The sequence below is a fragment of the Electrona antarctica genome (genome assembly GCF_951216825.1).
Source record: "Electrona antarctica genome assembly, chromosome: 19".
Lineage (NCBI taxonomy): Eukaryota > Metazoa > Chordata > Actinopteri > Myctophiformes > Myctophidae > Electrona > Electrona antarctica.
The window spans coordinates 27,083,855-27,155,943 of record NC_136800.1 but is presented as its reverse complement, the minus strand read 5'-3'; the positions used below and the strand labels follow the sequence as shown (position 1 = coordinate 27,155,943).

The 72,089-nt window shown below is 42.4% G+C and overlaps 5 protein-coding genes and 2 pseudogenes across 7 annotated transcripts in view; 1 reads left to right on the top strand and 6 right to left on the bottom strand.

Moving 5' to 3' along the window:
- Nucleotides 1-1,472, bottom strand: part of LOC306912460 (uncharacterized protein) — a 2,618-nt gene extending 1,146 nt beyond the window's left edge. The window contains exon 1 of the mRNA XM_079488705.1: nt 1-1,472. This exon is cut by the window's left edge and continues 1,146 nt beyond it. Within this exon, the coding sequence (XP_079344831.1) occupies nt 1-1,107 (1,107 nt within the window). The 5' untranslated portion in view covers nt 1,108-1,472.
- Nucleotides 1,473-24,011: 22,539 nt separating this feature from the next.
- Nucleotides 24,012-26,601, bottom strand: LOC306912461 (uncharacterized protein). The gene has a single exon (XM_079488706.1). It carries the CDS (start codon nt 26,289-26,291, stop codon nt 24,459-24,461), a length of 1,833 nt encoding a protein of 610 aa, XP_079344832.1. The 5' UTR covers nt 26,292-26,601; the 3' UTR covers nt 24,012-24,458.
- A 9,486-nt stretch (nt 26,602-36,087) lies between these two features.
- Nucleotides 36,088-38,046, bottom strand: LOC306912458 (tripartite motif-containing protein 16-like; annotated as a pseudogene). Its single transcript has one exon. The product of its transcript is annotated as a tripartite motif-containing protein 16-like (transcript).
- A 630-nt stretch (nt 38,047-38,676) lies between these two features.
- Nucleotides 38,677-40,162, bottom strand: LOC306943082 (tripartite motif-containing protein 16-like; the record flags this gene model as incomplete). Its single annotated transcript, XM_079529285.1, has 2 exons — nt 39,105-40,162; nt 38,677-38,727 (listed from the first exon to the last, which is right to left on the bottom strand). Exons 1-2 carry the CDS (start codon nt 40,062-40,064, stop codon nt 38,677-38,679), a joined length of 1,011 nt encoding a protein of 336 aa, XP_079385411.1. The 5' UTR covers nt 40,065-40,162.
- A 10,020-nt stretch (nt 40,163-50,182) lies between these two features.
- LOC306943081 (tripartite motif-containing protein 16-like) lies at nt 50,183-57,110 on the top strand (annotated as a pseudogene). Its single transcript has 5 exons — nt 50,183-50,437; nt 50,772-50,995; nt 51,728-51,988; nt 52,340-52,504; nt 57,083-57,110. The product of its transcript is annotated as a tripartite motif-containing protein 16-like (transcript).
- A 142-nt stretch (nt 57,111-57,252) lies between these two features.
- On the bottom strand, nt 57,253-59,486 carry LOC306912463 (E3 ubiquitin/ISG15 ligase TRIM25-like). Its single transcript, XM_079488708.1, has one exon. The coding sequence runs from the start codon at nt 59,471-59,473 to the stop codon at nt 57,947-57,949; it is 1,527 nt and encodes a 508-aa protein (XP_079344834.1). The 5' UTR covers nt 59,474-59,486; the 3' UTR covers nt 57,253-57,946.
- Nucleotides 59,487-63,099: 3,613 nt separating this feature from the next.
- On the bottom strand, nt 63,100-69,225 carry LOC306943080 (extracellular calcium-sensing receptor-like; the record flags this gene model as incomplete). Its single annotated transcript, XM_079529284.1, has 9 exons — nt 63,100-64,013; nt 65,079-65,202; nt 65,298-65,525; nt 65,917-66,192; nt 66,267-66,473; nt 66,806-67,075; nt 67,353-67,439; nt 68,674-68,947; nt 69,116-69,225. The coding sequence occupies 9 exons, from the start codon at nt 69,223-69,225 to the stop codon at nt 63,100-63,102; spliced, it is 2,490 nt and encodes an 829-aa protein (XP_079385410.1).
- Between the last annotated feature and the right edge of the window lie 2,864 nt (nt 69,226-72,089).

The window sequence follows — 72,089 nt, the reverse complement described above, 5'->3', positions numbered from 1 at the left end:
TGACAGTAAAACATCCACTCTATTCACTGACTCTGAGATATTTGTCCCACCCTCTTTAAAAAGGTCCTCTAGTTTGTCCCTCATATTTGACACAGCCACAGGCACATCTTCAAAGTATCTCAGAGGACGGATATTGCTGCTGACTCGGTGTGTAGATTCACTGATCATTGAGAGGGAGGTAGAACTGTTTAGAAAATGGATGTGATCCTTTGTGTGTGAGAGCTGCTGTAGCTCAGCATGTCTCCTCCTCAGTTCAGTAACCTCCTGCTCCACACACTTCCTCTGTTCTTCAGCACGACTCACTTCACGTTTCTGCTGGTCTCTGATCAACTTTCTCACCTCAGATCGTCTTCCCTTAATGGAAGTGGTGAGCTCAGTAAAGATGGTGTCACTGTCCTCCACTGCTCTATCAGCAGAGTGATTGATGGACTTTAACTCCTGGTGAATCACCTTCACCTCTTTCTCTCTCTCCTGGATTGTCTGCTGGATGTTCTGCTGACTTGTATCAAGCTCTTTCTGTCTCTCAATCCTTTTTGCTGCAGCTGAGATTATATTGTGATCTTTGTGTTCTTCCACAGAGCACAGATAACAGATACACTGCTGATCGGTACAACAGAAAAGCTTCTTCATCTCGTCGTGGCGAGAGCAGATGCTCTCCTTAAGCCTGGTGGATGTGTTGACCAGCTTGTGTTTCTTAAAGGCAGGAGATTGATAGTGAGGCTGGAGGTGAGTGTCACAGTAAGAGACCAGACACTGAAGACAAGTCTTCACAGCTTTCAGTTTTCTCCCAGTGCAGAAATCACAGGCCACATCTCCAGGTCCAGCATAGCAGTGCTCAGGAACAACAACTGGGACTTGTGTCTTCTTTAGTATATCCATCATTTCAACCATCATTATGTTTTTCTTTAGATCCGGTCTTTGGATGAACGTCTCTCTGCATTGTGGACAGCTGAATTTCCCCCTTTGATTACGCTGATTCCAGTGTCTCTCAATACACTTACTGCAGTAGTTGTGTCCACAGGGAACACTCACTGGATCTTTCAGTAAATCTAAACAGATAGAACAGCAGAACTTGTCCTCGTCAAGTTGAACTTCTTGCTGTGCCATTTTAGCTGAATGTCTCAAAAACAGTTGTTGTGGTTCCTTTAAAACTGGAGTGGTTTGGTCCCTCAGACCTGCATGTGGTAGGCTACTCACTCAGGTCTTTGTTGGTTTGAGTATCTGTTTAGTTACTCAAGCAGTCCTTGGTTTTGTGTTTTCCGGTAAAGTATTAACTCAGATTTTTTCTGGTGAATGGTGAAAAGTTGTTTTCTTGGTCCTTGTAAAAAGTGTAAAAAACTATCCAACAAGTTCAAGTCTTCAGGAGAGCAGCTCAACAACAGACAGTGACACAACCTCCTCTAGACTGTTGAACACAACTGCGTCTGCTACTGCTGCTCACTCACCTGGTGTCCTCTAGACCTCCACTTGCACCTTAGCCCCGCCCCCAGCGAGGAGGAGGAGGGGATCGCAGATGTGAGGACGGAGGCGGAGCTCCCGTTTCTCCGCCTAAAAACGACCATAGCCATCGTCACAAAAATGTGAGGTCATCCCATTTGAGCAAGTGGCTATGGCCGAATTTAGCCCAAGGAGTGTTTTTCGTGTTTTGAAATTTGAAAATGTTGCCTTATAGGTTTGTAATGGTATACCCCAACTTTCAACCCCTGAATTTACCATGATTCATAATTTATATAATACTTTTATTACTGTTATTTGGATGACCCTAAGGATCATAAATGATTTCGCAATTTCTTTTTGGGTCAAATCTTAGATTGACTGGCATATTCTGACTACACAATCACATCAGTGGTGGAAATAGTACTCAATTGTTTTACTTAAGTAAAACAAAAGTAACAATACTGCAATGTAGTAACTACTACGTTAATACGTAAGTAAATTAAAGTCCGGAAATCAAAATGTACTTGAGTAAAAGTACCAAACTATTGGCATCAAAATGTACCAAAAGTAGAAATTACTCTGTATGCAGAATTTCCCATTTCAAGATTTAAAATGTATACAAATATTTTGAAAATATCAGATCTACAAGCTACAATGCTTCGCGATGTGACGCATTGTAAGCTTCTAGATCTGCTATTTTCAAATGGCTGAAATGTATATAGAGTTGAAGTGTTTAATGTATGTTTTGTACGATTAATCAAAGTAACTATAGTAACTAAAGTTTTAAATGAAAGTAGTGGAGTAAAAGTGGAAATACCCAATAAAGTAGTAAATACCTCAAAATTGTACAAGTACAGTACTTAACTAAATGTACTTAGCTACTTTCCACCACTGCTACACATACATCATGTCATAGATAGAATGAGCGAATAGGGGAAGGGGATCAACATCATGTGATTCTTTGTTTGACCCCACAAAAACTCTGGATCAAACACATATTATGATTATTGGCAGAATCGCGGAAAGTTTACCAACATTGCAGCTGTATGAAAAGCTTGAATTATCTGTGTTTGTTTCATAAAATCCACCGTAGACATGTTATGAGTTATTATTGACATCCATGCAGGTATAGTCTGGTGACCATCCGAGAGATGGTTGGCAGCCGGAATGTAGACGGCACCCGGGAGCAGTATGGGTTGGCGCCCCAGACTGTGCCCAACAGCCCACAGTAAGGCCTTTAGGAGGGCCATTCAAGCTGCAAGCGGAGCCTGCAGCACCACCGTTTCCCTGCCGGTGGAGCCTGCGGAACCATTGCGGCTCAATAGTCCGCCACTCCTGAATGAAGTGTCTGGTGCTGGGTGCAACGCACAGGTCCTGCGCTGCACCTGGTGAGAGCAGGAGTAGACCTGGTGAGATGTAGGGGCCCGGACAGGAGTCAACCCACAGAGCCTATAGTCCTTCCACACGCCAGACCTCCCAGTCCCGGCAGAGTAGTTCGGGAGCGGGGGACTGTGCATCCATGCAATGTTTTTTAGTTATATGAGCTACTTTCTGTCAAGAAATTCCTTGCAGGTGATTTATTACCTGTTGCAGGTGATTTATTACCTGTTTCTCACTGGCCTTGGAACGTCTTGGGATCCCCCAGGAGGAAGTCACTAATGTTGCTCTGGAGAGGGAAGTCTGGAGCTCTCTGGTGGAGCTGTTGATCCCGCGACCCAACTACGGATAAGCGGTTGAGGATGGATGGATAGACATAATGCAGGATCGAGGCAGCAGGACGTTGCTTTACTGAAAAAACACAGCCCCTCACGCACTAGGCTAAAATGGAGTTGAAATAAAAATGCATTGGAAGGGGGCGTGTCTGATTAAATGAATAGCAAATACTAAATACAACTTAAAAACTGTCTGGGGTGAAACTAGCGTGAAACTAGCCCTAGAATGTCTGTGATCTTACATACATTTCATGTATTCCAATATACACAGTTATAGATCGGTCCCCTCCACTCGCGGTTAGCAGCAGGACTTACACAGCATAAATCTGCTCATGCTGTGTCACCCAATAAATAATTCAATAAAGTCAGATATTGTCCTCTTTCATATCTATTTGAAAGTTCTGGCCGGAAATGTGTTTAGTCAAATATATCCACTTTTCCACAAGTTGCACACGATGACACGGACGACATTCTGTCAGCTAGGGTGAGGAGCCCTGAATGATCGCAGGACTGAACACAAGCACAAACGTATGGGGCACACAATTGGCGGGTGGTGTGATTAATTACCCTGCACCGATCGCAACGCACATGTCAACTGTGTGCCCCATACATTTGTGCTTCAGTGGTCAATTTGTGATGATGTTTGGGGTGATCAGAGGGCCCCACTCGGAGTGAAGAGTGGAGATATTTGACTAAATCAGAATGGTGACCTTCAGAGAGAGATTGAGAGAAAATGAATATTGTTCTGGAGTCATGACAAACAATTATGACAACACCAAAGTATTTATCTACTTGAGAGGTGACACAATTCAGCACTGTCTTCATCATCAAACCAAAACCCAAATCCAGCATACGGGCTGGGTGTGTAGGCTAGTGGAGGGAGGTGTGAAGTTGTTCATCTGTATAGTAGGCTATAGGGCTATAGATCTATTGCTTGTAGCCTATTTTTCCATGCTGTTCTCTCTGGTGGCATGTGGCTGAGGTGTAAGAAATAGCACCTTGGCCTGAAGGCCTGTCTTGATTCAATCAACCTTTTGATCAAGCTTTTATGTACAAGTCCATGTCACACACTATAGACTAGGGTATGAGCATGCATAAAGTGAATGGCAGATCGAGTGGCAAAGTGAGTGACAAAGTGAATGTAATGTTGTTTAAAGCCATTTATGCAATCAAATAGGACTTTTCTGTTTGGATGTATGGTCTGTCAAGGCCAGACAGTAGTTTTTTTGCCACTCAGCATTCCCGCATAACTTCTGGGTATGATGTCACGCCCATGCCCTCTATTGTTTGTCATGGGACCCCGTCACCCCGCTGGCCTTGGAAGAGAGAGCTAAGCTGGGCGGAGACAGCCAGGCCGTCTGAGTTGTATTGTTCTCAATATGTAGATCTGTGGTCCTCTTTGTGTTGTTCTCATTATGTAGATCTGTGGTCCTCCTTCTGGAGTATTAGGGCAGACAGAGGTTCTCAATCTGTTGGCCACGATCCCTCTGGGGGTCGCCAGATTATTTGGGGGGGTCGCTAGATTATTTTCTGAATGTGTAAAAAAGAATATAAAAAAGTAATGTTTCACTCGGTTAAATAGGCCTGGGGTCGCCAAATTATCTGGGGGGTCGCCAGATTATTTTCTGAATGTGTAAAAAAGTGATGTTTTACTCTGTTAAATAGGCCTAATTCATAGAAGCACAATATATCTTTTTTTCCCCTTCATAATATACTTACTGACTCATATTTAAACAGGGTGAATAGACACTGCCTCTTTAAACATATTCCTCCTGCTTGTACAGTCAGTGTGGATGTTTTAGGCCTCGATTACACCTATACAACACTCAACACGCGAGCACCTGAGACACACGCAAGACACACTTGTGTCCTGTGTGTCGTGGCCGCCTCAATGCAGTTCCAATGGGAGTCACATGGTTTGAAGACCTTGTTGCATAGAAACAATCAAACTAGAGGATAATTGAAGAAGAAGTTATTTGTAGTGATCCTTTTCTTTGTAATTATGTTGACACATTAGTAGAAGCAGTGTTCAGCCCCAGTGGACACCCAGTGAGCCGTTATGGGTTCGTTGTCTTTTTCAGGGACACCAGAAAACAAATACTGGTTGGCTTGGGTCCTGGTGGTCAGAACCACCAGAACCCAAGACCAGAACTGAATTCTTACAGTATTCATGTCCAATCACACTGGATCCAAACACAGCATACCAATGCCTGTCTCTGTCTGAAGGGAACAGAAAAGCAACATTGACTGAACCAAAATCCTATTCCTTTTAATCCAGAGAGAAGCATTCAGGTTCTGAGTAGAGAGGGTCTGACTGGACGCTGTAAATAAGGAGGTAGAGTGGAGTGGACACAGTGTTGGTATAATAGTCGCATATAAAGATGACAATATAATTCATGATGAATATAAATCTTATAGGCTTGTCGTGTTGTGTAAGCATGACATAAAAGTATGTACGGTTTACACAGGTCATGTGTCCTCCAGGGTAGGAGTGTACCTGGATCACAGTGCATGTACTCTGTCCTTCTACTGTGTCTTACTCTTTGACACCATGACTCTTCTCCACACAGTTCAGACCACATTTGCCCTGAAAAACACCTATCCTTGATTTACTTTTTATCTTGATGGAGGAGACACTATTGAGTTGTATGACTTCATGTAGAACAGACTTTGAGTTTATCTCTCATGACATTAATTCATATATTTTTTTAATTCTCAGAATTCAACAAGTAAATTATTCTGTTGATTTGTTTGGCCTCAGAAACCAGTAATGTTGTTCCTAAGCTTTGTCACACAAATCATTTTATTATGTTTTCTGCTGTCTTTCTTACAAATAATTTGTTAATTATTATCTTTTGACATTTTTGACATTTTTTGACAATTTGTTCCCCTCTTTATCATATTTTTGTTGTTGTTGTTATTATCTATTCTACAAAATAAGTATTACTCTTATTATTATTATTTTTAAGATATTTGTTGGGGGCTTTTTGCCTTTACTGATAGATGACAGTAGATTAACAGGAAACAGGGAGAGAGATGGGGGGGAAGACATGCAGCAAATGTCGTCGCGATCGGGACTCGAACCCGCAAATCGCTGTCAGGATCGCTGTCAGGATCGCTGACAGGATAGGTGCCGGGACCGCTAGGCCAGCCCAGGCCACGTTTTACTCTCATGTACATGTACACAAGATGTAACAATAAAGTACAATCTTGAACCTTGAACCTCTAGTATTCATAATTCATGTCATGGGGAAATTTGGATGTTCAGAGTATTTATCTGTAGGCTGCCAATAATATGCGTGTTGCTGTTATGAAGCAATAATTTTGGGTGTGTTTTGTAATTTATGTGAAATAATATTCAAGTGTGGGTGCACTGACACGAGTCTCGAGGAATCCACTGGGAACTGAATTCTGTGTTACCATTCATATATTATTGTGATGCCATGTGAAGCATGACAACAGTGTGTGAAGCATGACCAAAAGCTTCACTTTTCTACTTTGCAAAAGTTAACAAAAAAGCAGGGTCGTAACGTTTTGTGTATTAATTCACGTACAGTATAATAAGTGACCCCAGTGCCCCCCAACCCAGTGACCGGAACTACTTAATATTTCTCCAAAACCGGAACAGAACTCCCACCACGGGACTCAGGCAATCAATTAATACAGTTGCAACCACTATTAATGGCAAGTATTTCATACAGCTTAATTCTGAACTATCCCTTTAAAACATTATCCTTGCCCTCTACAACTAAAATAAAAAAATAAAAACACCTGAAATATTGTATTTCTTTCATAAATAGAGAATCTTTCACTCAATTGGAACTGCTCCTGTTGCAAGTTGATGTCATATGACCATAATGGTCTAGCCCTATGGAATGTATGGAATGCATATGCTAATGAAAAACAACTTAATACTTCCTAAGGTTAATATGAGCATCAAATACATATTTTAAATGCTTTTTAGTGTATAGTCTACTGCAGCGGTCCCCAAACTGTATTGGCCGTGCACCCCCGGTTACCTCCTGAACTAGCTGACGCACCCCCCAGTGCCAAGTCTCGTTTCTTTTTTAATATGATTATGGTTGTAGGAGAAAACTATCGCACACCTAGCAATCAGGCGTATGCACAGGTGCGTAGGCCAGTGGACATCAAAGGAAGCAATAAGGTACACCCGCACACTGTGTATCTGCTCGGCACAAGAATATTGTCTTATTTAATGAAGCAACGTTTCGGTCACTAGGGACCTTCCTCAGGCATAACACATCATTTTGACAGAGTTACTTATATACAAACATTTTAAAAAGAATCAACCAATCACAATAGACAGAGTCTAATTAGAGGAAGAGGTACAGCTTGTGATGATCCTCAATTTGCTGACATCATTTAAAGGCACAAGGACCCCAAATAACTTTTACATAATTTCAGTTACATTCTAAAAATCATTATACGAGAAAAGATGTAAAGACTAATGGTTGTACAAATACATTAGGAAATCAACATAGTCAACAATAAGAGACAAAAAGTCACTAGGTCCTGCTCTCATGACATACAGACAATGAGAGTGGAAAAATACATAGAATATATATATACATACACAAACCAAATTCACTCAACGAGGGAAGAAGTTCTGAATTAAAGTGCTTATATATTTGACATTAGTAAATAGCGTTGGGGGGGGGGGGGGGGGGGGGGTCTTGTAGAGCCAAATAGGGCCCTTAAGGGTGATGAGACACTCAACTATAGAGTACTGAAAAACATGCAAACTTATAACATGACGTTTAGTAACAGTTCATCATTAAGCCCCTTTGGGTGAAGGGTTTGAAGGGTATGGATCCAATATGCTTTACGTTGTTTGAGTAACAGGTCATGGTTACCGCCTCTGTTGGGCAGGCGGACTTGTTCTATACCCATAAAACGAAAAGAAGAAATATCATGTTTAGAGTCATTAAAATGGACAGCAATAGGGTAATCACGGTCGTTTCTCCGAATGGAGCTCTTATGTTCACTAATTCGTTGCTTGAGGCCTTGAGCTGTCTAGTGGTTTTGCCCACATAGGCCAATCCATGGCCAATCCACAGACAATATTCTTGTGCCGAGCAGATACACAGTGTGCGGGTGTACCTTATTGCTTTCTTTAATATGATTATGGCAAATAATAACAGAATGTCACTGCACTGGGAGACATGCAGTTGCTGTTTACTCCCGCAGCTGCTCTATACATTTGCCGTTTGCGCTGTAACAGCATAAAACCGTCATTACCATTTTCATGTCACGCACCCTTCGCGCACCAGAAGGGGTGCACGCACCACAGTTGGAAACCCCTGGTCTAATGTAAAATAACCATGATGATCAGTAGTAATCATTGCTATATAGCAAGCCACAAGCCCCCAAAAAAGTGAGGGGTGCTAATATATTAAAGTCTAACTCATGTTGATTAGGTGATGTAATGGTGATGTAAAACAAACAGTGCCAACACAAACATTAAATGCCATTAACAATAAAGAGACAATATGACGTAATGAGTTACAAAATGATGTAAGTTTTCCCTTCATTGTCAATGGCGTTTATTAAACAAACATTGAACTAAAGACGACCATTAAACCTGTATATAGGAGGGGCTCATAGGAGGCCTTAGCTATGTTTCACCAGTTTCAATTGAAACGGGCCTCCACCCTCAGGGGGGCCTCCAAGCTCCAACTGAACGTCAGGCGTCAGTCAACCCCCACCACTCTCTCTATCTCGCTCACTCACTGCCTTGCTCTCTCCCACAATGTTAAGTTACACCTATTTTAGGTTAATAACCTGGGTAAAATGTGCAGCATTGGGAGGTAAAGGGGAGACACTTTAATTGTGAAGGGACGACAGGATGAGGAGGTGTTGTTGTTGCTAATTGTCGAAAATGGCTGCGTGTGATATTGAACAGTCAAACTATTTGTATCAATACGGCTGTATCAACAAAATAATTATGACATAGATATATGGGGGCCTCATATTTGGTCTTGAAACGGGCCTCCAGATTCCTAAGGCCGCCCCTGGAGGGGCTAGCACCGCTCAAAAATAAATAATAATCATATTTGACTTGGATCCACAGATAGCCACAGGTTGAGATGAGAATCACTGCTATAGAGCGTCGCAGTCCCGCCTCCTACCCTGGACCAGGAAATTAAACCCAATGCATTATTCTCATAGACATTTCTTAAAGTATTTATTTAAAGACGGTTACGCCGCGGACAAAGCCAACTCGAGTCGTGACAACTCATGACAACACAAACAATATTTTGGACCAAACAAATAATTACAAAGAAGAAAAACAACAAAAAAAGTGTTGTAACCTGCCGTTCTTTTCTTCTTTCTAATTATTTGTTTGGTCCAAAATATTGTTTGTGTTGTCATGAGTTGTCACGACTCGAGTTGGCTTTGTCCGCGGCGTAACCGTCTTTAAATAAATACTTTAAGAAATGTCTATGAGAATAATGCATTGGGTTTCATTTCCTGGTCCAGGGTAGGAGGCGGGACTGCGGCGCTCTATAGTGCATCAAAATTAGAGTAATATTTCACATCACAGGTGTAAAGAAGTGGGTGATAATTTTCAGGAACTCCAAATACCAAGTGGCTTGATGAATTGAAAACATAGGACCACAATAGAAACAAGCCCTTATGACTTTTGTTTTGTTATCCTTTTATCATCATTGTATAGTTGTACCACTACTATTTTGCAAACTGTTAATAAAGTATATTCAGTCAATCAATAACACTACCCCTAAAATGATAGTTCTGTAGAAGTTTATTACTAACCGTATATTAGATTTTTTTTTTCAAGCGTAGAAAGGTTGACAAATCCTTTATCCATGATGACACACAGGGAGGGTTGGGGCTCTTAAAGTGGAGCAATAAAAAAGCAAAAGCAACTGTGTCAGCCTGGAGCCTATTAAATCTTCCTCCTACAGGAGACACACCGAAGATGTCTATTAGTGGACAGGCAGGCGTTCTTGCCAGAACCAAACTGATTGTGTCGAAAAAATATTTCCATAAGCTTTGAGTAGAAAGTGTGTCTATGTGTGTGTGTGTGTGTGTGTGTGTGTGTGTGTGTGTGTGTGTGTGTGTGTGTGTGTGCGCGTGCGTGCGTGCATGGTTTCGGGGATTGGAGGCACCTGTTACATGAGTCGTTTGTTTCTGGAAATAATCGTTTATTGTAATGAATGCTATGAACCACTTTCATTTGAATAAGGCACGAGCACAGGCACAAGAGTAGACTTTGATCCTAGACAGCACATCAGTCCAATATTCCTCACTCAGCTCAGTCTCAAGTTCCTCCCAATGATGTGACCCTCAACCCGAGGAGAGAAGTTGTTCTTCATTAGGCTATAGATTTTAAACATGGAATCTGCTGCGGACATTATGGTCTCCAATAGGTTTTCCCCAGGTAGACTGGGGATGGGTTTGAAATGGGTGCTTGCAAAATTGCATATTTGAAAAAATCTGAAGAAACTAATGTTTTGATTATTCAGTTTGGTGGTGAGACCTCAGAGAAAACTAAATAGCCTGTCACTGTATAGAAGATCCCTAAAAGAGACAAGCTGGCCCTTCACGTTCCACTTATTGTCTCCACCAGGCCGAAGGCATGGGGAGAGAGTATGTTTTGCACTCTGTCCGTGTGTGTGTCCGTGTGTGTGTGTGTGTGTGTGTGTGTGTGTGTCCGTCCGTCCTTCCGTCCGTCTGTTACCAGCTAATCTCCGGCACCGTTAACCCGGTCGATGCCAAACTTTGCACACACACTCCCTGGATGCCAACGATGAACCTCTGCCCCACATTTTCCAGAACGGCCTGTTATAGCGCCACCATGAGGCAGCTTTTCACATGTTTTACCTAAAACTGCACCGATCTGCATGAAACGTTGCATGCACACTCCCTAGAGGCCAAGGACAAACCTTTGACCTGCATTTTCCGCATCTGCCTTTTATAGCGCCACCAGGAGTCCGACTTTTGTAAAAAAGAAAATGTGATATTACTCCTCCAGATTCTGTCCAAAAATCTCACAAATCGTTACACAGTATCTCTATGGTCATGTGCTCAAGTCGGATCTGTCCGATATTTCATATTCCATCCTAATTGGCTATAATTGGCTTTAACAGTTTGCAAGATTGCCCCGTTTTGAACAAAAGCCTCAAATCATGAACGCAGCGTGCAATTTACGTGAAATCTTTCACACCTTTTCTTACTAGGCTGAGGAATATATCCCACCCTTTTCACATTGGCCTGTTATAGCGCCACCAACAGGTTGATTTTTGCAAAACACATTTTTACAATTTACAATTTACAATTTAGGCATTTAGCAGACGCTCTTAATCCAGAGCAGTAGTAATAAGGCACCCGATAATGGTCAAAAAGGGCCAAATTCCTGCATAATTGACTGAGGCACCCTGTGGGCGTGGCTAGCGGCCATTTTGATGACGTCACCAGAGTGGGAGTGTTTGAGGGGTGGGGGGTGGGGGGGCGTGTTTGGGCCTGTTTGGGCTTATCTATGACCCCCTACCTGTGTGGGCTGAAGGGGGGGTGGGGAGACGGGTTAATTATATAATTGGATATTGTAGGAGGGGGTCCCCCCACAGCTGGAGATAAAGAGATTATAGTTCTTAGCTCAAATGATTACCAGCATCTGTCATCTTCAGGCACATTCTAAACTAAACCGTCCCCATCCTGTATGTCTGGAGACAATGGTGTTATTTGAATGTGTATTCCAGTGTTAGTCAATCTGAGCAGAGCAGTTGATTACAGACAAAACTCAATTAGGACAGTGACATAGCGTCTGTGACATCATTGTTCGTATTTGTTTGATTATATTGGTTCGGTCTGAGGGCCCCGACTTGTTTGTTTTTTTAACATTTGTAAGCCTGGTGACAGAAGTTAGGCCAATGTAGACAACACTCAATAAAGCTTCTCGTAGTTAATACGTTTATAAAATTTCCATTCAAACAGACTGCCGTAGCTAAGTGTGAAGACTCACAGATTCCCATATAATAGCTCTGAGTTCAAGGGGGGGTCAGGCAAGAATACAGATTACATTATTGGAAGTAGGGGTGGGGGCTCTCACCTTGACGTGCTGTGTAGACTCACGGTTGCACATGGGTGTAAATAGAGTTGCTTGTAAATAGTTGGGGGGAAGCACTGCTGCATTGTGGGTAATTGGGGGAGCGATTGGGGGAGCCCAGCTTTGACGTGCTGTGTTGACTCGCGGTTGTAAAGTGCTTGTAAAGTAGGTGCATTGGAAGTAACCATTGCATGCTGGGTAATTGGGGGGGGGGGGGGGAACACCGTAGTGGGAGTCAGGATTGGCACACCCCCTTCTTTCAGTCAGAGATCTTATTTTATTTAGTAAATATTCTACATTATAGTGTGACAAAATATGATATAGATATAATGTGGTACCGGTTATAATTAGTTACACGTATACTTTTAAACTGATAGGCCTACAAAATAGCTACATTCTCACAATGTATCACTCATTCATTAGTTAAGTTAGTTAGTTTGGTCTCCTATTTTTGTATTGCTTGATTGGGGATAAAATATGTGCATGTTAAAACAAGCACGCAGATATTTTTATTGAAAAATACTCTCACTCTCACTTAGTGGTTACATCATGTGAACTAATTTGTGAATAAACCTTTCCCCATAACTTACATAATATTACACATAAAACTCTGGGATAATATAAATCTACAATAGGATAGATAGAAAATAACGTTAAATTATTTTTTGTTTTAGGCAAAAATGATAATAGTACTTTTCATGAGTACTTAAAGACATTTTACACTTTAGATGTTGTGTTGGAGGTATACACTAAACCAAATGTTGGGAGCCCAGCTTTGACGTGCTGTGTAGACTCACGGTTGCACATGGGTGTAAATAGAGTTGCTTGTAAATAGTTGGGGGGAAGCACTGCTGCATTGTGGGTAATTGGGGGAGCGATTGGGGGAGCCCAGCTTTGACGTGCTGTGTTGACTCGCGGTTGTAAAGTGCTTGTAAAGTAGGTGCATTGGAAGTAACCATTGCATGCTGGGTAATTGGGGGGGGGGAACACCGTAGTGTGAGTCAGGATTGGCACACCCCCTTCTTTCAGTCAGAGATCTTATTTTATTTAGTAATTATATAGCAAGATGTTGAACAATACATGAGTAGCAACATGTTTATGATAAAGATGCTTGCCTGAAAATACATACGTTGTACTAGTCAAGACATCGGTAGAGAACATTTTTTTTTAAATTTTATTTATATGTCACTTTCAGTTAGTTGTCAGTTGTCAGTTTTTGCTACCAACTCACGGCATTTGTCGATGTGCAAATAATTCCAGTAACTGGAGGCTTGCTAACATACATACATACATACATACATACATACATACATACATACATACATACATACATACATACATACAGTACATGTATACATACATACATGCAGACAGTACATGCATACATACATACATACAAACATACAATACAGTAAATGCACAACACGAAACGAAAAAAACATGCAAACAAGTACATGCGTACATACAAGCAGTACATACCTACATACATACATACATACACACATACATACATACATACATACATACATACATACATCACAATGCAAAACATGAAACGAAAAAACATGCACAACACGAAACGAAAAAACATGCACAACATGAAAACAAAACACTACCTAATAACAAGAAACAGCTAGTACCCAATGTATGGTCTAGCGTTTAAGGGTTCCTGGTTTTCATCGGGGAGGCCCAGGGTTCGAATCCCTGTACGGGAATATCATATGTTTATGTTCTGATGAATTGAAAATGATGATCAGTGTTGTTAACAAGTGTAATGGTTTATCATTGATCGGCCGCAAGTAACACTTTGTATCTGTGTGTATATTTGGTTATCATAAAAGTTACAATTCATTTCTGACACAGTGAAGCTGTTCGTAAACTACGCTCACGTAAGTACCGGTATGTGTTTAGTAATTACTAACTAGCTACAGGAGCCATTGAGCAATAATACAGTTTGGGGGTGGGGTTAAGCATCATTTTGTAGGGGTTAGCCTCTTACTTCATACTTCATGAATAGAGTATAGATGAAAATAGATTTGACATATTAATGGCTCAATGTATAACATTTTATTTACATCATACACAACATTGGTTATGACAAACGGGGGATAGGGATGACCTTGAGGTACAGTGACTGTCCATATAATATACCACTGTTGTGGGCAGTTTAGAACTCCTAATTATGAATGTTTAAACTACTGGTTATGTGGTATGTTGGGGGTTGACGTTAGATCTAGTATTATGTTCAAAGTATTTTAACATCTCGTGTCAGAGTTGATATTTTAATATCGTCGTTTCTCTTCGGTGATGGAGACTAACCAACTTAAAATGTTCGAATCCTTATCATGAAAAGTATGGGTTCATTGTGTTAACATAAGATGCGGCTGTACTACATAGGGTATGCTATAATCATGTTTGTGACCTCAAAACCAACTGTTACTAATATGCTACGGGAAAACAAGATGAATCTTTATGAAATCATAAGAAAACATATCGATTTTCTAATTGAGATTGTTTGTAATGCAAAATTAATTACAAAGCGTGATGAATATAGCCTTTTATTCTTGGATGACCCTACAATCACACTACTGGACATTTTAATCCATAAAAATAGTGAACAGTGTTCTCATGCTTTCGCGAATATCCTTAAATCTGACGAAGTAACAGCAACAATACCATTTCTTAAAACATTGATCAGTAGTGAAATAGAACGCTACAATGCAGCAATTTCTAAATATTTGTGTGATGAGTGATGTATTGGGTTCAGTGGTCTATCTCGCTGAAAAGAAAACCTGTGTATGGATTACCAAGCGTGCCCTAGCAGTGTTATAGGGATACTCATTCTCGTTATAAACCCCCACTGAGTATCAATTCCGCAACATAGGCTGACATGATACACTAATCTCAAACCCATATAACTAGCTAGAAAACCGAAGGGCTGCTAGATGCACCCACTATACACTCCCCCCCCTCATCTAGAATACCGAAGGACCACTAGTTGCAATTAGTTACAAAAGCATAGTATACTACCCTGTAATTATGGAGGACTATACTTTATCAAGGGGGGAAACCATCGCAAGTGGAGGAGACAACCCGTGCTGGAGGACACCTGAGAGCCTGAGGGCCCTGGATGAGGAACCATGGATGTACACCAATCCACCCCGGTTCATGGCTGGGCGATGACGATGATGGATATGATGAGATGTCATTCTGGAGCTCACCTCCATCATCACCTATGTATTCCTATGATACGCGTGACTCACCCTACGTTTGGCCATCTCCCATACATTCACCTGAGTCCCACGACAATGATGACACTTCAACTGCAAGGCCTTCACCACCACCATCCATAGTGAATTTACCCCTGAACCATACTGATGGGGTGATCAGTACAAAACTTATAGATATTATCACAGTATGTGTTGTTAAACTACTCCAAAATGCTATAACTGAACAGATGAGAGAAAGTTGCAACGGTTGTCAGATAGACCATTGTAGTCAATCCGTTATGCATATAGTGAAACAATTGTATAGTTGCATATATTGCAGACAGTTTTCTGACCTCGTATTATTACATTGCACATACTGTACATTGTATGTACTGTATTGAGAAAAATATTGGGGTGATAATGTGTACCATCTACAGTGACTACGATGATTATTCCTAAATATGCAATCATTATAAAATATGTAATCATAAAAAATGTGTATATTTTGTTATCATTTTGCTAGCTGCAATTAATTTCTACAACATTGTATGTGTTTAACATCAGTATCTGTTTTATTAATTCGCTTTGATAGCTTGGGTTGGCTTAGGGGTAAGTCTCTTTTGAGGGTCTAGCCTCTCACTTCATACTTTATGTATAGAGTATAGACAAAAAATAGGTGAATTTTGTGATAAAAATAATGAGTGGGTCTAGTCAGAAGGTGGGTTATATGATGTCATATTAATGACTCAATGTATAATATTTTTATTTACACCGTGAACAACATAGTTTATGACAACTGAGGGGGTAGCTATAGTATAGTGACTGTGTCCACATGACATACCCCCGTGATGGGGAGTAATTTTGTTTTGAAATTGTGACCCCTACCCAAACATAAACAACTTGAAGGTAGAATTTTCAAGTTTAATGTGCCAACTTGTTGACTCTTTTGAGAACTTCCCCAGAAAACCCTGATAGAATTCATACAATGATCGTATTCATCACCCCTAACGCTAAAAAGTTTTGTGTAAAGATACGGAGACAAACAGATTCTGTACATATTTGGTATATCTTTATTGACCCAGTTGTGGACAGAGAGTTCCCAAGTCAGATATCAGGCTGTCAATAGTCACAAATATGGTGTCTATCATTAAAACAACCACCCCTTAGTGTGCAATAAGTGGTATATGGGTCTATATTATGGTTGGCTTTAACAGTTAATACAATATCTTCAGGTCTCTTTAGGTCTTTATAAACCGAAAATGCTATATATTTACCACCCCAATGTATCCCTTACACTGTATTTTACTAGGCCCCTGACATAAATAATAGCTCTGTCAGATGTCACAGCATTTGTTGTGAAGTTTCACAGCTACTCTGGGTGAGCAAATGATCTAGTGACCCATTGGCCTACTACCCTCAGCCATGGTTGAGAACTATTATGATGATTTAGCCTAAGATGTTAAGATACGATGTTCACATTAGCCTATTATTTTGGCTAATATGTTAAGATACGATGTTACACATCAGATTTCATTCCCTAGGTGTGTGTTTTTTTCCCGTACAATACCCCCTAGGGATCAATTTAGTGAGATAATAGGGGGAAAACCATGTTTTAACCAGAATGTAATGGTAAATGAGTGTTGGATATGTCACTGAGGTTGATTTGTGTATGTACTCAGAATACCCCAATACTCAAAAATGTTGCTGTCCTGTATCTCTGATAGACCATATGGACCAATGACTGGTGAAATCAGATGGAGGATGCTGTTAGGATGCTGTTAGGGCGCTGTTGGCTCTGTAATTATCTACCCACCAGGGGGGGAATGGTGAAGTATGGGGGTCTTTTACCACTACAGAGGTTTGCATAGTTACAAAATGGATAGAGAACATGTCTGAAAAATGATAAAATAGCTGAAATTAACAATTATTCCAAATTTTGTTGCAAAATAGTTATTAGTTAATAGTTATTGGTATTGGTATTGGTTGAATAATGTACTAGTCATAATATAATGGGAGAGAACAGCTGAGTGAATGAGTCAAAAGTGGTGTATGTCATGCATTTTTTATTAGTAACGTATCATTGTCTTTACTATAGACTAGTACATAGTACACATGACCACACAATTAATTCCCAAATGTCTCACTCATTCAATAATGATATGATTCGCATTCATGGCAATTGCCTTTTGTTATAAATACACCCTATAAATAAATTGGCTAGCTAATCTACATGTGTGTAGTAAGTGTATGTTACGGGGGGGGGGGGGGGGGCAGTCCTTAAAACACATAGCCTACGGTATAATAGGCGAACAAATATAAAATTAGCCGACTTGGCAAAAATCTAGTTTCGAGAAAATGTCCACCACAAGATGACATGGTGGTGACCCCTGGTCCTTACATTGAACAGCATAGGCCTGTTATTAATAGTAGCTGTTTTCAATCAATCATACCGGTACCTGAAAAAAACAGATGATCAGTTCTCAAACTTCTCATATCATGCCTTAAAAAACCTTAAATCACATCTTTGCATGGGTAAAAACGATAACAACATATAGGTTCGTCAAATACGTTATTTATTTTTTATTATGATTACATAATCAGCAATACGTGTGGGGCACCCAATGTCATTGTAATATTTTTTCTCAATACATCACATTTCTTCTCAAATAATTTGGACTCTCTTAGAAAGGAATTGATCCATCCAGACTTCCAAAGTCTGTTCTTTCTGTACGCCGTGAGGAAAGGCAGGACAACCAGGAGATATGTACCACGGCAGCGTCTTCAGAGCAGGAAACCGTTCTGATAGATGTGGCTCCCGCTCCTGTATGTCCATAGACATGAATACCCTGCAAGTTGTTTCGCCCTTGTCCAATATTATGACCACGAGATCAGTGACAGGATCAGAATAGCCGGAGTATGTACGCGTCAGGTTCCGGTGTTCTCTCTCCGTGATTAAGTGTCCTTCGCAGAGTAGACTGAGGGTATAATCACTGTGTCTACATAGTCTACTTTGACCCGTCGGTCCCTAATCCGTGATATGATTTATGAATTTCAGGACGATTATCCATTGAGAACAATGTTGCACCAGCCGGTTTGGGTATATTTATGTTGCGAGGTTTATTCAGATCTACACGCCATGGCTTCTTTGCAAAGGGATAGTCCAATGACAATACATGATTGACCCTTGTAAGGCGTCCCTCCAACAGTACGGCCTTTCTACACTCTTTTGCTCTGACGAAAAAATTATTGATTAATTTCAACACGTCTTGTAACAACCATAAATCTCCTGCATGGAACGCTATACGGATCGGGAAGTATTTCTCTTTATCCATCATAGTTTTAGGATTTTCAGGAGGGCCCTGGTGAGACTGTGATCTCACCAACAGCCACAAATTTGATCTTGAGCAGTCGACAAGGAGCTTAGACCTAGAAGCGACTGAATCATCTACTTCCACCATTACAGGAGGTTTGATGTAATCATTGCTAGCCCATCTCTCCCAGAGCAAGTAATTGATGAAATCCATAAGAGCCATGTTCAATCTTTCAAATTCAGACGCATAAACTCTCAAATGAGGCATGCCTGTCTCAAACAGTATTTCGCCATCTTCCATTGTATATAGATCAACATACGAGAAACAGGCAGCCGGTGAAAAACAGCACCGCAATTTACGCCCATTACATAACTGGTATATCTGCTCGTCTTCGTCATGGTAAATCATGTGAGGTGAATACATCTGTCGTCTTCGCTGGTTACGTCTCAATACTTACTTACTCTTCGGTTTCTCTACATTTAAAGAACAGGCCCATGAGAGGCGGAGCTTTCTAACTCGGCTTATACAATAACCGGGTAGTTAATTCATCACCAATCATCGTAAAATGCCCAATCACTCATTTACCATTACATTCTGGTTAAAACATGGTTTTCCCCCTATTATCTCACTAAATTGATCCCTAGGGGGTATTGTACGGGAAAAAAACACACACCTAGGGAATGAAATCTGATGTGTAACATCGTATCTTAACATATTAGCCAAAATAATAGGCTAATGTGAACATCGTATCTTAACATCTTAGGCTAAATCATCATAATAGTTCTCAACCATGGCTGAGGGTAGTAGGCCAATGGGTCACTAGATCATTTGCTCACCCAGAGTAGCTGTGAAACTTCACAACAAATGCTGTGACATCTGACAGAGCTATTATTTATGTCAGGGGCCTAGTAAAATACAGTGTAAGGGATACATTGGGGTGGTAAATATATAGCATTTTCGGTTTATAAAGACCTAAAGAGACCTGAAGATATTGTATTAACTGTTAAAGCCAACCATAATATAGACCCATATACCACTTATTGCACACTAAGGGGTGGTTGTTTTAATGATAGACACCATATTTGTGACTATTGACAGCCTGATATCTGACTTGGGAACTCTCTGTCCACAACTGGGTCAATAAAGATATACCAAATATGTACAGAATCTGTTTGTCTCCGTATCTTTACACAAAACTTTTTAGCGTTAGGGGTGATGAATACGATCATTGTATGAATTCTATCAGGGTTTTCTGGGGAAGTTCTCAAAAGAGTCAACAAGTTGGCACATTAAACTTGAAAATTCTACCTTCAAGTTGTTTATGTTTGGGTAGGGGTCACAATTTCAAAACAAAATTACTCCCCATCACGGGGGTATGTCATGTGGACACAGTCACTATACTATAGCTACCCCCTCAGTTGTCATAAACTATGTTGTTCACGGTGTAAATAAAAATATTATACATTGAGTCATTAATATGACATCATATAACCCACCTTCTGACTAGACCCACTCATTATTTTTATCACAAAATTCACCTATTTTTTGTCTATACTCTATACATAAAGTATGAAGTGAGAGGCTAGACCCTCAAAAGAGACTTACCCCTAAGCCAACCCAAGCTATCAAAGCGAATTAATAAAACAGATACTGATGTTAAACACATACAATGTTGTAGAAATTAATTGCAGCTAGCAAAATGATAACAAAATATACACATTTTTTATGATTACATATTTTATAATGATTGCATATTTAGGAATAATCATCGTAGTCACTGTAGATGGTACACATTATCACCCCAATATTTTTCTCAATACAGTACATACAATGTACAGTATGTGCAATGTAATAATACGAGGTCAGAAAACTGTCTGCAATATATGCAACTATACAATTGTTTCACTATATGCATAACGGATTGACTACAATGGTCTATCTGACAACCGTTGCAACTTTCTCTCATCTGTTCAGTTATAGCATTTTGGAGTAGTTTAACAACACATACTGTGATAATATCTATAAGTTTTGTACTGATCACCCCATCAGTATGGTTCAGGGGTAAATTCACTATGGATGGTGGTGGTGAAGGCCTTGCAGTTGAAGTGTCATCATTGTCGTGGGACTCAGGTGAATGTATGGGAGATGGCCAAACGTAGGGTGAGTCACGCGTATCATAGGAATACATAGGTGATGATGGAGGTGAGCTCCAGAATGACATCTCATCATATCCATCATCGTCATCGCCCAGCCATGAACCGGGGTGGATTGGTGTACATCCATGGTTCCTCATCCAGGGCCCTCAGGCTCTCAGGTGTCCTCCAGCACGGGTTGTCTCCTCCACTTGCGATGGTTTCCCCCCTTGATAAAGTATAGTCCTCCATAATTACAGGGTAGTATACTATGCTTTTGTAACTAATTGCAACTAGTGGTCCTTCGGTAACCGATGTCTTGACTAGTACAACGTATGTATTTTCAGGCAAGCATCTTTATCATAAACATGTTGCTACTCATGTATTGTTCAACATCTTGCTATATAATTACTAAATAAAATAAGATCTCTGACTGAAAGAAGGGGGTGTGCCAATCCTGACTCACACTACGGTGTTCCCCCCCCCAATTACCCAGCATGCAATGGTTACTTCCAATGCACCTACTTTACAAGCACTTTACAACCGCGAGTCAACACAGCACGTCAAAGCTGGGCTCCCCCAATCGCTCCCCCAATTACCCACAATGCAGCAGTGCTTCCCCCCAACTATTTACAAGCAACTCTATTTACACCCATGTGCAACCGTGAGTCTACACAGCACGTCAAAGCTGGGCTTTGACGTGCTGTGCCTAAAACAAAAAATAATTTAACGTTATTTTCTATCTATCCTATTGTAGATTTATATTATCCCAGAGTTTTATGTGTAATATTATGTAAGTTATGGGGAAAGGTTTATTCACAAATTAGTTCACATGATGTAACCACTAAGTGAGAGTGAGAGTATTTTTCAATAAAAATATCTGCGTGCTTGTTTTAACATGCACATATTTTATCCCCAATCAAGCAATACAAAAATAGGAGACCAAACTAACTAACTTAACTAATGAATGAGTGATACATTGTGAGAATGTAGCTATTTTGTAGGCCTATCAGTTTAAAAGTATACGTGTAACTAATTATAACCGGTACCACATTATATCTATATCATATTTTGTCACACTATAATGTAGAATATTTACTAAATAAAATAAGATCTCTGACTGAAAGAAGGGGGTGTGCCAATCCTGACTCCCACTACGGTGTTCCCCCCCCCCCACCCAGCATGCAATGGTTACTTCCAATGCACCTACTTTACAAGCACTTTACAACCGCGAGTCAACACAGCACGTCAAAGCTGGGCTCCCCCAATCGCTCCCCCAATTACCCACAATGCAGCAGTGCTTCCCCCCAACTATTTACAAGCAACTCTATTTACACCCATGTGCAACCGTGAGTCTACACAGCACGTCAAGGTGAGAGCCCCCACCCCTACTTCCAATAATGTAATCTGTATTCTTGCCTGACCCCCCCTTGAACTCAGAGCTATTATATGGGAATCTGTGAGTCTTCACACTTAGCTACGGCAGTCTGTTTGAATGGAAATTTTATAAACGTATTAACTACGAGAAGCTTTATTGAGTGTTGTCTACATTGGCCTAACTTCTGTCACCAGGCTTACAAATGTTAAAAAAACAAACAAGTCGGGGCCCTCAGACCGAACCAATATAATCAAACAAATACGAACAATGATGTCACAGACGCTATGTCACTGTCCTAATTGAGTTTTGTCTGTAATCAACTGCTCTGCTCAGATTGACTAACACTGGAATACACATTCAAATAACACCATTGTCTCCAGACATACAGGATGGGGACGGTTTAGTTTAGAATGTGCCTGAAGATGACAGATGCTGGTAATCATTTGAGCTAAGAACTATAATCTCTTTATCTCCAGCTGTGGGGGGACCCCCTCCTACAATATCCAATTATATAATTAACCCGTCTCCCCACCCCCCCTTCAGCCCACACAGGTAGGGGGTCATAGATAAGCCCAAACAGGCCCAAACACGCCCCCCCCACCCCCCACCCCTCAAACACTCCCACTCTGGTGACGTCATCAAAATGGCCGCTAGCCACGCCCACAGGGTGCCTCAGTCAATTATGCAGGAATTTGGCCCTTTTTGACCATTATCGGGTGCCTTATTACTACTCAGAGCGACTTACATTAAGCAAGAACAAAAAGCATGGGAATACATCACATATGTAAAAATGCATTTATCGCGAAACATGCGTAAGCTTTTTTTTGGAACAAAATGCCTCAAATCATCCAATTGCCATCAAAGGCAAACATGTTTATATTACTCCTAAACATTTTGCCAAACATCTCACACAGTCCTATCCTCCTGGTGGAGACCTGTGCCCAGAAGGGCACTTTTTCTAGTTGTAGGTTGAATCCAAAGCAGAGGATAAAAACAAATGGTTATTGCAAATACAGGCATAAGGACTGATGGGGATTTTAACTCAAAATGTTGTCTAAACTGATTCAAAGTTTCAATGAAGAGAGAACTACTGGGTTGTTGGTATACTGGGAATAACGTGTTGGTAGAGGGGCAGAGTTATAGTAGTTCTAATTCTTCTCACCAAATGTTAAATGAATTGTGCTAAATGTATTTTTAATGCTTAAAATCTTGAAATCAATGTTTGTCCCTATATATCTTTAGGCCTACTGTCACCCCAGTTATGCTGATGCACCTGTAAATGTACCCCGGAAATTTCTCTAGCCACATGACTTCAGAAAGTAGCATATATATTTTTATGTGAGACCCTATACAAGAAGAAGTATACAATTTACAATTTACAATTTAGGCATTTAGCAGACGCTCTTAATCCAGAGCGATCCAGTATACACTTATCACTGTTAATTTGCCTTTTTATCAATGTATTAGGTTGCATTACTGATATGGTAAAGCATAACTTATCCCCCCTGTTATGCTTAAATATCGAGGCAATTGGTACATTTTCATCATTCTGAAAATATGGTTGATAAATAAATTATATTAAAATGATTAATCTGTGTTCACAATGTGTTACCATATTCTTCATTACATGAGGAGTAATGGCCATATTTAGCATAAAATGTCGAAAATGTGTCCCCCCTGTTACAGTGTAAACAATGGATATGGAAATAATAATGAACACGTGTTTTTCTGACAGCTGAACATGCCCTCTTTCAGAAAAAGAAAAGAAAATCCTGTAAAAATAACATTTTGTTTTGAAAAAGGTACTAGAATGCAATAGCACAGAATAGTAGGAATGACCCTTTATTTAATTTTGTTTTGTTTTTCTAGAAAGTTCTAGTTTCATACAAGACACAATTAAAATGGTGCAGAAAAATACAGTGAAAGCCCTAATTCCGAGATATATAAATTGTAAAAACAGCAAATTAAGAAATTATCTGAAAGTAAGACAGCAGATTAACGTAGCCTACAGTATACCTTCTCAATAGGCAACTAAAATCAGGAACATTACTGGGCAGTGGTTTCTGAGGCAAAACAAATTTATTTACATTGTTTACAGAACAATTCGTTTTTTGGATTCTGAGAATGTTGATCTTGAGAGAAAAGAAAACCAAAACAATTATGAATGAACTATTGTGGAATGTGGAGTCATTCATGACACATGATCAGGGACCGTGTCAAAGTGCGACCCACATGAGGTCACACAAAACACCAGTGTCGCCCAGACCTCAAAACCAAAGTCCATCATAGAGGGTTTGGCTGGATCTACATTGTAGATGGTTATAGTACCTGCAATGGGATCCAGATACATGCCTGCCCTGGACGATACATGGCCTCTGTAAAACTTAGTAGGTGCAACATGATCAAAATAACACATTTTGTTCTCACAACGTAAAGTCCAATTTTTACGTCTGTCATCATTTATCCCGTTCCACCACCTGGGGATATCTTTATATGAGACTGCTATACCAACATCGGATCCACTCCACTCTACCTCCCAGTAACAGCGTTGATGCACATCAATAATCTTATCCTGAGGCAAAGCAGCAAAATCAAGTTCCTGTTCTTCAGTCACTGGACATGAATATCGTAAGAGCTCAGATCTGGTCTTGGGTTCTGGTGGTGTTGGCCACCAGTACTCAAGCCAACTCAACTCAAGCAAAGGATTTGTGTTGACGTGTACCAGAACAGCTGGAAACTGAACCCCAAACTGCTCCCTGTGTGTACACTGGGGCTGAACACTGCTACTTATAAGATGTGTCAACATAATTACAAAGAAAAGGGCCACTACAAGTAACCCCTTTATTTGTTTTATTTTAAGAAAGTCCTCTTTGACTTTTTGTAAGAACTTGGCTCTTGTTTTGGGTTCTGGTGATGCTGACAGTAAAACATCCACTCTATTCACTGACTCTGAGATATTTGTCCCACCCTCTTTAAAAAGGTCCTCTAGTTTGTCCCTCATATTTGACACAGCCACAGGCACATCTTCAAAGTATCTCAGAGGACGGATATTGCTGCTGACTCGGTGTGTAGATTCACTGATCATTGAGAGGGAGGTAGAACTGTTTAGAAAATGGATGTGATCCTTTGTGTGTGAGAGCTGCTGTAGCTCAGCATGTCTCCTCCTCAGTTCAGTAACCTCCTGCTCCACACACTTCCTCTGTTCTTCAGCACGACTCACTTCACGTTTCTGCTGGTCTCTGATCAACTTTCTCACCTCAGATCGTCTTCCCTTAATGGAAGTGGTGAGCTCAGTAAAGATGGTGTCACTGTCCTCCACTGCTCTATCAGCAGAGTGATTGATGGACTTTAACTCCTGGTGAATCACCTTCACCTCTTTCTCTCTCTCCTGGATTGTCTGCTGGATGTTCTGCTGACTTGTATCAAGCTCTTTCTGTCTCTCAATCCTTTTTGCTGCAGCTGAGATTATATTGTGATCTTTGTGTTCTTCCACAGAGCACAGATAACAGATACACTGCTGATCGGTACAACAGAAAAGCTTCTTCATCTCGTCGTGGCGAGAGCAGATGCTCTCCTTAAGCCTGGTGGATGTGTTGACCAGCTTGTGTTTCTTAAAGGCAGGAGATTGATAGTGAGGCTGGAGGTGAGTGTCACAGTAAGAGACCAGACACTGAAGACAAGTCTTCACAGCTTTCAGTTTTCTCCCAGTGCAGAAATCACAGGCCACATCTCCAGGTCCAGCATAGCAGTGCTCAGGAACAACAACTGGGACTTGTGTCTTCTTTAGTATATCCATCATTTCAACCATCATTATGTTTTTCTTTAGATCCGGTCTTTGGATGAACGTCTCTCTGCATTGTGGACAGCTGAATTTCCCCCTTTGATTACGCTGATTCCAGTGTCTCTCAATACACTTACTGCAGTAGTTGTGTCCACAGGGAACACTCACTGGATCTTTCAGTAAATCTAAACAGATAGAACAGCAGAACTTGTCCTCGTCAAGTTGAACTTCTTGCTGTGCCATTTTAGCTGAATGTCTCAAAAACAGTTGTTGTGGTTCCTTTAAAACTGGAGTGGTTTGGTCCCTCAGACCTGCATGTGGTAGGCTACTCACTCAGGTCTTTGTTGGTTTGAGTATCTGTTTAGTTACTCAAGCAGTCCTTGGTTTTGTGTTTTCCGGTAAAGTATTAACTCAGATTTTTTCTGGTGAATGGTGAAAAGTTGTTTTCTTGGTCCTTGTAAAAAGTGTAAAAAACTATCCAACAAGTTCAAGTCTTCAGGAGAGCAGCTCAACAACAGACAGTGACACAACCTCCTCTAGACTGTTGAACACAACTGCGTTTGCTACTGCTGCTCACTCACCTGGTGTCCTCTAGACCTCCACTTGCACCTTAGCCCCGCCCCCAGCGAGGAGGAGGAGGGGATCGCAGATGTGAGGACGGAGGCGGAGCTCCCGTTTCTCCGCCTAAAAACGACCATAGCCATCGTCACAAAAATGTGAGGTCATCCCATTTGAGCAAGTGGCTATGGCCGAATTTAGCCCAAGGAGTGTTTTTCGTGTTTTGAAATTTGAAAATGTTGCCTTATAGGTTTGTAATGGTATACCCCAACTTTCAACCCCTGAATTTACCATGATTCATAATTTATATAATACTTTTATTACTGTTATTTGGATGACCCTAAGGATCATAAATGATTTCGCAATTTCTTTTTGGGTCAAATCTTAGATTGACTGGCATATTCTGACTACACAATCACATCAGTGGTGGAAATAGTACTCAATTGTTTTACTTAAGTAAAACAAAAGTAACAATACTGCAATGTAGTAACTACTACGTTAATACGTAAGTAAATTAAAGTCCGGAAATCAAAATGTACTTGAGTAAAAGTACCAAACTATTGGCATCAAAATGTACCAAAAGTAGAAATTACTCTGTATGCAGAATTTCCCATTTCAAGATTTAAAATGTATACAAATATTTTGAAAATATCAGATCTACAAGCTACAATGCTTCGCGATGTGACGCATTGTAAGCTTCTAGATCTGCTATTTTCAAATGGCTGAAATGTATATAGAGTTGAAGTGTTTAATGTATGTTTTGTACGATTAATCAAAGTAACTATAGTAACTAAAGTTTTAAATGAAAGTAGTGGAGTAAAAGTGGAAATACCCAATAAAGTAGTAAATACCTCAAAATTGTACAAGTACAGTACTTAACTAAATGTACTTAGCTACTTTCCACCACTGCTACACATACATCATGTCATAGATAGAATGAGCGAATAGGGGAAGGGGATCAACATCATGTGATTCTTTGTTTGACCCCACAAAAACTCTGGATCAAATTATGATTATTGGCAGAATCGCGGAAAGTTTACCAACATTGCAGCTGTATGAAAAGCTTGAATTATCTGTGTTTGTTTCATAAAATCCACCGTAGACATGTTATGAGTTATTATTGACATCCATGCAGGTATAGTCTGGTGACCATCCGAGAGATGGTTGGCAGCCGGAATGTAGACGGCACCCGGGAGCAGTATGGGTTGGCGCCCCAGACTGTGCCCAACAGCCCACAGTAAGGCCTTTAGGAGGGCCATTCAAGCTGCAAGCGGAGCCTGCAGCACCACCGTTTCCCTGCCGGTGGAGCCTGCGGAACCATTGCGGCTCAATAGTCCGCCACTCCTGAATGAAGTGTCTGGTGCTGGGTGCAACGCACAGGTCCTGCGCTGCACCTGGTGAGAGCAGGAGTAGACCTGGTGAGATGTAGGGGCCCGGACAGGAGTCAACCCACAGAGCCTATAGTCCTTCCACACGCCAGACCTCCCAGTCCCGGCAGAGTAGTTCGGGAGCGGGGGACTGTGCATCCATGCAATGTTTTTTAGTTATATGAGCTACTTTCTGTCAAGAAATTCCTTGCAGGTGATTTATTACCTGTTGCAGGTGATTTATTACCTGTTTCTCACTGGCCTTGGAACGTCTTGGGATCCCCCAGGAGGAAGTCACTAATGTTGCTCTGGAGAGGGAAGTCTGGAGCTCTCTGGTGGAGCTGTTGATCCCGCGACCCAACTACGGATAAGCGGTTGAGGATGGATGGATAGACATAATGCAGGATCGAGGCAGCAGGACGTTGCTTTACTGAAAAAACACAGCCCCTCACGCACTAGGCTAAAATGGAGTTGAAATAAAAATGCATTGGAAGGGGGCGTGTCTGATTAAATGAATAGCAAATACTAAATACAACTTAAAAACTGTCTGGGGTGAAACTAGCGTGAAACTAGCCCTAGAATGTCTGTGATCTTACATACATTTCATGTATTCCAATATACACAGTTATAGATCGGTCCCCTCCACTCGCGGTTAGCAGCAGGACTTACACAGCATAAATCTGCTCATGCTGTGTCACCCAATAAATAATTCAATAAAGTCAGATATTGTCCTCTTTCATATCTATTTGAAAGTTCTGGCCGGAAATGTGTTTAGTCAAATATATCCACTTTTCCACAAGTTGCACACGATGACACGGACGACATTCTGTCAGCTAGGGTGAGGAGCCCTGAATGATCGCAGGACTGAACACAAGCACAAACGTATGGGGCACACAATTGGCGGGTGGTGTGATTAATTACCCTGCACCGATCGCAACGCACATGTCAACTGTGTGCCCCATACATTTGTGCTTCAGTGGTCAATTTGTGATGATGTTTGGGGTGATCAGAGGGCCCCACTCGGAGTGAAGAGTGGAGATATTTGACTAAATCAGAATGGTGACCTTCAGAGAGAGATTGAGAGAAAATGAATATTGTTCTGGAGTCATGACAAACAATTATGACAACACCAAAGTATTTATCTACTTGAGAGGTGACACAATTCAGCACTGTCTTCATCATCAAACCAAAACCCAAATCCAGCATACGGGCTGGGTGTGTAGGCTAGTGGAGGGAGGTGTGAAGTTGTTCATCTGTATAGTAGGCTATAGGGCTATAGACCTATTGCTTGTAGCCTATTTTTCCATGCTGTTCTCTCTGGTGGCATGTGGCTGAGGTGTAAGAAATAGCACCTTGGCCTGAAGGCCTGTCTTGATTCAATCAACCTTTTGATCAAGCTTTTATGTACAAGTCCATGTCACACACTATAGACTAGGGTATGAGCATGCATAAAGTGAATGGCAGATCGAGTGGCAAAGTGAGTGACAAAGTGAATGTAATGTTGTTTAAAGCCATTTATGCAATCAAATAGGACTTTTCTGTTTGGATGTATGGTCTGTCAAGGCCAGACAGTAGTTTTTTTGCCACTCAGCATTCCCGCATAACTTCTGGGTATGATGTCACGCCCATGCCCTCTATTGTTTGTCATGGGACCCCGTCACCCCGCTGGCCTTGGAAGAGAGAGCTAAGCTGGGCGGAGACAGCCAGGCCGTCTGAGTTGTATTGTTCTCAATATGTAGATCTGTGGTCCTCTTTGTGTTGTTCTCATTATGTAGATCTGTGGTCCTCCTTCTGGAGTATTAGGGCAGACAGAGGTTCTCAATCTGTTGGCCACGATCCCTCTGGGGGTCGCCAGATTATTTGGGGGGGTCGCTAGATTATTTTCTGAATGTGTAAAAAAGAATATAAAAAAGTAATGTTTCACTCGGTTAAATAGGCCTGGGGTCGCCAAATTATCTGGGGGGTCGCCAGATTATTTTCTGAATGTGTAAAAAAGTGATGTTTTACTCTGTTAAATAGGCCTAATTCATAGAAGCACAATATATCTTTTTTTCCCCTTCATAATATACTTACTGACTCATATTTAAACAGGGTGAATAGACACTGCCTCTTTAAACATATTCCTCCTGCTTGTACAGTCAGTGTGGATGTTTTAGGCCTCGATTACACCTATACAACACTCAACACGCGAGCACCTGAGACACACGCAAGACACACTTGTGTCCTGTGTGTCGTGGCCGCCTCAATGCAGTTCCAATGGGAGTCACATGGTTTGAAGACCTTGTTGCATAGAAACAATCAAACTAGAGGATATTTGAAGAAGAAGTTATTTGTAGTGATCCTTTTCTTTGTAATTATGTTGACACATTAGTAGAAGCAGTGTTCAGCCCCAGTGGACACCCAGTGAGCCGTTATGGGTTCGTTGTCTTTTTCAGGGACACCAGAAAACAAATACTGGTTGGCTTGGGTCCTGGTGGTCAGAACCACCAGAACCCAAGACCAGAACTGAATTCTTACAGTATTCATGTCCAATCACACTGGATCCAAACACAGCATACCAATGCCTGTCTCTGTCTGAAGGGAACAGAAAAGCAACATTGACTGAACCAAAATCCTATTCCTTTTAATCCAGAGAGAAGCATTCAGGTTCTGAGTAGAGAGGGTCTGACTGGACGCTGTAAATAAGGAGGTAGAGTGGAGTGGACACAGTGTTGGTATAATAGTCGCATATAAAGATGACAATATAATTCATGATGAATATAAATCTTATAGGCTTGTCGTGTTGTGTAAGCATGACATAAAAGTATGTACGGTTTACACAGGTCATGTGTCCTCCAGGGTAGGAGTGTACCTGGATCACAGTGCATGTACTCTGTCCTTCTACTGTGTCTTACTCTTTGACACCATGACTCTTCTCCACACAGTTCAGACCACATTTGCCCTGAAAAACACCTATCCTTGATTTACTTTTTATCTTGATGGAGGAGACACTATTGAGTTGTATGACTTCATGTAGAACAGACTTTGAGTTTATCTCTCATGACATTAATTCATATATTTTTTTAATTCTCAGAATTCAACAAGTAAATTATTCTGTTGATTTGTTTGGCCTCAGAAACCAGTAATGTTGTTCCTAAGCTTTGTCACACAAATCATTTTATTATGTTTTCTGCTGTCTTTCTTACAAATAATTTGTTAATTATTATCTTTTGACATTTTTGACATTTTTTGACAATTTGTTCCCCTCTTTATCATATTTTTGTTGTTATTATCTATTCTACAAAATAAGTATTACTCTTATTATTATTATTTTTAAGATATTTGTTGGGGGCAGGGAGAGAGATGGGGGGGAAGACATGCAGCAAATGTCGTCGCGATCGGGACTCGAACCCGCAAATCGCTGTCAGGCTGGATAGGTGCCGGGACCGCTAGGCCAGCCCAGGCCACGTTTTACTCTCATGTACATGTACACAAGATGTAACAATAAAGTACAATCTTGAACCTTGAACCTCTAGTATTCATAATTCATGTCATGGGGAAATTTGGATGTTCAGAGTATTTATCTGTAGGCTGCCAATAATATGCGTGTTGCTGTTATGAAGCAATAATTTTGGGTGTGTTTTGTAATTTATGTGAAATAATATTCAAGTGTGGGTGCACTGACACGAGTCTCGAGGAATCCACTGGGAACTGAATTCTGTGTTACCATTCATATATTATTGTGATGCCATGTGAAGCATGACAACAGTGTGTGAAGCATGACCAAAAGCTTCACTTTTCTACTTTGCAAAAGTTAACAAAAAAGCAGGGTCGTAACGTTTTGTGTATTAATTCACGTACAGTATAATAAGTGACCCCAGTGCCCCCCAACCCAGTGACCGGAACTACTTAATATTTCTCCAAAACCGGAACAGAACTCCCACCACGGGACTCAGGCAATCAATTAATACAGTTGCAACCACTATTAATGGCAAGTATTTCATACAGCTTAATTCTGAACTATCCCTTTAAAACATTATCCTTGCCCTCTACAACTAAAATAAAAAAATAAAAACACCTGAAATATTGTATTTCTTTCATAAATAGAGAATCTTTCACTCAATTGGAACTGCTCCTGTTGCAAGTTGATGTCATATGACCATATGGTCTAGCCCTATGGAATGTATGGAATGCATATGCTAATGAAAAACAACTTAATACTTCCTAAGGTTAATATGAGCATCAAATACATATTTTAAATGCTTTTTAGTGTATAGTCTACTGCAGCTGTCCCCAAACTGTATTGGCCGTGCACCCCCGGTTACCTCCTGAACTAGCTGACGCACCCCCCAGTGCCAAGTCTCGTTTCTTTTTTAATATGATTATGGTTGTAGGAGAAAACTATCGCACACCTAGCAATCAGGCGTATGCACAGGTGCGTAGGCCAGTGGACATCAAAGGAAGCAATAAGGTACACCCGCACACTGTGTATCTGCTCGGCACAAGAATATTGTCTTATTTAATGAAGCAACGTTTCGGTCACTAGGGACCTTCCTCAGGCATAACACATCATTTTGACAGAGTTACTTATATACAAACATTTTAAAAAGAATCAACCAATCACAATAGACAGAGTCTAATTAGAGGAAGAGGTACAGCTTGTGATGATCCTCAATTTGCTGACATCATTTAAAGGCACAAGGACCCCAAATAACTTTTACATAATTTCAGTTACATTCTAAAAATCATTATACGAGAAAAGATGTAAAGACTAATGGTTGTACAAATACATTAGGAAATCAACATAGTCAACAATAAGAGACAAAAAGTCACTAGGTCCTGCTCTCATGACATACAGACAATGAGAGTGGAAAAATACATAGAATATATATATACATACACAAACCAAATTCACTCAACGAGGGAAGAAGTTCTGAATTAAAGTGCTTATATATTTGACATATTAGTAAATAGCGTTGGGGGGGGGGGGGGGTCTTGTAGAGCCAAATAGGGCCCTTAAGGGTGATGAGACACTCAACTATAGAGTACTGAAAAACATGCAAACTTATAACATGACGTTTAGTAACAGTTCATCATTAAGCCCCTTTGGGTGAAGGGTTTGAAGGGTATGGATCCAATATGCTTTACGTTGTTTGAGTAACAGGTCATGGTTACCGCCTCTGTTGGGCAGGCGGACTTGTTCTATACCCATAAAACGAAAAGAAGAAATATCATGTTTAGAGTCATTAAAATGGACAGCAATAGGGTAATCACGGTCGTTTCTCCGAATGGAGCTCTTATGTTCACTAATTCGTTGCTTGAGGCCTTGAGCTGTCTAGTGGTTTTGCCCACATAGGCCAATCCATGGCCAATCCACAGACAATATTCTTGTGCCGAGCAGATACACAGTGTGCGGGTGTACCTTATTGCTTTCTTTAATATGATTATGGCAAATAATCACAGAATGTCACTGCACTGGGAGACATGCAGTTGCTGTTTACTCCCGCAGCTGCTCTATACATTTGCCGTTTGCGCTGTAACAGCATAAAACCGTCATTACCATTTTCATGTCACGCACCCTTCGCGCACCAGAAGGGGTGCACGCACCACAGTTGGAAACCCCTGGTCTAATGTAAAATAACCATGATGATCAGTAGTAATCATTGCTATATAGCAAGCCACAACCCCCCAAAAAAGTGAGGGGTGCTAATATATTAAAGTCTAACTCATGTTGATTAGGTGATGTAATGGTGATGTAAAACAAACAGTGCCAACACAAACATTAAATGCCATTAACAATAAAGAGACAATATGACGTAATGAGTTACAAAATGATGTAAGTTTTCCCTTCATTGTCAATGGCGTTTATTAAACAAACATTGAACTAAAGACGACCATTAAACCTGTATATAGGAGGGGCTCATAGGAGGCCTTAGCTATGTTTCACCAGTTTCAATTGAAACGGGCCTCCACCCTCAGGGCGGCCTCCAAGCTCCAACTGAACGTCAGGCGTCAGTCAACCCCCACCACTCTCTCTATCTCGCTCACTCACTGCCTTGCTCTCTCCCACAATGTTAAGTTACACCTATTTTAGGTTAATAACCTGGGTAAAATGTGCAGCATTGGGAGGTAAAGGGGAGACACTTTAATTGTGAAGGGACGACAGGATGAGGAGGTGTTGTTGTTGCTAATTGTCGAAAATGGCTGCGTGTGATATTGAACAGTCAAACTATTTGTATCAATACGGCTGTATCAACAAAATAATTATGTCATAGATATATGGGGGCCTCATATTTGGTCTTGAAACGGGCCTCCAGATTCCTAAGGCCGCCCCTGGAGGGGCTAGCACCGCTCAAAAATAAATAATAATCATATTTGACTTGGATCCACAGATAGCCACAGGTTGAGATGAGAATCACTGCTATAGAGCGTCGCAGTCCCGCCTCCTACCCTGGACCAGGAAATTAAACCCAATGCATTATTCTCATAGACATTTCTTAAAGTATTTATTTAAAGACGGTTACGCCGCGGACAAAGCCAACTCGAGTCGTGACAACTCATGACAACACAAACAATATTTTGGACCAAACAAATAATTACAAAGAAGAAAAACAACAAAAAAAGTGTTGTAACCTGCCGTTCTTTTCTTCTTTCTAATTATTTGTTTGGTCCAAAATATTGTTTGTGTTGTCATGAGTTGTCACGACTCGAGTTGGCTTTGTCCGCGGCGTAAACGTCTTTAAATAAATACTTTAAGAAATGTCTATGAGAATAATGCATTGGGTTTCATTTCCTGGTCCAGGGTAGGAGGCGGGACTGCGACGCTCTATAGTGCATCAAAATTAGAGTAATATTTCACATCACAGGTGTAAAGAAGTGGGTGATAATTTTCAGGAACTCCAAATACCAAGTGGCTTGATGAATTGAAAACATAGGACCACAATAGAAACAAGCCCTTATGACTTTTGTTTTGTTATCCTTTTATCATCATTGTATAGTTGTACCACTACTATTTTGCAAACTGTTAATAAAGTATATTCAGTCAATCAATAACACTACCCCTAAAATGATAGTTCTACGGTGGCTGATTTCTTTATTATTATTATTATGATTGTTGTTGTTATTTTAAGGTTTGTTCAATAACCGGTTCTCCAGTTCTTTGGTAACATTTTTTTCCAGGTGTGACAACAATCACATCCAGTCAGGTAAAAAGTGAATGACCACATGTGGGATATCAATAACTGAGGCATGGATTCACAAATTGCACCCACCATAGGAGGTGCTTCCTAATCCACCAATGCAAAATATGTCAAAATCAAATATTTATGTCACATCACAGCTTTACAGGAAAGACGGGATATTTTGTATACATTTTAAGTTTAAATTTCCAACTATTTGTAGTCGGTGATTTAAATGTTTGCATGCTTTTTGACAACCCCAAGTGGGCAAGACAAGATACAGTAGGCCTACATTGAAACTCATCCTCTCTCTCTCTCTGAAACTCCCTCCTGCACTCCACACCAAAGCGGGATAAAATAACATGCTTGTTATGTGTCAGTATACTACTATTTGATCGGACAGTGTCAGAGGAACACTTCATGTCAGTTCATTCAGGAAACCTAGCTAGTGTGCTTTTCCTAAACATTGGGTCAGGAGTCGGGACCCATTTGTGGGTCACAGACCAATTTGTATGGGTCACGGACCAATTTATATGGGTCACGAGTCTCACGACTCGAGTAAAAATTCCATTTTCTTTTCTACACTCGTAAAATACACACATGCAGTCAAACACAAAAATGAAAAGTATTCAGAGAATTTAAAAGTCAATCAACATCAATGGATGTTATTTAACATGGAATACCAAGCACAGAAAATACATGTGAATACTAGGAGAACAAAATAGTGAAACAGATCGTTATTAAATAAATTATCTGAAAGTAAGACAGCAAGCATATTAACATATATCTTCTATAATACCAATAAAATAAAATAAACACGATTTGAGTGACAAATCTGAGGCCAAACAAATAATTTGGTTATTTTATCTCCATCAAGAGAACAATTTTTAGTTTTTTAAGTTGATCTTGAGAGAGGGAAAAAAATCGAATTATGAATCAATTATTGTCATGAGACAGACTCAAAAGTCTGATTTACTTGAGGTCACTCAGGTCACACAACTCAGCAGTTTCTCCAAGTCTTGACAATAATCCAGCGTTGACCTTCTGGGTGAATGTGATCTGGGCTCTGTGGAGCAGAGTCATGGTGTCAGAGGTGTTAGAGAGGCTATAGAAGGACAGCTCACCTTCACTGTGATCCAGGTACACTCCCACTCTGGAGGACACAGGACCTGTGTAAACCTGTGTAGTTACTATTGTGAATGGATTGGCCTTCGAATGCGCTACCTTAGTTGTGTTTTGGAAATAACATTCGTCAATCTTACACATTAAAGACCAAGATTCATCATTGGATCCAAATCTACTCAGACGATTAATCCTGTCGACATCTTTATATGAGACTGCTATACCAACACTGAATCCACTCCACTCTACCTCCCAGTAACAGCGTCCAGTAAGACCCTCTCTACTCAGAACCTGAGGCCAAAAAGTGAATCTCTCTGGATTAGTGATGTTAGGATGTGATGTGATGTTAGGATGTGTTATTTTTCTGTTCCCTTCAGAAAGAGACAAGTTTACATGTGCTGTGTTTGGATCCAGTGTGATTGGACAGGAATATTGTAAGAAGTCAGCTCTGGAGTATCCCTGAAGACATTTGAACGCAAACTGCTCCCTGTGTGTCAACAAGGGCTGAACATTGCTGCTAATGGGATGTGTTAACATAATTACAAAGACAAGGGTCACTAAAAGTAACCTCATTATTAGTTTTATATTGGTCTTGGTTAATTCTGGTGTTGGCAGTAATATATTGGCTCTATTCGCTATCACTGAGACATCAATCCCATCCTCTTTAAAAATGTCCTCTAGTTTGTCCCCCATCTTTGACACAGCCACAGGCACATCTTCAAAGTATCTCAGTGGACGGACATTGCTGCTGACTGGGTGTGTGGATTCACTGATCCTTGAGAGAGAAGTGGAACTGTGTAGAAAATGGATGTGATCCGTTGTGTGTGAGATCTGGCACAGCTCAGCATGTCCCCTCCTCAGTTCAGTGACCTCCTGCTCCGCACACTTCCTCTCTTCTTCAGCACGATTCACTTCACATTTCTGCTGGTCTCTGATCAGCTTTCTCACCTCAGATCGTTTTCCCTTAACGTAAGTGGTGAGCTCAGTAAAGATGGTGTCACTGTCCTCCACTACTTTATCAGCACAGTGATTGATGGAATCCATCTCCTGGTGAAGGACCTTCACGTCTTTCTCTCTCTCCTGGATTCTCTCCTGGATGTTCTGCTGACTCATATCAAGCTCTTTCTGTATCTCAGTCTTTTCTGCTGCAGCTGAGATTTTATCATGACCTTTGTGTTCTCCCATGGAGCACATATAACAGATACACTGCTGATCAGTACGACAGAAAATATTCTTCACCTCGTTGTGATGAGAGCAAATGTTCTCCTCAACCTTGCTGGAGGCTTTAACCAGCTTGTGAATCTTAAAGGCAGGAGACTGATAGTGAGGCTGGAGGTGAGTGTCGCAGTAAGACACCAGACACTGAAGACAAGTCTTCACAGCTTTCAGTTTTCTCCCAGTGCAGAAATCACAGGCCACATCTCCAGGTCCAGCATAGCAGTGCTCAGGAACAACAACTGGGACTTGTGTCTTCTTAAGTATATCCATCATTTCAACCATCATTATGTTTTTCTTTAGATCCGGTCTTTGGATGAACGTCTCTCTGCATTGTGGACAGCTGAATTTCCCCCTTTGATTACGCTGATTCCAGTGTCTCTCAATACACTTAGGCCTACTGCAGTAGTTGTGTGTGTCCACAGGGAACACTCACTCACTGGATCTTTCAGTAAATCTAGACAGATAGAACAGGAGAACTTTTCATGGTCCAGTTGTCCCTCTTGCTCTTGCTGCGCCATTTTAGCTGCCTGAATGTCTAAAAGTAAAAAAGTTAAGTGTGGTCTCCGTGACTCCGTCTCATTTCTCATTTGATTCCGGACTCAGTGTTGCCAGTTGCCAACTCTCGTGAGAGAAATAAGCCAACCCTCCTCCAAAAACAAGCCAACTCTTGCGAGGGATATCAAATCGGGAGGCAGGCCTACTATTATAATATGTCCATAATCATAATAAAAAAGACTGATGTATCCATCATCCATACGTATACTATAGTCTATGACAATTGTTTTTTGGTCATTTATTTTACTGTTACAGTTTACAGTTTACACACATTACACATAGATAGCATATAGCCAGGGCACAGACCCTTCTGTCACTCAATGTGATTCACACCTAAAACCAGTGGTTCAACGGTCCGGGGACCCCCAGGGGTCCTTGAGGGAGTTCCAGGGGGTCCTCAGCTAAATGATAGTTTGGAACCAAATTTACGGTCTGTAACTCTGAGAGTGTAGGCTACAAATGGAACCAAATGGACCCCATTGGTACATTCACCATTCTCAGAGTGAAATTAACATCTTGATTTACAACATAAATTGGGGTCTCAGAGATATAATTAAATGCCATTAAATGGGGGTCCGTAGACTAATGCATGTCAAACTGGGGGTCCTTGAAACGGGTCGAGAATCACTGCTAGAGCCATAAAAATATTGTCTATGGTCTCCGGTGGTCTCCAGCATATCTTTTCAAATGGGGGTCCGCAGGCTAATGAGTGCCAAATTGGGGGTACACTGCCCTAAACCATGGATATTTATAGTATACCGGTATGTACATCAAAGGAATGTTGGCTTGTTGATTTTCAAAACAATTAAGGCACACATTCTTTTAAATTAAATTAACAAGCCCGCAAAAAAGAAGCAACTGGGGGGGAAAAAACAAGCCAAAAGATGCGGGAAATAAGCGGACTTGGCAACCCTGGGTGAGAGAGTGTGTGCGTGTGTGTGTGCATGCGCGACTGCGCGTGTGTGTGTGTGTGTGTGCGTGCGCGCGGGCGTGTGTGTGTGTGCGCGCGCGCACGCGCGTGCGTGGATAGGAGGAGCCATCACCGCATGTGGGAGTTTGGAGTTTGTTAACATAATTACAAAGACAAGGGTCACTAAAAGTAACCTCATTATTAGTTTTATATTGGTCTTGGTTAATTCTGGTGTTGGCAGTAATATATTGGCTCTATTCGCTATCACTGAGACATCAATCCCATCCTCTTTAAAAATGTCCTCTAGTTTGTCCCCCATCTTTGACACAGCCACAGGCACATCTTCAAAGTATCTCAGTGGACGGACATTGCTGCTGACTGGGTGTGTGGATTCACTGATCCTTGAGAGAGAAGTGGAACTGTGTAGAAAATGGATGTGATCCGTTGTGTGTGAGATCTGGCACAGCTCAGCATGTCCCCTCCTCAGTTCAGTGACCTCCTGCTCCGCACACTTCCTCTCTTCTTCAGCACGATTCACTTCACATTTCTGCTGGTCTCTGATCAGCTTTCTCACCTCAGATCGTTTTCCCTTAACGTAAGTGGTGAGCTCAGTAAAGATGGTGTCACTGTCCTCCACTACTTTATCAGCACAGTGATTGATGGAATCCATCTCCTGGTGAAGGACCTTCACGTCTTTCTCTCTCTCCTGGATTCTCTCCTGGATGTTCTGCTGACTCATATCAAGCTCTTTCTGTATCTCAGTCTTTTCTGCTGCAGCTGAGATTTTATCATGACCTTTGTGTTCTCCCATGGAGCACATATAACAGATACACTGCTGATCAGTACGACAGAAAATATTCTTCACCTCGTTGTGATGAGAGCAAATGTTCTCCTCAACCTTGCTGGAGGCTTTAACCAGCTTGTGAATCTTAAAGGCAGGAGACTGATAGTGAGGCTGGAGGTGAGTGTCGCAGTAAGACACCAGACACTGAAGACAAGTCTTCACAGCTTTCAGTTTTCTCCCAGTGCAGAAATCACAGGCCACATCTCCAGGTCCAGCATAGCAGTGCTCAGGAACAACAACTGGGACTTGTGTCTTCTTAAGTATATCCATCATTTCAACCATCATTATGTTTTTCTTTAGATCCGGTCTTTGGATGAACGTCTCTCTGCATTGTGGACAGCTGAATTTCCCCCTTTGATTACGCTGATTCCAGTGTCTCTCAATACACTTAGGCCTACTGCAGTAGTTGTGTGTGTCCACAGGGAACACTCACTCACTGGATCTTTCAGTAAATCTAGACAGATAGAACAGGAGAACTTTTCATGGTCCAGTTGTCCCTCTTGCTCTTGCTGCGCCATTTTAGCTGCCTGAATGTCTAAAAGTAAAAAAGTTAAGTGTGGTCTCCGTGACTCCGTCTCATTTCTCATTTGATTCCGGACTCAGTGTTGCCAGTTGCCAACTCTCGTGAGAGAAATAAGCCAACCCTCCTCCAAAAACAAGCCAACTCTTGCGAGGGATATCAAATCGGGAGGCAGGCCTACTATTATAATATGTCCATAATCATAATAAAAAAGACTGATGTATCCATCATCCATACGTATACTATAGTCTATGACAATTGTTTTTTGGTCATTTATTTTACTGTTACAGTTTACAGTTTACACACATTACACATAGATAGCATATAGCCAGGGCACAGACCCTTCTGTCACTCAATGTGATTCACACCTAAAACCAGTGGTTCAACGGTCCGGGGACCCCCAGGGGTCCTTGAGGGAGTTCCAGGGGGTCCTCAGCTAAATGATAGTTTGGAACCAAATTTACGGTCTGTAACTCTGAGAGTGTAGGCTACAAATGGAACCAAATGGACCCCATTGGTACATTCACCATTCTCAGAGTGAAATTAACATCTTGATTTACAACATAAATTGGGGTCTCAGAGATATAATTAAATGCCATTAAATGGGGGTCCGTAGACTAATGCATGTCAAACTGGGGGTCCTTGAAACGGGTCGAGAATCACTGCTAGAGCCATAAAAATATTGTCTATGGTCTCCGGTGGTCTCCAGCATATCTTTTCAAATGGGGGTCCGCAGGCTAATGAGTGCCAAATTGGGGGTACACTGCCCTAAACCATGGATATTTATAGTATACCGGTATGTACATCAAAGGAATGTTGGCTTGTTGATTTTCAAAACAATTAAGGCACCAAAATATTGTTTGTGTTGTCATGAGTTGTCACGACTCGAGTTGGCTTTGTCCGCGGCGCGCGCGCAACCGTCTTTAAATAAATACTTTACGAAATGTCTATGAGAATAATGCATTGGATTTCATTTCCTGGTCCCGGGTAGGAGGCGGGACTGCGACGCTCTATAGGGGTATAAATATTCACCCTGTTGAAATATGAGCCAGCCCAGTAGAGTTGGGGGATAGTTAATGAGCTAAATATATCTGCTATAAAGTGCTAGCCTCGTCCAGGCTGAATACCAGACGACTCGCCCCTTTACCAACTCGCCCCCGCAAAATGTTTTAATGTAGCCTAGTTAACAGTTAATTTAGTATTTCCCTCCCTCTCTGAAATCTGAAATTATCTTGTATACAGATTTATTTGATTGTATAGTAGTAGATCTCTATACTCTGTAAAATTAAGAAAGAATAACATGACACAGAGACGGTGACTGCTTAATTAAGTTAATTTAGGACCTTCTAGCAGTTAATTTTGTTTTATTAAACACATTTCTTCCATGTAGCCCATGTTTTGTTGCTAGTGTGATGTGCGTGCGTGTGAACACGGACGCATCAATGACGCCACGCAGGCAGGCGTGTTAAACGAACGGGGACAGTGATTGCATGCATTGAATTCAGGTGGTGACTATAGGACGCCAGTATAAAAGTGACACTTAGACGCTTGTGCGTCGTTGGAGCCCACGTCTTGTGAAGCGGCACTCTGGGTGCGGGAGGTGGCCGTTCGCAAGTATTAGTCTTGCCGGCGGTGAAGACAGGTAGTGAGGGGGAGCTAGTTGTCTGAAGTCAGCAGGAGGGGAGACTACACCTGCGGTCTCCTGTAGTTAGATAGAGGGGGCTTAGAGAGTGTGTGCTCACATTGCTCCTCCGCAGTACTGCGATCTGAGAAGGACTGGTTAACTGTCCGCACGTCACGTCGTCCGACACGCAGCTCCCCGGGGAGTTGGACGACGTCACAAGCAAAGACCCCGGGGGAGGGTCCGCCACCACGGCGAGTTAAGTACCCGAATAAAGAGACATTGTATCGTGTATTGCCGGCATGGATGCACTGATTATTTAAGAGACATTGTATCGTGTATTGCCGGCATGGATGCACTGATTATTTAAGAGACATTGTATTGTGTATTTCCTGTATGTTGCACTGATTATTTAAGAGACATTGTATTTATATAGGCCTGTAGTTTATACCTGGTTTTACTGGTGTTATGTTAATATACTGTAATTCATACTTATTCCGCATACTATACTAATTCTATGTACTTGTCGAGCATTATAATAAAGGTCGCGGAGGGATGTTCTGCACGCCAGCAGAGCTCATCAGCTGGGTCGCAGAAGGCCAACGGGCCAGAAGGCCCCGCAGCAGCGGAATCGACCCAGCCCTTGGATCTGTCAGCGTCCCGTCCTGAGCGGTGGCAACAAGACGCCATAGGGGTGCCAACGCAAAGGGGAGGACGTCCAGCTCGTCAGCGGAAACCAGCCGTCTGGTCACGAGACTACGAGATGTCCTTATAGACTCGGGGACGAGTCCCTTTCTTCAAGAAGGGGAGAAGTGTGATGTGCGTGCGTGTGAACACGGACGCATCAATGACGCCACGCAGGCAGGCGTGTTAAACGAACGGGGACAGTGATTGCATGCATTGAATTCAGGTGGTGACTATAGGACGCCAGTATAAAAGTGACACTTAGACGCTTGTGCGTCGTTGGAGCCCACGTCTTGTGAAGCGGCACTCTGGGTGCGGGAGGTGGCCGTTCGCAAGTATTAGTCTTGCCGGCGGTGAAGACAGGTAGTGAGGGGGAGCTAGTTGTCTGAAGTCAGCAGGAGGGGAGACTACACCTGCGGTCTCCTGTAGTTAGATAGAGGGGGCTTAGAGAGTGTGTGCTCACATTGCTCCTCCGCAGTACTGCGATCTGAGAAGGACTGGTTAACTGTCCGCACGTCACGTCGTCCGACACGCAGCTCCCCGGGGAGTTGGACGACGTCACAAGCAAAGACCCCGGGGGAGGGTCCGCCACCACGGCGAGTTAAGTACCCGAATAAAGAGACATTGTATCGTGTATTGCCGGCATGGATGCACTGATTATTTAAGAGACATTGTATCGTGTATTGCCGGCATGGATGCACTGATTATTTAAGAGACATTGTATTGTGTATTTCCTGTATGTTGCACTGATTATTTAAGAGACATTGTATTTATATAGGCCTGTAGTTTATACCTGGTTTTACTGGTGTTATGTTAATATACTGTAATTCATACTTATTCCGCATACTATACTAATTCTATGTACTTGTCGAGCATTATAATAAAGGTCGCTCATTTGTACATCCTTGTCTGTGGTGCTTCCAGGGCTGATGTTTACCCCTACAGTTTGGGGGACGATAGAACTCACATTTATTACACTGGTGGCAGTGGTGGGATCTATCGAAATGTCAGTCTCTGATCATGAAGCGGGCCCCAGTAACAACGGTGTTGGCCGGGTTAACAATTTAGCTGCAACTCCACGGCCAGTCTTTATGCCAGAAACATTCACGGGCACGGGGCGAGAATGGGCTGATTGGGCTGAACAGTTCGAAATGGCAGCTGATGTTAATAATTGGGATGAATCTCTGAGATTAAAGTTTATGAGTCTACTTTTGTCTGGCCGAGCTCGGGAAGTGTATAGCGGGTTGTCTGCAGCAGCTAAAGGTAATTATGCCTCGTTAAAGACTGCAATGGGGAGATGTTTAGACCCATGTGATAGTGAGGACTGGAACAGGGCCAGCTTCTCGTCACGTAGGAGGTTACATAATGAGACTGTAAGAGAATTTGGCATTGCACTTCGCCGGTTGGTCACTAAAGCATACCCTACAATAGATCTTAATACCCAGGATGTGTTGGCAAAAGATCATTTTATTGCACATGTGGGAAATGGGGATTTGCGTATTAACCTCCGCAGTGCCAAACCAGCCACATTGGAGGAAGCAATTAACCTGGCTGCAGAGCTTGAACTCATTAGGGGTCTAGAGGGAGGGGGCCCAATGACTGATGCTAAGGTGCGCGGGGTTGTTGATAAATCTACCAGTGACGAGCGGATAGAATCCCTGCTTGGGGTGGTAGAGGGCCTACGACAAGAAGTCAAATCCCTGCAATCGACAGTACAGGCAATAGGCCACCCAAGTAAAATTGCTCCTACAACCACACCAGCGGTATCGGTTCCTTATGGACGCTCAGTTCAAGCACCCTCCCTATTCAAACGGGAAGCTGAGCGGAACAAGGGATGCTGGGAGTGTGGGTGTACTCGCCACATTCGACGGGACTGTCCTTATTTACAGGGAAACTAGAGGGGGTGTGCACAGAGGGCCCAATGCCCGCCCCCGATTCTATGTCAACCGTGGCCCCTGGTGGTTCTGGATATTTGAAAGCTAAAATAGGTGGGTTGGATTGTTATGTGTTGGTTGATACAGGAGCCTCATGCTCCATTATTCCTAAGCAACTGTGGCTTTCTGTTACAAGTGGAGGAAGTGACCTAGCTAATTATATTGGCAGAGCTACAGCAGCCAATGGTGGGGGGATGCATATTTTGGGGTCCTGGCAGACTGTATGTCAATTCGATTCACTTGCACTTGTCGCTGAGTTTCTAGTCTCTGATATCCCCTCCACAGAGGTTTTGCTCGGCTTTGATTTTCTAGCCAAGTATGGGGCTGTTGTTGATCTGGGGAAGAAACGGTGTCAGATAATGGGCAAACAATTTCCCTTGGTTGATCTTAATCCCTCATTAGAGCCCCAGATAGTTGTTGTCTACACAGATACAGTGGTACCCCCCCGCAGTGAGGCCATTGTTTGGGGACAGGTCCAGAGTGGGTGGGGGGATTATGCAGAAGGGATGTTAGAACCGTCCACCTCCATTTCTAAACAGAGTGATGTTTTGGTAGCCAGAGTGGTTTGCAGTGTACAGCAGGGTAAACTACCAGTGCGAGTTATTAATGTAACTAATGACGGCCTACCACTAAAGAGCGGCATGAAAATAGGCACACTGTTTACTGACATTGAAGTGGGAGAAGAGACGACAGAGCAGTGTGAGGACGGGGAGGGAGGAACCTTATTGCCACCTTGGACTGTTAACACACTTATGGATCATTTTGGGGTAGGGGAGAGAGGTTTTGCCCCAGATGAGATGAGAGCAATTAGGCAGTATTTCCACAAATACATGGATGTGTTCAGTCGGGGAGATGCAGATTTGGGCAGAACACATTTAACATCACATAAAATTGACACTGGGAATGCACAACCCATTAAGTTGCATCCTCGACGGGTTCCCCTTCACTTACAGCAGGAAGTAACAAATAATTTGACACACATGTTGGCTAATGGGATAATCCGTCCTTCCTGTAGTCCATGGGCAGCCCCAGTTGTGCTTGTGAAAAAGAAGGGGGGTGGCCTCCGGTTCTGTGTTGATTATAGGAAACTCAACGAGGTTACTAAAAAAGATGCATATCCCCTGCCTAGGATTGATGATGCCCTAGATAGTCTGTCACATGCTCGTTGGTTTTCTACTTTGGATTTGGCTAGCGGTTATTGGCAGGTGGAGGTAGAGCCAGAGGATCGAGCTAAGACTGCCTTTGCCACCCGTCAGGGATTGTTCGAGTTTAATGTTTTGAGTTTTGGCCTTTGTAATGCACCTAGCACTTTTCAGAGGTTAATGGACCTAATCCTTGCTGATTTACAGTGGACTACGTGTTTAGTTTACTTGGATGACATCATTGTGTTTGGCCGTACGTTTCAGGAACATCTGACACGTCTTGATGACGTACTGGGAAAACTCCAGAAGGCCAACCTGAAAGTTAAACCATCCAAGTGTAATCTATTTTCTACCCAAGTCCATTACCTGGGGCATGTTATATCTGCGGAGGGAGTAGGGCCAGACCCAGCTAAGGTGGAGGCAGTCAGAGAGTGGCCCGCCCCAACCAATCAGACTGAGGTTTCCAGTTTTATAGGGCTAGCGTCTTATTATAGGAGGTTCGTGAAAGGTTTTGCAGACATTGCTCGCCCTTTACATAGGCTGACAGAGAAGGGGAAGCGTTTCCAGTGGACTGAGGCCTGTCAATGTGCTTTTGACCAGCTTAAGACTAGCTTGATTACTGCCCCTGTGTTGGCTTATCCAGACCCCTGCAAACCCTTTATTTTAGATACAGACGCAAGTGATGTGGGAATAGGAGCAGTGATATCCCAGGAGGAGGGAGGCTTGGAACGAGTGGTTGCATACGCCAGTAGGGCCCTTACAAAACCGGAACGTAAATATGCTACTACAAAAAAGGAGCTTTTGGCTATGGTGGTCTATACCAAACACTTCAGACATTATTTGTTAGGTAAAGAGTTTGTGTTGAGAACTGACCATAATTCACTGCGATGGCTGCACAATTTTCAGGCTTTAGAGGGGCAGTTGGCTCGCTGGATTGAACAGCTCGCAAATTTCCAATACACCATCGTTCATCGGCCAGGCAAGCTACACAGCAATGCTGATGCTCTCTCTAGGCTACCAGGCTTCCTTGAAAATAAACAGCAGTCTGAACAGGAGTCCCCTCAGGGAGCGCTTGCCAAGACCAATCCAAAAGTGCGTGTGGTGCAGGACGTTCCAATCGCTGTGGTAGCTAGGGAAATAGATGAGCTGTCTCAGGCACAGATGGCAGACAGTGAGTTGCAGAGAATAATTGAGTGCAAAAATCTGGCAGCTGACTGTGTAATTCCAGACGATCCGGATTTACAGAAATATGCTCAAATTTGGGCTCAGCTTAAAATGCAGGAAGGCAGACTAGTGAGGATCCCGGCTGCTCATTCTGATGCGGCATCTAAGGTACAGGTGGTTTTACCTCAGTCGATGGTGCCAGATGTTTTGAAACAGTTGCACAATGTTTCAACTGGAGGCCATTTGGGGGTGCAAAAACTTCAGGGGAAGGTTAAAGACCGATTTTATTGGCTGGGGTGGTTTGGAGATGTTAAGACATGGGTCAAAGAATGTGTAGACTGTGCTTCCCGTAAGACTCAGGGGAAACAGCCACGTGCCCCTTTACAGCCATCTGTGACATCGAGGCCATTTGAGAGGATTGCACTTGACATTCTGGGCCCTCTCCCAGAGACCCCGAGAAACAATAAGTACATATTGGTTGTTGGTGATTACTTCTCAAAGTGGACGGAGGCTTTTCCACTGCCTAACCAGGAGGCCTGTACTGTTGCTAAAGTTTTGACTGAGCAATGGGTGTGTCGGTTTGGCGCCCCCCGGAGTCTGCACTCAGATCAGGGACGCAACTTTGAATCTAATCTGTTTAAGGAATTGTGTAGTCTGCTACATATGCATAAAACTCGCACCACACCATATCACCCAGAGTCAGACGGGTTGATAGAGCGGTTCAATCGTACTCTCTTGGATATGGTATCCCTCTTTGTGGAGGAGAATCAGGCTAATTGGGACACACTTTTACCGTATGTTATGCTGGCTTATCGTAGTAGTGTGCATGCTAGCACCCTTTTCACCCCTTACAAGGTATTGTTTGGCCAGGAAATTGTCTTGCCGGTCGATGTTATGTTAAACATTGACAACCAGGAGTCCTTTGCCTCAGTGGATGGGTATGTGTCTAGATTGAGGGACACATTGTCTACTGTGGTTGAGGCAGTTAAAAAACATCAAGCCAGGGCCTCGGGACACCAGAAAGTAGCTTATGATTTCAGGGCAAAGTTCCAGTATTATTCTGAGGGAGAACTAGTTTGGGTGAGGAACAAGGCTAAAAAGCGTGGTCTGTGTCCCAAACTACAGAGACGGTATAAAGGCCCCTTTAGAGTGGCCGAAAGGGTGACTGATGTCCTCTACAGGCTAGTGCCAATGGAGGGAGGCTCAGAAACCGTTGTGCATTTCAATAGACTCAAACCCTGTACTTCTTCCTTGCCAGTGCCATCTGAGTCAACAGAGAATGAGACATCCATGGGAGATAGACGGAGGGTCTGCCCTACTCCGCCAGAACAACGGCAGCAGTCGGAGGTTCCAGGTTGTTCCAGTTGGGTCCAGCTTCGTCCGGCCCGCCGTGATGTCCCCGCGGAGGTGAGGACAGCGCCGGCAGGGGCGACCGAGGGTGGTCAACGGCAACAGAGGACCCCGTCAGCAGGAGTGATGACACCGGTATTGCAGCGCGACCTGGAGACTGTCTCAGATGTCACCGGAGAACAAGGAGGGCCATCAGTAGATTCAGCAGCCTCTGAAGTAACCCTTCCCTCGGACAGGCCTGTGGCTGGTCTTGGACAATCGGGCCACCAAGCTGCAGCGACGTCGGAGGGATGTTCTGCACGCCAGCAGAGCTCATCAGCTGGGTCGCAGAAGGCCAACGGGCCAGAAGGCCCCGCAGCAGCGGAATCGACCCAGCCCTTGGATCTGTCAGCGTCCCGTCCTGAGCGGTGGCAACAAGACGCCATAGGGGTGCCAACGCAAAGGGGAGGACGTCCAGCTCGTCAGCGGAAACCAGCCGTCTGGTCACGAGACTACGAGATGTCCTTATAGACTCGGGGACGAGTCCCTTTCTTCAAGAAGGGGAGAAGTGTGATGTGCGTGCGTGTGAACACGGACGCATCAATGACGCCACGCAGGCAGGCGTGTTAAACGAACGGGGACAGTGATTGCATGCATTGAATTCAGGTGGTGACTATAGGACGCCAGTATAAAAGTGACACTTAGACGCTTGTGCGTCGTTGGAGCCCACGTCTTGTGAAGCGGCACTCTGGGTGCGGGAGGTGGCCGTTCGCAAGTATTAGTCTTGCCGGCGGTGAAGACAGGTAGTGAGGGGGAGCTAGTTGTCTGAAGTCAGCAGGAGGGGAGACTACACCTGCGGTCTCCTGTAGTTAGATAGAGGGGGCTTAGAGAGTGTGTGCTCACATTGCTCCTCCGCAGTACTGCGATCTGAGAAGGACTGGTTAACTGTCCGCACGTCACGTCGTCCGACACGCAGCTCCCCGGGGAGTTGGACGACGTCACAAGCAAAGACCCCGGGGGAGGGTCCGCCACCACGGCGAGTTAAGTACCCGAATAAAGAGACATTGTATCGTGTATTGCCGGCATGGATGCACTGATTATTTAAGAGACATTGTATCGTGTATTGCCGGCATGGATGCACTGATTATTTAAGAGACATTGTATTGTGTATTTCCTGTATGTTGCACTGATTATTTAAGAGACATTGTATTTATATAGGCCTGTAGTTTATACCTGGTTTTACTGGTGTTATGTTAATATACTGTAATTCATACTTATTCCGCATACTATACTAATTCTATGTACTTGTCGAGCATTATAATAAAGGTCGCTCATTTGTACATCCTTGTCTGTGGTGCTTCCAGGGCTGATGTTTACCCCTACAGTTTGGGGGACGATAGAACTCACATTTATTACACTATTATGCCCGTGGATATACAGAGTTAACTTAACAATGATAAATTAATATGATAATACCTTTTATATAATCACCAACATGAATTATGTTTGTTATTTACAGCTAGGTAGAGTAGTGTTGTTATTTACAGCTAGGTAGAGTAGTGGGGCGAGATGGAAAACCAGGCTTACTCAAGTGCTAACGTTCCATAATGGTGTCGCAATATATTTTGGTATCAAGTGTCAACCCAAGGCTCCCGAGCCTCAAATAAAGTACACGATCATGGAAAGAGGGAGTGAATTGAATTGAGAGAGAGAGAGAGAGAGAGAGAGAGAGAACTACTGACTCATATTTCAACACTTCAACACATTCCTCTTGCGTGCAGTGTGCAGTGCACCCCCAGGTCCCCATCCCACCTCCACACACCGAGGCAACGGTTGCACAGTGCACCTTAGAGGCTTAGCGTATATACTCTAAGCAGTGCACACACACCAACCCCTCATGTCATGTGACCTGATGTAGGAAATGTGAAGCCACTGATTCAGTGGCTTCACATTTCCTACATCATCACAGTGGCACTGAAACAAACTGCAGTCAGTCTGTGTCGTGAGTTTTTCGGACAGTTAAGGTGGTTGCACACTGGGCGCGTTTTTCGGAAAACCGAGAAACGCCACTATAAATCCGAAAAATGCGCTCGGTGTGTGGGGACCTTTAGCTGTAAAATGGTGCAGCAAGAAGTTCAACTTGACCACGAAAAGTTATGCTGTTCTATGTGTCTGGATCTACTGAAGGATCCAGTGATTGTTCCCTGTGGACACAACTACTGCAGTAAGTGTATTGAGGAATACTGGGATCAGGATGATGAACAGTGGCAGCGGTGGCAGCGGTGGCCGAACGGATAGCGGCGCGGTCTAGATACCGGAAGGTTCCCAGGTTCCCAGTTCGAACCAGCCGTCCGACACGTTAAAATTACCACCGCTGAAATGCCCTTGAACAAGGCATCAACCACTACGATGAAATGTGTTCTATGAGCAGGGCCTGGCTGGAAACAAGTTCTTGAGCTTAGCCCAGATACCCTGGGTAAATATAGATTTCAACAAGGGAGATTCAGCTGTCCAGGGTGCAGCCAGACATTCATCTCAAGACCTGTTCTGAAGAAAAACACAATGTTGGCAGACATGATGGATATAGTAATAGTAAAGAATACGGGACTCCAAGCTGTTCCTCCTGATCGCTGCTATGATGGACGTGAAGATGTGGTCTGTGATTTCTGCACTCTGTGCTCATCACGACGAGGTGAAGAAGCTTTTCTGTCGTACTGACCAGCAGTGTATCTGTTCTCTGTGCTCCGTGGAAGAACACAAAGGTCACAATACGATCTCAGCTGCAGCGGAAAGGACCGAGAGACAGAAAACGTTTGACACAAGTCAGCAGAACAGGAGAGAGAGAAAGACGTTAAGGTGCTTTACCAGGAGGTGAGGTCCATCAATCACTCTGCTGATAAAGCAGTGTACGACAGTGACACCGTCTTTACTAACCTGACACTGCCATTAAAAGAAGACGAACTGAGGCCAGGCAGCTGATCAGAGACCAGCAGAAACATGACGTGACTCGTATTGAAGAACAGCAGAAGTGTGTGGAGCAGGAGGTTGCTGACCTAAGGAGGAGACATGCTGAGCTGCAGCAGATCTCACACACAGAGGATCCCATCCATTTATTAAACAGTTACACCTCCCTCTCAAAGATCAGTGAATCTACAGACCAAGTCAGCAGCAATGTTTGTCCTCTGAGGTCATTTGAAGATGTGACTGTGGCTGTGTTAAAGGTCAGGGACAAACTAGAGGACATTTTTAAAGAGGAAGGGACAAATATCTCAGTCTCAGTGAATAGAGTGGATGTTTTACTGTCAGCATCACCAGAACCTGAGACCAGAGCTGAGGTCTTAGAGACAATCAAACTAGAGGATATTTTTAAAATAAAAAAATGAAGAAGTTCTTTGTAGTGATACTTTTCTTTGTAATTATGTTGACACATCCTATTAGAAGCAGTGTTCAGCCCCAGTGGACACCCAGTGAACCGTTGGGGCCCTTGGGGGTTCAGTGTCTTGTTCAGGGACACCAGCAAACAAATCCTGGTTGGCTTGGGTCCTGGTGGTCAGAACCACCCGAACCCAAGACCAGAACTGAGTTCTTACAATATTCATGTCCAATCACACTAGATCCAAACACAGCACACCAACGCCTGTCTCTATCTGAAGGGAACAGAAAAGTAACAATGACAAAAAAACAATCTTATCCCCATCACAGAGAGAGATTCACTGAATGGCCGCAGGTTCTGAGTAGAGAGGGTCTGACCGGACGCTGTTACTGGGAGGTGGAGTGGCGTGGAAACGTTGAAATAGTGGTCTCATACATAGTAGGTGAGGGCATATATGAAAAAAAGGCACCTTACCCTTAAAAAAATTGCAACAGAAGGTTTCTCAACTGTTTTGTGTAGTATTAGGTGTCCTTAATAACATACTAAAAGTTTACCAAAGTTTGACCATGCGAAAGGTGTTATTTTAGCATAATATGCATAATATGCCCATAACATCCTATATAAGGCAAAAAAGTCCAAATTTCATCATTCTTTATCCTCATTAGAGAGAGCAACCTTTAATGATAGTGGATTTGGAGTGATAAAGTTTGGTCTTTACGGTGTGAGCCAGGAATGGGCCATATTTTCCCCAGTTATATTTTCAACCACATGCAGTCTTTTAATAGAATCCCAGGTCCGGTCTTGTCCACTAGAGTAGGAGTGTACCTGGATCACAGTGCAGGTAGGCTACTCTGTCCTTTTACAGTGTCTCTCCTCCAGAATGGCTATATGGCTTCATGGCTAGCTCCTACACCATAACTCTCCTCCACAGAGTCCAGACCACATTCACCCAGCCCCTGTATGCTGGAATTGGGTTTTGGTTTGATATTGGAGACAGCGTTAAATTGTGTGTCCTCAAGTATATAAAACTTTGGGATTATTATAATAATATTCATGTTGTATCTATCTGTCTCTCTGAAGGTCAACATTCTCAGCATAAGTAAACTGTTCTGTTTATGTAAATAAAAGAAGGGTTCCCAGAGGAGTTTCCAACTGGATGTCTATAGTATATATCTGTAACTCTTAAAATTATGTTTATTTTGTCTATTGAGAATGTGTAATATAACCTACTGCCTTGTGTTCACATGCTTTCAGAATTAATTGGTACAATAATGTGTCTTGTCATTAAGTAATCAATATTTTGTGCATTAGATATTTCCATTTTAAATTAAACATGCCAATATATATTTTCCCATGTTTAAACATTATCTGAATGAATTACAAATTACTTTACAGAAACTTAAAGAAATTAAATCATTACAGGTGTATTCAAATAAATGTAATTAAAGGGATATTTCACTTTCAAACATGTTTGGGGTCATTTTAACTTTAGCTTTTGTGTTTCACCTCATACAGTTTTTAAGATTTGTGATATGAATTTAACATGGCCCCTTCCTATAGACAAATCCGCAGAGGGCTGCCCTGGGCACAATCATAGCTGCGGTGTCACATTAAACACAGCTTGACACTGCCTACAGCTGGCCTATTCAGGGCACGCTCCGTTTTACGCCATACTGTATGTTAGATTCATTGAAAGCACCCATCCTTGGTTCTGGTGACAGATATAGGATTCTAATGCGGGGGTTTTGTCAATTACTTTTTTTTAATGTATTTGTTTTATAATTTGTTTGGAGATAAATAAATCAATAAATCAATTTGGAGACAACTGGAGAGTGTAGTGGTTGAGGGTTGAAACACTCTAAGAAGGTTGGAGACCACCTGATGACCTCTCTTCCAGGCCAAGGCTTCATCCATATAAATGGATTATAATCACATCTTTGATGTATTTACTATTTACAAACTGAACTCCCTGGGCAACCAGTGACTTCCAGGAAAGTCACTGGTTGCCCAGGGAGTTCAGTTTGTAAATAGTACCGAGGAAGGTCAGTGAGTGCTGACCTCCAGGAAAGACTGGCGGTGTAAAGGCCTCACTCACACATAAGACACACGCAAGACACATTCAATGATTGTGTCTTGCATGTTGGGAGTGTCATGGCCACCTCAATGCATTTCCAATGGGAGTCACATGGTTTGAAGACACAACCTTGTTGTTGTTGTGGAGGGCAGAAGACAGCCATGCAACAATTTTGTGTCAGGCTTCGTACACACATAAAGAACAACTGTTCTGTGCTCTGCCTGTGTTTCATGTTTGATTGGGGGGGGGGGGGGGGCAATCAAACACAAGTGTTTGGTCAAACCACGTAACTTCCATTGGAAAAGCATTGAGGCGATCAGTCTATCTAGTATTGCCCATTGGGGGGCGCCGTTGCATCAAACAAAACAACTAGAAATGTCTATGTTTTATCCCTGCGTCTGGTCTGACTAAAATGGGAAATATGGATTGTCATATTATGAGTGATGATTTCACTATTTTATAAAACATTTAAAGTATGTGTTAATTGTAAGGGATTTGTTTTTTTAATACATTGTTAAATATCTCTATGATAGCAAACAGATCGGCTATTTTCAGCAAAGAGCTTTTAATTGTGTAGAGGGAAAAAAGAGAAGACCAAGTGAAAGGTCACATTTACAAATTTTAAGTGGTTAAATGTCTGAAAACACACCTTAACGTGAATCCAACATACACTGATGTGCTGTCAAACAAGTCTATTCGTGAATCTATGAAATCTAGGACAGTCTTTGGGCTAAAAAACGTTAAAGACTCCTGACTTGATTGTCTGTGCCTATCTGCAGTAGTTCACTCTCAATATGGATACAAAAGTAAGCTATAGTAAGCATTCTAGTGCTATATATTCTCTTGGACATTATATACAATATATATATTTTTAATCTAAAGTTGATCCCACGACGCCCATTTCTTCACCGAGTGTCAATCTAATTTAATCATGGGCACTACACTCTCTCTGCCAACCTGGGGAGAGCAACGGACTGACCTCATGCTTCCTTCTATGCATGAGGAGTCCAAGCCGCTTACAATTTAATCCAGATCAATTTACATTAAGCAAGAACAAAAACATGGCAATACATCATATACATAAAAATAGTTATCATGAGTCATACGTATAAACTAAGAAGAACGTAACAGTGGAATATCTATATAATGAAACTCATTCTATTTGATTTCAACCTTTATTTAATTCTCACAAAACACACTGAGCCTCTTTTCTAGTGGTGCCAAGAAAAGCAACAGTATGAAATTTATGACGTTTTAAAAGAAGATAATTTAATCACATGATTTCTAAACATCAATTTAAACAGGTACAATTTAGATTGGATAAATCCGGCTGAAAGCAAATGTTTCCAGGTATGCAGGGCACAAAACTTGAAAGCAGATTTCACTTTCCTATAACTCAGTGGAGACAAGCAGTTTTCCATTCCAAAAGAGAGGGTAAAAGAGGGTAAACTCCTAATTAAAAGTTTATAAATAAATAAAATCTCTCTTATAGTTGCAAGGGAGTGCCAACAGCATGCAATGATGGGTGTTTTACAACTGTTGCCTGTTATAAATCTGAGGGCAGAGTCCAAAGTCGTATAGATACATGGCATAAACCAGCAGGTACAGGGTACACTGTGTACACGAGGTTAGACATAAGGTGCAAAACGTATTCCTATAACCTTAACCTCAGTAAAATGGTGCCAAAACCTAACTCTTAAACCTAACCTCGGTTAAAACTATGCCTAGCTAACCCTAAACGTCTTCCTAATCTTATCCCCAGTTAAACAAAAAAGAATACAAGAACCGCCCCGCCCCTAGCATGCTGTCGACGAAAAAGAATCCTGGCGAACGTGTTTTGGGCTGAGCCTTCCGGTTACCATGTAGGCTACATACCAATGATTAAACATGCTGATTCTAAACATGATATGCTTTTGGCCGCCGACCCCCATCTACAAACATTTTGTTCCAGGGACCCCCCAGAAGCAAAGATTTGAGATAAAAAATAAAAAAAACGATATAGCCTTTTCAAGGATTTGCAAAATAAAATCAAGAGTTTTAAAACATAGCAGATCTACAAGCTGGAGTTTGAAGTTACAATGGGTTTATATAATGGGAATTGTGGTCAAAATCATATCCAACTAGAAAAAGTGCCCTTCTGGGCACAGGTCTCCACCAGGAGGATAGGAGTGTGTGTGATGTTTGGCAAAATGTTTAGGAGTAATATTTTTTATGCAGGTAATCCAGGAGACGGAGCAAGGAGTGAACGTGCTTTTTTTCTGCTTTTTTGTTTGTTTCTTTGTTTCTTGCAACAATTTTCTTCATTTTGTTGAGGAAATGCAGAGCCAGATCACTCATAGCATCTCTGAGGATAGAATTCTGGATGAGCAGGACATGTGCAGCATTTTGTACAAAACGGGCTACTCCTGCGAACTTTGGAAGGCAATCTTAGCTAATCAGTGTAGAATCTGAGAAATCCAACAGGCTTGTCTTGATCACATGACTACAGAGATCATGTGTACCGATTTGCGTGAGATTTGGATGAAATCTGTGCGACTAACATAAACAATGTGTTTTGCAGAAATCGGCCTCATGGCCTCATGATGTGGAGGGATGCAGGTAAAATGTTTTTCCATGGCCTCTAGGGAGTGCGCATACATAAGTTGTATACAGATCGATGCAGTTATAGGTAACTAAAAACAGGAATTAGCCTGTTATAGCGCCACCGTGAGGCTGATTTTGGGGAAAAAATATTATTTTTCGGCCTAGTGGAAATGTGTGTGTATAATTTCATGGAAATTGGACACTGTGTTTGTGATTTGTGGCATTTTGTTCGAAACGGACCAATCATGTGAGCTTTGGAAGCCAATCTTAGCCAATCAGGATGGAAGATGGGAAATTGTGAAGATCCGTGTTGATCACATTACTATGGAGATAGTGTATACCGAATTGTGTGATGTATGGATAAAATGTGTACGAGTTATCTACAGAAATGTGTTTTGCCTAAATCGGCCTCATGGTGGTGCTATAACAGGCCGTTGAGGAATATTTGGGTCAGAGGTTCGTCGTTGGCATCCAGGGAGTGTGTGTGCACAGTTTGGCATGGATCGGGCCAACGGTGCCGGAGATTAGCTGATAACGGACGGACGGAAGGACGGATGGACGGACGGAAGGACGGACACACGGACGGAGTGCAAAACATACTCTCTCCCCATGCCTTCGGCCTGGTGGAGACAATAACAAAATATTCTACGTTGTGGGTCTGAGAGGTAGTGATCCTTGGCTCAAATGCCGAATAAATACTGGATATGAAAACGGTTGAAAACCACATCAACCCTCCATCACAAATCATATCACACATTCACTTACACTCTATTTTACAAATGTACACTATACACTGTCCCAGTCCCAGACCATAATCACCACCTGTCCCCCGTGCAGACCACCTTCACAACACATAATCACCACCTGTCCCCTGTACAGATACTACAGACCACCTTCAGAGGTTTGATGTGGGACCTGAGGCGAGGGCGACATCTGAGGATGATACACAAAACAAGTCCCAGTCCACTTTACAGTGCCAGGCTGAGAGCAATAGAACACATCAGAAGCTTAAAGTACACTCATGAAATAAAAACACAATACATATGTACTCATATGCAAACATTTATTCAAATATATAGTATTTATCACATTGGTCATGAATCATACATTACATTTTATATAATTGTTGCATTTAAAATACAGTAAATCAATATACACTATAGAGTGTCCGCCATGAGATTGGGAGGTCAGGGTTTGATTCTCCGGCCGGGTAGTACCAAAGACTAAAAGATTGATTACTTCATAACAAGACAATTTGTCTAGACAAAATGGTACAAAAAATAATAATAGAAATAAATTTAAAAACAACCCATAAATCCATAATTCCTCCGTCGAATCAATAATATGAATAGACTACATTAAAGAACAAATCAAAATAGCAAAACAGAATAACATAATTATATCTTCTCAACAGACAAAATAAACATATTTTACCGTGTGTTCGTTTTTTTCTCCTTTTTCAAGCTTAGCAACAACACTACTGGTTCCAGAGAGAGGTCAACCAAATCATTTGGTTATTTTATTTATTTACAACAGAACAGTTTATATTATGAGAATGTTGACCTTGAGAGAAATAAAAAAAAGACGACGAAGAAACTATTCTGGAGTCATGAGAGACAAACCCAAAGCTTACTTCTGGGATGTAGTGGAGATGAAGTAAAAGTATCAAAAGTAAGTATAAGTAAAATAAATACCTAAAATATTTACTTAAGCACTGTACTTGAGTAGGCTACATGAATATAATTACTTCTCACTAGATTTCTTGATGTCGTGACACATCTTCATGGTGGCCATGTCACACACCCAAAATGCGGGGAGGATGGGCCGTGTGAAAATGGTCTGGACTCTTTGGAGGAGAGTCATGGTGTCAGAGCAGACACTGTACCAGGACAGAATACCTGCACTGTGATCCAGATACATCCCTACTCTGGAATTGACAGGAATATCGATTTCACCACCAACTCCGCCGTGTCTGAAACAACCTCCTTCACTACAAACCTGCAAACACCAAGTGTCCTTCATCAATCCAAATCTACGCTCCATAGTATCTGCTGACCTGGGGGTGTCTGGGTACGAGACTGCTATGTCGACGTAGCCACCGCCCCACTCTACCTCCCAGTAATGGCGTCCAGTCAGAGCCTCTGTACCCAGACACTGCCAGCATTCGCCAAATCTCAATGGGTGAGGGGGATGTCCTTGTTCCACTTTAGTATTCAGTACCTTTAGGTTGCCCTCTGACAGAGCCAGGAATGGATGTGTGGTGTTTGGATCCATTGTGACTGCGAGTGCATATTTTAAGAACTCGGCTCTTGTCTTGGGCTCTGGGGTTGACAGTAAAACATCCACTCTGTTCACTGCATCTGAGACATTTGTCCCTTCATCTTTAAGAATGGCCTCTAGTTTGCCCCACATCTTTGACACAGCCACGGTCACACCTTCAAAGTAGCTCAGAGGACGGGCTTTGCTGCTGACTGGGTGTATAGATTCACTGATCCTTGAGAGGGAGTTGGAAATGTGTGGGACATGGATGGTATCCTCTGTAAGCGAGAGCTGCTCCAGCTCAGCATGTCGGCTCCTCAGTTCAGTGAGTGCCTGCTCTGCACGCTTCCTCTGTTCGTCAGCACGTTTCACTTCACGTCTCTGCTGGTCTCTGATCTGCTCCCTCACCTCAGATCGTCTTCTCTCAACGGAAGAGATGAGCTCAGCGAAGAGGGTGTCACTGTTCCTCGCTGATCTATCGGCAGAGTAATTGATGGTCTCCCCCTCCTGCTGAAGCACGTTCACTCCTTCCTCCGTTTCCTGGATTACCTGCAGGATGCAGATGTCCCCGTGAAGCTTGCCAGAGACTTTGACCAGCTTGTGATTCTTAAAGGCAGGAGATTGATAGTGAGGCTGGACGTGCTCGTCACAGTAAGAGACCAGACACTGAAGACAAGTCTCCACGGCTTTCAGTTTTCTCTTACGGCAGGTATCACAGGCCACATCTCCAGGTCCAGCATAGCAGTGATCAGGACGAGCACCTTCGAGCTCTGTCTTCTCAATTATATCCACCACCTCAGCCAACAGGTGGTTTTTCTTCAGTACAGGTCTATAAAAGATGTGTCTGCACTCTGGACATCGGACTCTCCCGTTTCGATCCTTATCCCAGTGTCCCTCAATACACTTAGTGCAGTAGTTGTGTCCACAGGGAAGAGTCACAGGCTCCTTCAGTAGATCCAGACAGATAGAACAGAAGAAATTTTCCTCGTGCAACAGAACTAGCTGTGCCATGTTTCAGCTTAGTAATGATTGTGACACACTGACTGAGTTGACTTTCAGTGTGGCTTGACTGGCTTCCCTTCCTGATTCCTCAGAGATCACATGACATGGGTGGGTGGTTCTTCCTGGTTCTGTGTTTTGCCCTGAAATACCCTGATCAAAGTTTAAAGTCAAAAGACATACGCCCCCCCCCCCCCCCTCTCTCTCTCACACACAAGCAAACATACCTGTCTAACAGATACCAGGAAGAATGTGTTGAACAATTCATTGCAGAGGAAGCACATGTTGCTGTTTTACAGGCTAGACTCACGCTAAGCAGCGCTCGGTTCCCAAACCTCTTTGGCCATGCACCCCCTGTTACCTCCCGACCATGGTGCACCCCCTGTTACCTCCCGACCTAGCTGATGCACCCCCCACATGGAAATATAAATTACGTAAGCTATATAGAGACATATATTTCCTTTTCATCCACATATATGAACCTGAATATGGCATAATATATGCAGCATAGGCTATATTCTACATTATTTGCCATATATTGGCATAATATGTTAATATATTTAAAATAAAACCATAGCACCACCATTAGACTTTTCATGTCGCGGTTTGGGAACCACTGCGCTAGAGTATAGTGAGGTGAGAAAGTCTTTCTTTCTTTTTTCTCTTTTTTCTCCTTTTACATTTATGGGTTTTCTTTTTTCAGAAAATCTTTACATTCTCATTTTATAATATTAGATTTTTGCAAATCTTTTGAAATAATGATTTTATCGTTAGCCATTAGACAAAATTAGATGAATTAGCACAAAATATCTCGTATCTCTCCCTAAGCTCCTCCACTAATATTGGTATTAAGGAAATATAATAAAATGTTTTGTCTTTGGTATTTTGTAGGTACCAGTTACTGCAGGGTTCTAATTCAAATCCCGAGACTGGTGGATACAGTAAGAAAAGGTTGGGTAAGTGATAATAAAGTGGTAAGTACATTTTTTTGTTAAAAGTTTAAAGCACTATATTCTGCATTGATACAGTATATCAGAATCAACTTTATTGTCACATCAAAAGTTTACAGGTGTAAAACAATGGGTGAAATAATCTTTTGTGCACGTGTGAGCCGGTGGAAATCTAGATGTGTTTTGGTTTATGTGATTTTCATGATTTGCTGTGTTTTATTACTTTGCATGCTGTAGAGTGAGTTTATTGTCTCCACCAGGCCGAAGGCATGGGGAGAGAGTATGTTTTGCACTCCGTCCGTGTGTCCTTCCTTCCGTCCGTCCTTCCGCCCATCCGTTATCAGCTAATCTCCGGCACCGTTGGCCCGATCCATGCCAAACTTTGCACACACACTCCCTGGATGCCAAATATTCCTCAATGGCCTGTTATAGCGCCACCATGAGGCCGATTTAGGCAAAACACATTTCTGTAGATAACTCGTACACATTTTATCCATACATCACACAATTCGGTATACACTATCTCCATAGTCATGTGATCAACACAGATCTGCACAATTTCCCATCTTCCATCCTGATTGGCTAAGATTGGCTTCCAAAGCTCACATGATTGGTCCGTTTCGAACCAAGTGCCACAAATCACAAACACAGTGTCCAATTTCCATGAAATTATACACGCACATTTCCACTAGGCAGAGGACGACATGCCACAATTTTTCCCCAAATCAGCCTCACGGTGGCGCTATAACAGGCCAATTCCGGTAATTTTTACCTATAACTGCATCGACAACTTATGTATGTGCACTCCCTAGAGGCCATGGAAAAACATTTTCCCTGCATCCCTCCACATCTGCCGGTTATAGCGCCACCATGAGGCTGATTTCTGCAAAACGCATTGTTTATGTTAGTCGCACAGATTTCATCCAAATCTCACGCAAATCGGTACACATGATCTCTGTAGTCATGTGATCAAGACGAGCATGTTGGATTTATCAGATTCTACACTGATTAGCTAGGATTGCCTTCCAAAGTTTTCAGGAGTAGCCCGTTTTGTACAAAATGCTGCTCATCCAGAATCCTATCCTCAGATATGCTATGAGTGATCTGGCTCTGCATTTCCTCAACAAAATGAAGAAAATTGTTGCAAGAAACAAACAAACAAAAAAAACATGTTTATATTACTCCTAAACATTTTGCCAAACATCACACACACTCCTATCCTCCTGGTGGAGACCTGTGCCCAGAAGGGCACTTTTTCTAGTTGAGTGATTTTACTTTATTATTTTGCTTATTTTATTTGTTTGTAGCCATGTCCCTCGACGCTATAAGTGCCACGACCACAACCCCCAGAGAGTGCGCCGGCGCCATGGGAGGGCTGCCCAGAGACGAGACGAGACATGGAGAACAGATGTCGCAATACTACTGTCCCCGCAGCCTGCTGTATTTGACGAACTGAACCTTTGTGACTGTCCCCGCAGCCTGCCCCTCCTGTATTTGACGAACTGAACCTTTGTAACTGTCCCCGCAGCCTGCCCCTCCTGTATTTGACGAACTGAACCTTTGTAACTGTCCCCGCAGCCTGCCCCTCCTGTATTTGACGAACTGAACCTTTGTGACTGTCCCCGCAGCCTGCCCCTCCTGTATTTGACGAACTGAACCTTTGTAACTGTCCCCGCAGCCTGCCCCTCCTGTATTTGTGACTGTCCCCGCAGCCTGCCCCTCCTGTATTTGACGAACTGAACCTTTGTAACTGTCCCTGCAGCCTGCCCCTCCTGTATTTGTAACTGTCCCCGCAGCCTGCCCCTCCTGTATTTGTGACTGTCCCCGCAGCCTGCCCCTCCTGTATTTGTGACTGTCCCCGCAGCCTGCCCCTCCTGTATTTGTAACTGTCCCTGCAGCCTGCCCCTCCTGTATTTGTGACTGTCCCTGCAGCCTGCCCCTCCTGTATTTGTAACTGTCCCTGCAGCCTGCCCCTCCTGTATTTGCTTGTGGCACAATTGCAGATATGCACATTGTGAGAAACCGTATTTTAAAGTTGTTTTGTTTATTTTGGTTAAGCGTTTATTTTTAGAATTTAGTTTAGTTAGTTATTTAGGATTTTATAGGGATTTTAGGCTTAAGGCGTTTTTAATATAACTGTATTTTTCTATGGTCATTTTAGAGTGCCCTCTGTATTAGCCCCACATTCTTATCCTTTTTGTAACCCCCCCAACATCCTGTTTCTGTTTCGTTTTAGCTATTTATGCTCTTTTTACCTGGTTTTAGACTTGTCACACACGTTCCATTGTTTTTTTTTCCATTTTGTGTGTGTGTGTGTGTGTGTGTGTGTGTGTGTGTGTGTGTGTGTGTGTGTGTGTGTGTGTGTGTGTGACACACATCGATTCACTGGTTCACCTTGTTGAAATCTGATTCTTAGTGTTGAAGGCCAAGGATGGTTGTTTACGATGAATCTATCATGCTTAAAATGTAGTTTATTAATGAAAAAAATAATCACCAAAGTTTAAGGGTAATCAACTTTGACAACTTTTCTTTATAATAGATGTTTGCATCTCAGACCGGATTACTGCTTTTGGTTAATTCATTTGGTAGTAAACTTAATCACTTACCATCAAGGTTATCAGCAATCAAATGTATCCATATATTATTTATGAAAAACAGGTAAAATGTGTTAGCATTGAATTTCTGCTACTACGTCTTGGTCGCACCTCTGCCCATGATGGACTTCTTAGTGTTTCTCTCAGGTTTCAAAATGATTATATAACACTTTGGGCCAAACAGCGCAATTAAAAGACCAAAACTAGATGCTAAAATAGCAAATACCTCCACTACATCTGCATATTTGCCTGGAGAGCTGATATATGCTGGGATGAAGGCTATCCACACGGCACAGAAGATCAACATACTGAAAGTGATGAACTTAGCTTCATTGAAGTTGTCTGGAAGATTCCTTGCCATGAATGCTAGGAGGAAGCTGAGGAGTGCCAGTAAACCAATATAACCTAGTAACACTCCAAAACCAACTGTTGATCCCACAGCACACTCATAGACAATCTTATCACTGTGGTATTGTGTGTTTTTATACGGAGTTGGTGAGGCAGACACAAGCCAGGCTGTGCAGATTATTGCCTGGATAGACGTAAGAGTCAGAACTGTTCCTCTCTGCTGCATAGCACCAAACCACTTCATAATGTCTGCACCCCCAGGCTTGGAGGCCTTGAACACAGCCAACACAACCATAGTCTTTACCAGGATACACGAGACACACAGCACAAAGCTGATCCCAAATGCTGCATGCCTCAGCTGACAAGTCCAGAGCCTGGGACGGCCAATGAACAGAAGTGAACACATGAAACATAGTTTGAGTGACATCAAAATTTGGAAGCTGAGTTCTGAGTTGTTGGCGCGTACCATGGGTGTGTCACGATGATAAAAGAAGATTCCCAGGACAATGGCACAGATAAGTGTGCCTAGAACTGAGATGGTTGTCAAGGAGATACCCAGAGGCTCATGGTAGGAGAGGAACTCCATGCTCTTAGGGACACAGTGGTCATGCTGGGGACTGGACCAGAAGTCCTCTGGACAACTGGTGCACTCTGTAGAGTCTAACAAAGATTAAAGGGACAGACAAGTGAAGTATTATCCCAAAGATAACCTACATTGCTATCATATGCACTTTATGAAAACGCTATAATGTCACTAGGTGGCGGTAACGGGCTGCCAAATAGACCAGTCACCCACGTACAAGAAGAAGAACCAGGTAGCTCCCCCTTCGCAACACTATCAGGGTTTTGAATGACGCTTACAGAACACAACGTGGTTGTGGCCGTCGCTCGCTGCCTGCTTTCTATACTAACGCATCGAGGTGACAGACAGGCTGACAGGCAGCACAGAGCATGCAGGCAGACTGGCAGAGCGCGCCACAGGATGGTTATATATTTTATAATACATTAGGCTACATAAACGCTGCCGCCTATCACAAGGCATTTTATTTACATCATGGTTTTACATTCACCATCGCTGATGAGCATCGCTTTGTATGCGAGGAGGGAGGCTTGTTCAGGAACTCCATTATATCATATATGGCTCTGCATCAATGTAATAAACATATGCGCTGTGAGCCAACGTGAGCCATGATGTCATAAGTTTTGCGGATTCACTGTTTTGCCTGTTTACATGGAGAGGGGAGAAAACGGCGTTCTCAAAGATTTCCACTCTGGAAGGTGTTTTCACTTTGTTGCGTTTTCACTTCCTGAAAACACTGTTCTCGTCTAAAGGGACACCAGCAAACGATACTTTATTTTGCCGTTTTCTATGAACACCGTTCTCGTGTAAAGACCACCTTAGTCTGTGTCTGTCTATCTATGTCTGCCTGTCTGTTCTGTGTCTGTTGCTACAGACGTAACATTATTTGCACCTGGTTGAACTAGATTAAAACTAATCTGAACCACTTTACACCTGGTATCCATGTCACTGTATATAGGCCAAGATGATTTTGTACATGTTTTTTATTTTATTTTTTTGTTGAAGAAATAGCAGTGACACATGAGCTTCTATAGCTATCTGCTATTTGCACTATTTATCGTGTGAAAGGGTGTAACAGGACTTTATGTTGTGACGTTCTGTGCTATTCTATTCAATCAGTTAATCAATCAATGCATTCAATCAACCTGTCTGATTGCTGATTTCTCCCTCAGAACAGACAATGCAGTCAAAGCAGCAGACAGGTTCTCCTTTCCTTCTGGCCACACGGGTTCCAGGGGAACAACTCTCACTGCACACTGACCGAGGAGGCTATAGAGGAAAGGAACACTAATCAATTTCAGTCTACACTAAATTACTTTCACATCATGAGCTCAACATTAGTTATTTTAGAAATCCAAAGCAACCTTTGTGGATTCAAAGCTCCAGAAGATTCGGTCTTCATCCAGATTGAGTTCTTCATCTCCGGAGGCTGACTTCTTGATCAAACCCACATTGTGAACCATTGTGCTTCCATCAGGGAGCCACTCCCAGTTCATGACATCATAGATTGGTAAAGGATCACCATTCTCATCAAATGATACATCATCACCAAATGATGTGGTGAAGTTGACCTTTTCCAAGTAATAGATAAGCTAGAAAATAAATGGTGATGAGAAAAAGTTTGAAAACAAGACTTCTTAAACTTAAAAAATCACACTTGTGTGAAAGTGAGGGGCGCTCTTATCATCATACATCACATTCCGTGCTCAGCCAATCAAATCATCACAAAGGTACTTCCGGCCAATCACTTTTGGCGTTTTCACTTTTCTGCCCTCACTCTTTAATATGTACTTTGCTCAGCCAATCAAATCATCGCTATGGGGTGATCAGCCAATCACAAGCCAATGTTTGTGTTCACACAAACACTGAAAGCTGGGCATAGGAGGGGCTTGCGCCCCTCAAAAAACACTGAACATTCACTGCCAGGCAATTAGTATTATACCTCATTACGATAATAAATATTGAACTGTGAAGTAATACCACCTGCCATGGCTGTACTGTGTGCAAACTGGCACAGCTGTGCCCAATGAAAGGCCCTCTTCCTGGGACACATTGCAACATGTCATGGAGGGCATGGGCCAGAGCATACACAGCCTTGTACACATTGTACTCTCCCCTGAGGTCAGACACATTCGACATTGTAGTTTCTGCTGTTCCTAGTTCCTCTTGTCCAGTACACACCCTTCCACCAGCATCCACCCAGCCAGTCGGAAGGGGTGCAAATTTACACTGAAATGTGTGCTCCCAAAACTTCCTCACCTGAAGAAACAGACACAAACCTTGTAAACATTTGAAAACAGACATCAGTTAATTACTAAATGAAAAAGACTCACTATGCTCTTTTCATGGCTGTTGTCAGGGTGATTGTCGGGATGTATTTTTAACAAGAAGTCCTGGAGACCTGGTATCTCTCCTCGACGGACCGCAACGCCCAGGGTGCCTCTCAGGTACGGCATGAAGTGAGGAGTCTGGAGTTTAGTATATGTTGCCCAGGCTTCACTGGCCATCCACTGCATACCTGTCACATTCTGCTTCACCACCTATTGTTTGAACAACATTATACACAGTGTTGCTGTTGGACAGAGACCTTGTATGTCCAAAACCGTTCAGAACATGGACAAAAAAACCTGCATTCCAATCAGGCCTGGAATTTCAACATTTTAGGGGCAAGGTCACTTAGCCTTTGGTGTTGTCATTATTATTTTAGCATAAATGGTTAACTGCCCGGGTATAAGACCCTCAAATGAAACAATGACTTTAAGTCCACGTATATAAAAAAGGTTTACAAAAATCGAACCTATTTTAGCTTTTGTTCATTTCAATATAGCGAATTTAGTATTCCTTATAATTATGAATGCATCATAAATCAAACCTCCTCCATGAGTTTAGCCATACGGCTCCGAGATACAAGTACAATGACCACACGAGCTGTGGATTTCCTCATCACAGAGACAATCCTCTGAAGTTTGACCGGGTCAGAGTCCATGGGCACAACCTCTACATAGGCTAGACAGGCCAAGCCAGACTGAGCCATCTCAGACTGTAAGGATCTGGCAGCGTTGTGTCCATAGTCATTATCAATGAACAGCAATCCTACCCAGGTCCACCTGAACCGCCTCATAATCTGAAGCATAGCCTTCACCTGAGTGGATATAATGGAAGGATAAGTGCTTAATTTATTCACAAAGTGAACCAGTAAATGTCTTACACAGATATGACAATAGATATGGTTTAAAGTCCTACAGTATCAGCAGTAACATTAACAAGCATTCAGAGGTGATATGCAATATCATATAACACTCATTACAGGGAGTCATGCAAGTGTTTGGAACAGAAGCATTAAAATCTGTTTCACTGGGGATCATTCACATGAAAAAAATAAAGAACCTATATACCAACAGATATAGTCTGTAGGTTACCTGGTAAGCGTCACTTGGGATTGTTCTAAAGAAAGATGGGAACTGTTTGCGGTCACTCAGACAGGCACAGGAGGAAAAGTAACTGACCTATAAAAGGTACAAAACATCTGTTCTCAATACTCAATAATAACAAAAGACCCTGCATGCAAAAAGAGAATGAACATAACATTCAACCATGTGGTAAATCAGTGCCCTCTAGCCACAACTTGGAACACTAGATTTATTTTAATATGTTGAATCTAGAGTTGCAATACCACCAATGACAGCCCTTACATCCAAACAGAAAAGTCCTATCAGATCGTAATAAACAACATTACACTCACCAACATTGCAGCTGTAGCCTATGGAAAGCTTGAATTATTCTCTTTCTATCTGCAACATGTTTGTTTCATAAAAATCCACATGACATGTTATGAGCTACTTTCTGTCAAGTTTAGGTGATTATTTTTCGAAGTGTTTTGAGTTTGGATGCACTCGTTGGAAATCACAAAGCGGTCCCGTGTGCTACCTGTTTCTAAATTGCACATAATGCAGGAGGCAGCTCCATAGGGAACCACTGCTGGTCATCATATTATCTATCTTCTATTATCTTCTATTATCTATCTTCCATTCATGGAATTTCAAGTCTGCATGGTGTGAGTAATAGATAGAAACAAAGTACAATCATGTAACATCCCCAATATCACACCAACTAGACGTCTCCCCACCCTTTATATTAAAAAAAAAGTTACAATTGACCATGAGACGGGCCGACTCGGGCTGTAGGATTTACTCTCAGGTCCAGCCTTGTAACACAGATCATTATGCTTTGTAAACCATGCTTCACGCTCCATTCGAAATCTGCCTGCTCTGCACATGAAAGTAAATAATAAGCTGTCGGGTGAAAACCTCTTATGTCCAAAACAGGAAATGGGGGGAATAAATATGTAACTATTTAGTCACAAGCTCTTTATATTTATAGAACCCACAGACATACTTTCAGTTTACATAAAGAAAATAAATCACACCCGTGTGAAGTGAAGGGCGCTCTTATCATCGTACATCATCATCTATATAGCGCCCCTCAAAAAAGAAAATCAAAAATAGCAGCATTGTGAGCTTGTAGGTCGAGTATTTAGTATGTAAGGCTTTTATTTACCAAAAATAAAGTTTACATATCGAGCTATGAGGTTTCTGCCCGACAGCAACAATGTGTTCCATGTCAAGCTGTAAAATAGGCAAGATGCATTATTTATCATATTTTAGATTTGTAAATAAGCAACTAAACTACATTCAGCATAAAATAGGCCATGGCAAAAGGGGGTTCAAGTAGGCAACGTACCTGGGGCACTCTGTATAAACCTAGTATTCTAGCCATAGCAATAGAACTTGTTGAGGTCACAGCACCCACAATTCCGAGCACTGGAGGAGACCCAACACAGCTCTCATCCAATTGAAAGTGCTCCTCTCTCCCAGTGACCAATGAAAATGTTCCCCGGAATGTAACTCCAAGTGTGAGACAGTTATCATAGAGAACATATCCCAGAGTCAAATTGGGTAGTAGGCTGGTGTTTCTGTTTATCTCATTTATGGCAAAAGCCATGGTCTGTGCTGACCTGAAGCCAGTATTGTGAAATCTAACAAAACAAAATTCCACCGTAACCTTGAATATTCATCTTGGTAGAACTACACAGTATCAACTAATCCTATGGTAGGCTATTATCTATCAAAGAAAGTTAGCTAATTGTCTTGATTGATATAATGTAGCTATTTGTGATACTCACCTATAGCAAGTGGGCTGCTGTTGCTTGGAGGTGAAAGACAGCTCAGGGTAGACAGAGCGGAGGTGGACATGAAACAAGCCACCCAGAACAATGTCCCCAGCTTTGTACATTCTGTTCAGATGAAACTGTTCCTGTAATTCACAAGAGGAAGGTGAGGAAGACAAAGCAGAAAATGAAGATAACAATAACATGGTCAAGTACAGATATGAAAGCAGGTGTATGTCTAGAGAAGCCCTCATGACTGTCCTCCTTTGTCTAACGCCCCCTTCTCTAAAGCCTTTGTCCAGTTGTTACATTTTATACACTGTGCTGTGTGTCCCCTGCCCAACCCGTACAGGCCCAGGGCATTACATAATCTTTCACACCACCCATCAGGGCTATTCTATGCCATCCCCTGTTCCCAGATTGTTTTGGAGTGTTGGAGATTGGAAGCACTTGTTTTCAGTAAAGCAACCTCCTGCTGCCTCCTGCATTATGTGCACATTTAAAACAGGTGTTACGCAGGGCCGATGAGTCTCCAACCAAGGAAGGACTACAGCAGCAACTTGATCTCCTACACAAATTCTCCCAGACATGGGCCCTGACAGTGAACCTAACTAAGACTAAAATCATGATATTTCAAAAAAGATCCAGCCGCCAAAACCATCAACTTTTCCTAAATACAATCCCACTAGAACAAACAAAAAACTATACCTACCTTGGCCTAAACATCAGCAGCACAGGGAACTACAACCAAGCTGTAAAGGACCTGAGAGACAAGGCAAGAAGGGCATTCTATGCTATCAAAAGAAACATCAAAATAGACATCCCAATTAAAACCTGGCTTAAAATACTGGACTGTGATAGAACCAATTTCCCTCTATGGTTGTGAGATCTGGGGACCATTAGCAAACCATGACCTGTGGTCTGTCCATTGTACCAAGACACAGATTACAACCACACACTCAGGGGGCAAACCACCCTTTTTTTAGGAAACCTGCATTTGTCATAACATACAAAGTTGTCCACCAGAAATAATATTTATGACCCCATAGGATCACAACCTATATGGACAACTCGGTCAATTTTGTTGCGAAAGTCCAATATGGGCGCCCCCAATATTAGCCCCTATTAGTTATAATGGGGGGTGAATAGGGCAAAGTTTTAAACTGAGAGATATTTCCACGAAACTTCTCAGGTTGATCAATGATATGAATACGAACATTTTTTGTATTGCAAGTTTCCATGAAATCCAATATGGCCGCCACAATATGGCCGCCACATTATTAGCACCAAAAAAATAGGTTAATAGGCTCTAACTTCTGAACCAGATAAGCTAGAAATGCAAACTTGGTGTCTATTTCATGGTTTCTGACAAGATGGTGGCTACCCGAAATAGTGCTTAAATTTACCATGATTTCTACCATGATTGTTGACTGTTTTGGCAAACACAAGCAATATTAATCCATTGGCTAAGCTTCATGGCACAGAAGGGACTGAAAAGAAAATACATTACATTTCCTGTCAGATCCTATACCCAGGGGGGCAAACCACTCCTTTTTTGGATACCTGCATTTGCCATAACATCAAAGGTTGTCCACCAGAAATATCTATGACCCAATAGAATCACAACCTATGTGGACGCACCGGTCAATTTCTTTGCTGGAAATCCAATATGGCCACCACAATATATTAGCCCCCATTAGCCTATAATGCGGGTGAATAGGGCAACATTTTTAACTGAGGGATATTTCCACAAAACTTCACAGGTTGATCAATGATATGAATACCATAACTTTTTGTATTGGAAGTGTCCATGATATCCAATATGGCCACCACAATACTAGCACCCAGAAAATAGGTTTGGCTCTGTTTATGTTGACAATCATCCCTGGCAGGGACGTGCATCGCCAAGCCGGACATCCCTTCCATCACTGAGTCTGGATCGTCTCTCAGTGACGGGAATGCAGTCCCCTGTCCATCTACAGAGCCAGCCTGGCCTATGTCAATGAACAAGACAATATCATGTAGCTGTATCAAAGGCTGCCAGAAAATCTGTTCATGTGCCAGGGACTGGAGACAAGATGCAGCAGGAGCTTCACTCCATTCCTGACTGGGAATGTCTCAGATGCATGCATCATTCTGTGTGCTCTTTATGGGCCCAAAACCACTGGCTCAACTCCAGTCCGCTCCTCTGACAAGTGTCCTGCTCACTGACAAGAGTGACATCCTAGCACACTGGGAAGAGCACTTCAGTGAGGTCTTAAACAGAGAGTCCTCAATTTCCGAAGAGGATATTGCCACGATACCCCAGCTGCCAATCAAAGCTGATCTGGCTGACCCCCCCCCCCCCCCCCCCCCCGCACCAGTGCAGAGACAGTGAAAGCACTCCAACAAACCACTTCTGGAAAGGCACCAGGAGGTGATGGGTTGCCCGCAGACATCTACAAGAATGGAGGCATGGCACCTGTACCAGGTAATCTGGATAGGGGGAAGTCCCTCAAGACTTCAAGGACGCATCCATAGTGCATGTTTACAAGAGGAAAGGGGACAGGGCATACTGCGATAACCATCATGGTATAGCCCTCCTGAGTCCTGATTTATCACAGGAAAGATCTTAACAAGAATCATCCTCAACCGGCTAATCAGCCATGCTGAGAATGTTGTCCCATGTGGTTTCCACGGAGGCAGAGGTACCTATAACATGATCTTTTCCATTTGCCAGCTGCAAGAAAAGTGCAGAGAGCAGAAGGGTCTCTATATGGTGTTTGTCGACCTCACCAAGGCCTTTCACACAGTCAATCGTGAGGGCCTGTGGCAGATCCCTGGCAAGTTTGGCTGTCCAGGGACATTGATCTCTCTCATCGCGTCCTTTCATGACAGGATGCCAGCCAGAGTCCAAAATAATGGTGATGCATCCCCAGTCAGGAATGGAGTGAAGCTCCTGCTGCATCTTGTCTCCAGTCCCTGGCACATGAACAGATTTTCTGGCATA

Coding starts and splice junctions, on each gene's coding strand:
- LOC306912463 (XM_079488708.1), bottom strand. CDS start 59,473: ATGGCACAGCTAGTTCTGTTGCACGAGGAAAATTTCTTCTGTTCTATC.
- LOC306912461 (XM_079488706.1), bottom strand. CDS start 26,291: ATGGCACAGCAAGAAGTTCAACTTGACGAGGACAAGTTCTGCTGTTCT.